Here is a 64983-nt window from a genome sequence, read left to right as displayed (position 1 = left end):
TTTCACAACAGCCTCCATGGGAAGCTCTTGCCTGGTTTAAGCTAGCAAGGCCATTGCACAGCCCCTATACCCTGACCAGCTAATGGGTCACAGGAAGAGACTACAGCAGAGTGACATATTTAAAAATATGCTGACGGCATGTTACCCTCACCCTTTATTGCTGCAAAGAGCCTGAAGCATTCACCTATGGGTGTCAGTGCCGGCCTCTGGCAGGTGAATGTACACCCCACACAGTCTGAACGCACTTTGTCTTTTACTCTTGTCTCAGGAAACCAGGACAGGTAAGAGCAATATCGCCACATTCCTCTCTGGTTCCCTTTCCTCTGGACTTAGGAGAATGTTCTGTGGAAGGGGGAAGGGCTGGTGGGGATTTATCTCAGGATGAGCTTATATGGGATGATTCTGAGGAGCGGCTGGGAAGCAGGACTGTGCTCTGAACTGAATGCTGTTGAGAAGCACAGGTAGTTGTATGCTTGGGTTTCTCAATCGATCTTCTGAGAGGGAAAAAAGAAGGAAAACTAGATATGATTAGAAAGAATAGCAGTTACTTATGTTTTTGGTGTGTGTGTGTATGTCTATGTGTGTATTTCTGTGTGTGTTTGTGTGTGTATATTTCTTTCTGTGTGTGTGTATATCTGTGTGTCTGTCTCTGTGTGTGTTCGTGTGTGTGTGTTTGTGTGTCTGTGTGTATATCTATGCGTGTTTGTTTGTGTGTTCATGTGTGTGTCTGTGTGTTTTGTATATGTCTGTGTGCTTGTGTGTGTTTATGTGTGTGTACCTGTGTGTGTCTGTGTGTGTTCATTCATTGTGTGTGTCTGTATGTGTGTCTGTCTGTCTCTGTGTGTGTGTGCCTGTGTGTGCATCTGTGTGTGTGTCTGTGTATTTCAACAATGTTCACATTTTGTCACTGTTCACTGATGGTCACAGAATGGCCTTGTTTGTATCTTGATCCATTGTGACCACAGAACGTAAAATGGCTTATGTTCACTAGAAGACTGGGTCTAGCTATGTCCGGCCAGCTCCTGGCACCACTGAGGCCTTAACATCATTGCTCTAGCTCCCAGCTGGTGGGGGGCTTCTTTTCTCTTGCACACAGTAAGCACACACACTGATAAAAGCCCTTCAGTCAGCCTCTGGGAAAAAGAATCTATGACTCAAGGTGGTATACACAGGTCCCCAGTTCTTGCTCCTCTCTTCTCTCCTCAAGCTAAGCCACTCTCTCGCTCCTGTTGTCTTACCCACATTCCTTAATTAAAACAGCAATGTTCTAGACCAGACTAACATTGCTGGACCATTTCCTCTTCATTCTTCCATACAACTAAGTGATTTTAACTTTCATAATCATGTCATAAGTGTTCTCCAGGAGTCTGGAAGAAGCCCTGTCTCCCAGTGGGCCCTGGAACTTGGCCTTTTCTGTTGCTGTTCTGTTTTTGAGGTGGCCTCGCCTGCCCCTGGACTCTCCCTGCCTTACTGTAGATGTTAGGTTCTGGCGCTGTCCAAGCCCAGGAGTCTGACTCCTGTCTTCACTATGCTCTGCTCCCCATGGTCTTTCTCTTTTTCAAAATATGGCCCCCTGTGCCCATGTCACCTCCATGCCTTCCTTCATGTGCTGTCTTTTCAGATCCTGCCTGGTTCCCAAGAACCAGCGGAAGCCCCACTTCTGAGAAGTGCTCAGTCATCCATCCAGCCGGTGCTGTGTGTCACCTGAACTGTGACAATCTGAACCTCCAGACTTCTGACCATCTCCCTCATCTTGCTCTTCAACTGCTGGCCATGTGGGAGCCTGTGAACCTTTTTAATTTCTTAGTTAAACAAGTTTGAGGTTCTTTTAGAATTTCCTACATGAGTACAGTGTTTACACCATTTCCTACCCCTCCGTCCTCACTCCAGCTCCTTCCATTCCTTCCCATCCCCTCTCAAAATGCTTGCTTCTTCTTTAATTACCAGTGGTGGACACATACATATGTATATGCACATAAACTCCTAAGGTCTTTTGGTGTTGTTCATACGTATTGTGTTTAGAGTTGACCTTTAGGATTCAATAACCTACCAGGAAGCTCATCTGTAGAGAAGACTGATCCCTCACCCAGCAGCCATGGTTGCCTGTAATGGGCTTGGCTTGTGAATACCTTTAAAAAAAGAAAAAGAAAAGAAAAATCTCAGTGTCTTTGTCCCCAAAGGCTACAGTAGAACTAAACATACCATAGAAGCTCAGTACACGCCTACTGACTGTTGGCCATGAGATTTGCACTGTGAGTTAGCATGTTGATGTGCATTCTGGGAAAGGAAGGGATGAAGGCGAGCATGCATTGCTGCCCAAGCACACCTAGCTCTCCCAGCATCTCAGAGACAGTGCTGTCACCTGCAATGCCTTTCAGAGGACAGCAGGGAGGCACAGGTCACCCAGGAAAGCAGCAGGCTGTGACCTTTCCTTGGAGTGCGATGCTGCATGACGGTCACCTGTAGTGGCGTTTCAATCGTGTTTTAATAAATGAAGACTGCCTGAAGATCTGAGAGTAAAACAGTCCTACTGGTCAGCTTTACAGACCAGGTAATGGGGCAACACACACCTTTAATCTCAGTAGCCATAACACTAGCTGCCATAGAAACTGGGTGGTACATGCCTTTAATACCTTTGATCCCAGTAGCCACACTAACTGCAATAGAAACTGGGCGGTGCATGCCTTTAATGACGGTGGTGCATGCCCTAGAGAGGATTATAAAATGGGAGGAAACAGCTCTCAACACACAGTCTCCTTCTGAGATTCCAGGAAGCAGGATCGCCATTTCAGACAGAAGTAGAGGTAAGAGCCAGTGGCTGGCTGTTTTGCTTTTCAGATCTTCAGGTTGAACCCCAGTTTCTGAGCCTGAGCTGTTAACTGTGCTTCAGTCACTAGACTCACCCAGAAAGTTCTTGAGAAAATGTATCTATCTCTACACCTTATTTTTCATTAATATATGACTTTATACTTTGGACCACAACTCAGATTCTGTTTAGTATCCCCAGGGTGAGAGCCAGGGAGACATCTTAAGGCCCAATGCACAACCAAGGCTGATATCCATTGCCCTCAAAGAATGCCTGCACCTCAGTTCTTGCCTCTGAAGGGCCTAAGCACTGAGGAGAGGCGCCCTTGCACCCTTCCCAAGTGAGATCACACGCCACTCAGCAACTGCTATCGCTTGGCTCCTGAATGCCCTCCGAAGCCTATATGTTAGCAGATTAGTTTCTATTCTAGCATTATTGGGAAGTGGCAGAACCCTTAGGAGGAGAGAGTCAGGTCACTGGAGATGCACCCTGAAGGGACTGCTAAGGCCCCTCCTCTTCTTCCTCTTCGCTTCTTGGCTGATGTGGGAGAGCAAGTTGCAGCACGGCACGAATCCTTCCAGAACGTGCGGCTTCACCACAGGCTCCAAGCAACATGGCTAAAGGAGCGTGCACAGGAATCCCTGAAACTGTGAGTCAAAGTAAACTTCCTGCTTCTTAAGTTGTTTATCTCCGGGATTTCATTACACTAACTGACCATATCTAAGGCAATAATATTAATTCTTAAGAAAAATATAAGCATCACCTATTGTACATCAGTTCTCAAGCTTGTCTACCCATCAGAATCTCCTGGGATGGGTTGAAGACTTTACCGAGATTGTCATTCCCAAAGAATCTGATGTATATTGTATACTGCGGCTTGATCATTAAACAAAAAGGCTATTTCTGTTGGGCAGTTGAGTCTGAAAACTCCTGCAGCCCAAGTCTTGCTTCTGTTAGCTAACTTCTCACCCTGTCCCCTACAGAAGGATGCTCTACAGCTGGATTCTTTTTCAAAACCACCTCAGCTTCTTTAAGACAAATAGTCCCAGTCCTTTCTACTTCTCCTGAACTCTCTTCCCACCACCAACCAAATTCCAACTGCTTGTCTCTGGATGCTGTCCAGGATCCTGACATCCCTGTCAATCTCTGGCGTCTAAAACTTCCCCACAGTTGCCTCATGGCACGTTCTCATCACCAGGTTAGAGGCAACTGCATTCATGGTGCCTCTCTGTCAAGGAATTCATCATGCAAAGGTGGGTTTAGAGGCCCATGCCTGTGATCCCAGCTATGAGGAGGCTAAGACAGGAGGAATCGTGAGTTCCTGGTCAACCTGGGATATTCATCTGTCAAAGAAGAAGAGGAAGGAGGAGGAGGAACCCATCAAGCAAGAGTAGTAGACCAAGAGAAGTCTAGGAGAGCCAAGAGCTCAAGCACTAGAATAGAGCTGTGCAGGATAGCCAATGCAGAGAACAGAAGGGGAAAATGAAAAGGCACAGGGGAGAGGGAAATAAAATTAAAAGAATAAGAAGCTAGCCTGGGAGGCAGAGCTGTACAATGAGAATTGTCCTGGATGTGACCCTAAGTGTAACCTTGAGTGACCCATTGCCTTCCTGGGTCTGTCTCTCACCTCTAAAGGGAAAGAATAAGACTGGGTTCCCAGCCAGGTGATGGTGGTGCACCCCTTTAATCCCAGCACTCAGGAGGCAGAGGCAGGCGGATCTCTGTGAGCTCAAGGCCAGCCTCCAAAGCTACAGAGAAACCCTGTCTCAAAAAACAAACAAAGACTGGGTTCCCCTCTAGATTATTCTTCAGCTCTGAGTCCTCCATACACAGTCGAGCCCAGGCTCAGGCAGAGAAGGTAGGCTGTGAACACTCCTTCTACGTATGCTTCCCACAGTCCTTTGCTCCCAGTCATCCCAAGATTATTATTCTCCCAATTACAAACATCTAATTATTGTCTAGACACCACCAAAGCTTCTTTACAGAGCAAAATGCTGTCATCTAACTTGAGATTAAAGTCTAGGAGCATGCCCTCACTCCGCAGATTTTATTTAAGTCTTCAGTAACACTCTAGAGGGGAAAAAAATCCCTATTTCACAGAGAGAAACTGAGCTCTGGAGAGGGCCAGGAAGCTCCCTGGGAACAGGCAAGACTGAGCAGATTCTTCTGCTCCTGGCAGCTGAGGCAAAGTTGTTTGGAGAGTAGCAGAGATTAAGTTTCAGGGTCCTTCACTTGCACGATGACTTTCAATTCTGTTCTTGACATTTAATGCTTCGATTCATGTTCTTTTCTATCAATAGGGTGCCCCTCCACTACCTGACTTCAGGACCTACTAAATCTCATCCCACTTCTCAAGGTTTACCTACACGCTCCTATCCTGTTCAGAAATCCAGTCTGAAGGTTCTGCTTAAAACGTGGACTCCAGAAGTCTCCCGTAACTTTCTGCTGTGGGACGCCATGATGGTTCTTCATAGACATCACAGGATGTGGATTCTACTTGAGTCCTTAGAACATGGGCTCCTCACTGTCTACTCCACACACACCCATGCTACCACCCTCACCCCCACCACCCAATTCCTTTGTGCTGTAGCTGTGAGCTTTCCCTGTCCCTCATGACAAGCCTGCTGTGGTTCCATTTTGCCCTGTATCATGTCCTTCCATTCTGGTCTTGAGTTCATTTCCTTCTGCTCCAGCTGTTTCTTCCAGTTCTGGCGCTAGGCCCAGCTCCATTCTGTAGACAACAAAGCAATGCTGTGGTTCCACAGGGAAGGGATGGCTTGGAAAGTAAAAGGAAGAGAGAGCTGAGGATGTGTCCACCTGTTCCATTCAAGCTTTGCCTACAACCTTCCATTTTCAGCCGTAAACATTTCCCAATATGATCTTTTGTCTATGGTTCCTTTCCTTCATTTTGACCTTAGCAAATGGAATTCTGTTCTCAGCTTGGTATTTTTAAAAATAAATGTTTAAATGTGCTGACTTGAAGTTTACAACTCCATGCTATGGGGTATATGTGTGGATATAGGAAAATGGCTACCACAATGAAGATTAACCCATCTATCACCTCTCATTCTTAGATTTTTGAATGTATAAAATGCGCTCCTTAAAAAATGTTCCTCTCTTCTTAGAGGATACAGGTACAACATTGGGAAACACAGCAAAGAAACAAATACCTTGAATTTAGAGTTTCAGCGAGCTCAGCACATTCCCCCTCCCTCTGGGCGGCCCGTTTGTGTCTCCCACATAGCTGCAGCCATCTCTCAGCAAACAAACATTTACCATGGAATGGTGGCTTCATTCGTCATGTTGGAAACACACACTTTTCATCCAGGCATTTTGTGTCTTCCTACAAATAGCTTGGATGCTTTCCTATTGGTAGCAGAAGCATGAAAAGATTGATATTTTGGAATCTCTAAAGTCTAGGAGTAAGATCTAAGACATTATTTAGGAGATATGTATCAATTCACAAATTTAGAGAAGGTAAAGTATTAAATATGATCTGGACAAGAGAGCAACAGAGAGAGGGAGAGAGAAAGGGAGGGAGAGAGGAAGGGAGGGAGGGAGGGAGGGAGGGAGGGAGGGAGGACTGACTAAATGTAAATGGCTCTGTAGGTAAGTGAATATGACAAGAACTACTAATGCCTGTCAGTACTAGAAGTGGCCATTGATCATGGAGCAGCTAAAGACAAAAAAAAAAAAAAAAGAAGAAGCAAGTAGAGAAAAAAAAAGAAAATATAGAAGTGGCCATCTTAGGCTGGAAGGATATTACTATTTACTAGTTTACAAACTTGAAGCAAAGTATTTTAAACCTGTGAATTCTGCTTTTGCTTTCTTCTCTGCCTCCTGTATATTCACACTATACACCAAGAAACTGATTTACTAAACCCCAGTTGACACATCCCTAAGGCAAAACAGAATCTTGTGATACACAGGAAGCATAATTTCAACAGTGAGGGAATCCTCAAATTTCTGTCTTTGATAATGGCAACCAGGAGGGGGAAATACAGCAACTTCTGTTCACGGCTCCCAAAGCAGAAATCTGCAAAAGAAGAAAAATGATATGGAGAGGAAACAAGCGGGCAGACTTTTAACCACACACACACTGTGAACGTTATGAATTTTTTTTAAAGATTTATTTATTTATTATGCATACAACATTCTGCCTCCATGTATGCCCACGTGCCAGGAGAGGGCGCCAGATCTCATTATAGATGGTTGTGAGCCACCATGTGGTTGCTGGGAATTGAACTCATGACCTCTGGAAGAGCAGCCAGTGCTCTTAACCTCTGAGCCATCTCTTCAGCCCGAATGTTATGAATTTTAAAAGTCAAGATGTCACCAGGCACGGTGACAAACCTAGAATCCCAGTGCTTCCAAGGATAAAGGTTGAAATGATTGCAAGTACAATTCCAGCCTTGGATGCATGGTCAGTTCCCAGTTACTTAGAATTGGAGGAAGAACTTTGCCATACACAGAAGGCAAATGGAGGGAGGGAGGGAAATGAAGGAAGAAAGGGAGGGAGAAAGAGAGGGAGGGAGGGAGGGAGGGAAGGAGGGAGGGAGGGAGGGAGGGAGGGAGGGATTGGTCCACAGAGTGAGTTCCAGGACAGCCAGGGCTACACAGTGAAACCCTGTCTCAAACACCAAACAAACAAATGGTGTAAACCCTTAGGTGCAGACAGAAGGGCGTGCAGAAGCGTTGTGGAATCTAGAACTCGCCAGAGTCGATGTGATGAGACATGGAAATGTTTGTTTTTCTAGGTGAAAAGTACCAGCTTCACTAATTTCGTGAGATGGACCAAAGAGGAGTAGAAGCCAAATCGCACCTAGCTTATAAAACTCAGCTCAATTGAAAATTGATTGGTTTTGCTCTTAGGAATGCTAGAAAACAAAGATGAAGACTTTGCCTTCTCAATCTTGAGCAGGGAAGAAGGGGAGCTTACAAAGCCAGGGTTCCAGTGGAGCGCAGGAAAACAAAGAGGAAAAACAAGCGCACATTGATGGTTTTATAGGCTATTTGGGGCCCTAGGGGGAACACACCCCACAAACAAGGTGATTGGTTGAGATTCCCCTTCAGGATCTCACGTAGCCCAGGCTGGCTTCAAACTCACTGTGTAAACTTAAACTTATTCTTTTGTTTCTATATCTCAAGTAGAAGCCATTAGGTCTCTGGCAATACTGATAGCCATAGACATCAATATCACAAACATGCCGGGCACAAATACATAAGACAAGTTATATCTACACTGTAAGTCTGGGGGTGACTATATATACACAAGTGCAGTAATGCAAAGCCCGGGCCAGAGAGATGGCTCAGCGGGGAAAGACACTTGTTGCGCAGTCTACTGCCTGATTCAATCCCCAGGACACACGTGATGGAAGGAGAAAACTGACTCCCAAAAGTTGTCCTCTGAACTCCACATGCACACCATGGCATGCAGAGAGAGAGAAACTAAATAAACACAATTTAAAAATTTAAAGAAATGAAACACATAACTAGTATGCAGAACAATATGCATAGAAAAATATGCCATAAGATACAGCAGAGATGTAAATAAAGAAGAAAACTCTCAAAGTATTAAGCTATCAGGGGGTCTTGTTTTACTTTCTCATAGGGAAGGTCATTCTAGACATGCCAGGAAGATAAGGAATTATAACATTTTACAAGTTTACATCACAAAACTCAGTAACTTCTATTTTAAAAACCCCAAGGTTGAAAGACTCCTAACACGGTACACCAGTTTGCCACAAGAAAAACAAACTGTCCTGTTGTTGATTGTTTTTTCACTCTGTGCTCTTTTGGGGAGACCTACCCAGCTCCTCAATAAATCCCACACAGAGGTTTAGTCTTGGTTATAAATGTCCAGCCTTAGCTTGGCTTATTTCTGACTTGCTTTTCCTAACTTGGATTATCCTGTCCACCTTTTGTCTGTGAGCTTTCATCTATTCTATTTACGGTTCTTTACTTCTTACTCGGTGGTTGGCTGTGCAGCTGGGTGGCTGGCCCCTGGTGTCCTTTCTCCTCCTTTTTCTGCTCCTTTATTTCTCCCCAGGTTTCTCCTCCTGTTTATTCTCTCTGCCTACCAGCCCCACCTAGCCTTTCTCTGCCCAGCTATCGGCCGCTAAGCTCGCTATTAGACTAATCAGGTGTTTTAGAGAGGCAAAGTAACACAGCTTCACAAATGCAACATAAAAGAATGCAACACATTTTTACATCGTTGAAACAAATGCTCCACAGCATAAACAAATGTAATACATCTTAAAATATTTCACAACAGTCTCCATAAAAATCAAGACTCCATTGAATGAAATTTAAAATGATAAGTACTTAAATACAAATGTTCTCGAAGGGAAAAATAAGTAAGTTTCAAAGTACTACATAGGTTGGGATCTCGCTCACATAATAAATATGCACATTTTCATATACACATAAAAATATGTCCAGATCAGGAACCCACTAAGGCCAGCTGGACTGGGTCTGAAAAAGCATGGGATAAAACCGGACTTGCTGAACATAGAGGACAATGAGGACTACTGAGAACTCAAGAACAATGGCAATGGGTTTTTGATCCTACTGCACGTACTGGCTTTGGGGGAGCCTAGGCAGTTTGGATGCTCACCTTACTAGACCTGGATGGAGGTGGGAGGTCCTTGGACTTCCCACAGGTCAGAGAACCCTGATTGCTCTTCAGACTGATGAGGGAGGGGGACTTGATAGGGGGGAGGGGGAGGGAAATGGGAGGCGGTGGCGGGGAGGAGGCAGAAATCTTTAATAAATAAATTAATTAATTAAAAAAATATGTCCAGAAAGTTATCTCAATATAAATTCAGTTAAAATCTTAATATAAATTCAATTAAAATCTTAACTGGTAATTTTATGTGGAAGATTACTTTTAACTTTTCTACTATTTTTAAGTAATTTTGTTTTGTTTTGTTTAGTTTTTCAAGACAGGGTTTCTCTATGTAGCTTTGGAACCTGTCCTAAAACTCATTCTGTAGACCATGCTGGCCTGGAACTTACAGAGATCCACCTGCCTCTGCCTCCCTAGTGCTGGGATTAAAGGTGTGTGCCAAGACTACCCGGCCCCTATTCTAGCATTTTTAAAAAGCAAAGGACCCATAAAGAGTTAAATGCTACCTTTATCCACATGACTTTGGAAGTAGATGTCCATGCACTGTTATTGTTTTTTTAAATAAGAAATACATTTTAAAGAAAGTTTCAGAAGTATTAATGCATCTATAAAACAAAAACATCATTCAGCAAAGAAGTTAATTAACAAAACACCCAGAGAAGAAGCATCAAAGTAAAAGAGACTCAGAGAAATATCACTTTAAGACTGCAATCTGGAGGGATGGCTCAACCTACAGTCTATGCACAAGCATGGGGACCTGAGTTCAATCCCCCAGGCCCCACATAAAAAGCTGAGCATGGCAGCACACACACCTGTAATCCCAGCAGAGGAAGGAGAAGCAGGAGGATTCCTGGCACACGCAGGCCAGCAGCATAGCTGAATTAGAGCGCTCTAGATGCAGTAAGATATTGTCTCAAAAACCAGGATGGAGAACAACTCAGGAGAACACCTGATGTCCAGCCTCCAGCTTCCACAAGGGCATACACACCACAGGCACACGCAAGCACGGGAGTGGAGTGGGCAAAGGTAGCAAACACCAACACCACACTCTTTTCAGAAACTGCTACCACAAAAGTTGCCAGAAATGTTCCTCATATGCCTTCCAGAGCTGCTAGCTAGTCTTAAAAGGAAAGAAAAAAAAACCATTCTTTCTAAAAGGATTCATTTGTGTGTGTGAGTGTGTGTGTGTGTGTGGTGGTGATAGCAGTGTGTGTGGGGGGGGGATGGTGGTGGTGGTTGTGGTGTGTGTGTGTGTGTGTGTGTGTGTGTGTGTGTGTGTGTGTGTTTCCAAAGAGTCCAGAGAGAGTATTGGATCCACGGAACTAGAGTGGCCCGCAGTTATCAGCCCCTGACAAGGGTGCTGGGAGCCTAACTCTTAAACACTGCGCCATCTACCTCGCCAGCAGCCAGGAAAGCATTCCTGAGATGTTTCTAAAGCACTTGAAAGAGAATGAGAGAAGATTTGAAACAGGATACTAAGATGTATAAAGGTGAACCAGAGCTGTCCATTAAGCTCCACCATCAAATTCACGATCTTGGTCATACTGGTGAGGGGTCCTTGTACCCGGCTGGGCGGGGTCAACAATGTAAAAGTGTGTGCCGTAGCCCTTACTACACGCAGGGCTCAGGATTCACTGGGAGTACTCACGTAAGTTTAAAGCTGAGGTCCTCCACCTTGGCTGCCTATTAAAATAAGCTGAGAGCTTAAAAAGAAAACCCGGAGCACCAGAGTGTTGGCTCAGTGGTTAAGAGCTCTGGCTACTCTTTCAAAGGACCCCGGTTCAATTCCCAGCACCCGTGTGACAATTCACAGCTGTCTGTGACTCCAGTTCCAGGAGATCTGGTATCTTCACACAGATGTATTTGCAGGCAAAACCCCAAAGTACATTTAAAAATAAATATTAAAAAAAAAAGAAATCCTGATGTTCAATACTAGAAAAGGCAAATCTATCGTCTAGTGGCTGCTTGGGGCTGGGAGTAGACAGAGGGAGCAAACGGAGGCCATGGAAACACTGTGTGCTTTCCGAGTGTGGTTATGCTTGCTCAGTTCTCCAAATCTCTACAAAGATAACTGCATCCTTCGTATAAAGGAGGGAGATTTGCAGAATATAAATCTCAAAGAGTTGTACTGGAGCTTGCACTCCACCCTGATATACCTGAGCTTCAGTTGTCTGGAGCAGCGATGACAGGCTTGGGTTATGGTTTTTAAAAGCTCTCCTGATGATTCTGTGACGCCATCAGGTCCGAGAACTACTTTACATAATGACTTACATGATACCTGCAGGTAGCAGGAAAACAGGCTCCAAAGATCTACCATGAGGTCACACCTAGAGCTATACCCCAGATTATCCAACCCCTAAATCCTAACCTGTTTGCATTATGTAATTCCAGGGCTCTCATCTAGATAAATAAACAATTTTAATTTATAGGTCATCCTTCATCTCAAGAAGGTTCCTCAGTGCAAATTCACTGCACAGAGCCAACTCAGTGTTTCTAAGGCTTCTCAGTGCCTTTCTGTCTAGTGTGACATAGGACAGCTCCAAAAGGCAAAGGTGTGTAAAATGAATGTCTAATTAATTTACTACATAAAATACTAATCAAATATTTTCTTCCTACTAAGTTAGAGTAGAAGTACACTGTGAAGAAGAAATTGGGCCAGCAAGATGACAGTCCAGCAAGTAAAATCACTGTCCCTGAAGCTCCAAAAGGTTCAATACCCAGAGCCCAAGGTGAGGGACAAGCAACTCCCGAGAGTTGGCCTCTGACTTACACAGACACTCTGTGGCACACGCACTCACATGCGTGGATGTACACACATTAATAATAATAAAATTAACTTTTTAAGAATTATAAATAGGTGAGAAAAACATTTCAAAATCACTTTAAAGTTTACTCATATGACATTTAGATGTAATGTGGCTTTTTGTTTTTTCAGGGTTTGGGGTTTATTTTGTTTGTGTGTTTGTGTGTGTGTGTGTGTGTGTGTGTGTGTGTGGTGTTCTATACTTCTACCACACTTAATCTCCCAATCAATGGTTAAACTTTCCATGAAGAAATTCCAAATTTCCCAGTTTTTCTGCTAGCAACCACAAAATAAGATTTCCAACGTTTAATTCCTGGGAATTACATGTGTATGCACACACACACACACACACACACACACACACGAATTAATTAGATAAAATAAAACCATTATAGAAAGAATACTTGACCTAAACCGAAGGATCCTGTAGGATTTTTAGAAAGTGAAAGACTTCATTTGATTCAATTGCTTTTACTGTTTTGTTTTTTTATTCTTTGAGACTTTCAAACACATATACAATGTTTTACAGCCAAACCCACCAGCCATTTGCCCCCTTACTCCTGGAATGTTCCACACCTGCCCTTCACCATACATCTTGTCCTCTTGGTTTTAATACCCCACAAAATTAGTTTAATCCATTTTGGAAGGACCAAAAGAGAGAAAGAGGGAAAGGAAGGGAAGAAACCTTGTTTCTTCCACTTAGCATTTTCCAAAATATAATACTCCATGAAACAATATTAGAAAATATAATAGGCTGAGCACATCTCATTCTAGTGAAGAGTAGATGAACAACGGAACTGCTCTCCCCAGTGGGGGCATCTTCTCAGTTGAGCTTCCTTCTTCCAAAGCGACTCTGGCCTGTGACAGGTTGACATAAAACTAGCCAGCACACATCCCCTACAAACTACCGTATCTTTTCCCAGTGCACATCCCATGCTGCACAACAGAGGGTGGACCCAGGCCAGGAGAATACTCCAATTTCAAAGACACCAATGTTCATTCTTTCCCTCTTATTTATTTATTCTATAAATACCACTTGGCAAATCTATATTCAAAGTAATAGTGTGGTTTGATTTAAAGGAACAGGAGGTTTGAGATGACTTTTACTTAAGGATCTACTGAAAGAACAACTCAGGGCTGGAGAAGTGGCTCAGCCTTTGCTGTTTTTCTGGAGGACTCGAGTTCAATTCCCCACACCTCCACTTCACACCTGCCAGTAAGCCCAGCTCCAGGAGATCCAGCACCACGGATACCTGTACTGAAGTGACTGAGGTGACGCCATCTTGTCCTGCTCTTCCCCTAATTCACTTTGTGTATGCTCAGTCAATTTTTACTCCTAACAAGAAGCCATGCCTTCCTTGGCAACACTTTCAGGACTTTCCATGACCCTGACTGTGGTCCAGATGGATAACAAAAATATTTGCTGAAAGTATAGCCAAAACAAATGTTGGTAGCCCCCACCGAGCTACCCCTGACAGTAATGTCTTTCTGCTTTTTATCCTTATAAACACTGTACACCTGAGCTTGGTGCTGAGTCTCACTGGGGGGAGAGCCATTCCTGCTCACCGTCGTAGATAAAGGACTCTAATTTGCCCTGTATGCATAGAGACCTGCAACTTTCCCACCTGGGCTACAGCAGCTCCTTCACGCGCACCTGCTTACACTCAAATGTGCACACGCAGTTAAACTTTTTAAGTAAATTTAAAAATAAACAAATCTCCTTTTTACACACGTGAAGCTAATTCACACGTGAAACTTTATTGGACCTGGTTTTAGGGTTGTATGGGGCTTTAAATCTTAACACGATTTACAGTTTTCAAAATCCACTCCAAACTATCACTCTCTCCTTTAAGAAGTGACTGTCACACCGTTTTGAAAGGTAGACTTTCTTAATTTTTCTCTTCCTTCACTTTACTGACTGACACACAAATGTACTACAGAATTAAAACACCAACAAGCAGTTTCTTTACATGAACTGCATCCAGCAAACCAAGAAAATCGACATTTCTTGGAATCCTGTCGAGGACAAAAGCAGAGACGGAAGGGAAGCACTAGGAACTCAGGCTAACGTAGGGTTTGGCACATTTTTATCATGGGCATCACAGAATTACTGTCTGCTTTCCAGTTCTTTGAAGTGTGACAGGCAGTAATTCATATCTCACTGAGGCACAAGTCAAGAGTCAGACACGTCACGCTAGTTTATAGCAGCTTCGTGAGGGAGCCACACTTCTCCAACTCCACATTCCTCGTGGCTTCTGCAGGAACACCAGAAGTGAAACGACATCGGTGAGAGGATGAGGACATCTCCCTAGCTAGGGACTAGGAACCATTGCTGCCTTGTACTTCCGAATACGAGGATTGCATACACTTCTAACAATTTGACTTTGTCTTTATGCCTACAGATAAGTGTTGATGTGGGAAGTCCTTCTGTATCTGTGTTGCTTTTATTAGTTGATGAATAAAGCTGTTTCAGCCAATGATTTAGCAGAGTAAAGTCAGGCAGGAAATCCGAAGAGAAATATATAGAAAGAGTAGATGGGAGTCAAAGAGACACCATGTAGCTGCCAAAGGAAAAAAGATGCCAGAACATTACTGGTAAGCCACAGCCTCGTGGGGATACATAGATTAATAGAAACAGGTTGATTTAAGATGTAAGAACTAGCTAGGAATATGCCTGAGCCATTGGCCAAACAGTGTTGTAATTAATATGGTTTTTGTGTTATTATTCAGGTCTGGGACGTCAAGAAACAAAAGTTCAGTCTCCGTCTATAAAGTGTAGGTCTCACCTTTCATCAAGGAAACTTCTTTGTGCTACAGACAGAGACCATCAGGGAAAACCATAAGCAATTAAAATGCAAAGTTGTAGGGCCCTGTCCCAAAGGATACATCTACAAAACAACTCTGCACCTAAGGCTCAGATACCAGTGCAGAAGAAAAGACAGGAAGACTGTAAGAGGCAGAGAAATAGGGAACTTGCTATGACATTGTGTCTCCTAGGAATGTGAGAAGCTACACAGCTGGACGTGTGCTGAGCAAGTAAAACAGTACACACAAGCTAATGTGGATGATGAGAGAGGATGGGGTCGCTCAAGGCTTCAGCACACACAAAGAACCACAGGCAACTGTGGATGCTGAGAGTCGGAGAAACAGCTTTCCCCAGGGAAGAGCACAGCATTTGGTTATCCAGCACCAGTCAGCCCGGAAACACGTGCATACGAGTGACATCACACAGACTGAGCAAGCTGCAGCTATGGATTTAGGAATGGATTTTTTTTTTTCAGCTTTAGCCTCGGAGTCCTCACCTTGATGTATGTGGTTTCCAAAATGGCAACTTCTAAACCTGTCCCAAGCAACATGGATTCATCAGAGAATGTGGGTTTCTCGACCATCTGGATGTGAAGCTGTTTTAGTAAATCTATTTTTAAAAAGAAATGAAGGAAATATTTGACTTTACTTTTTTTAAAGATGTATTTGACTACCAATTGTTCTGTGGATTGTTTTTCTAGACATTTATGTATGTAACAACAAATAAGGGGAAAAAAGAGGCCATGAATTTGAAAAAGAATGAGAAGGGATATATGGGAGAATTTAAAGAAAAGGAAAAGGAAATGAGAAAGGATATAATTACATTATAGAAAAATAAATTATTTTATAAGGGTTGAATCGCCTTCGGGTTTTTTTGTTTTTGTTTTAATTTTTTTTTAATTTATTATGTATACAACATTCCTTCCAATGTATGCCTGCAGGCCAGAAGAGGGCACCAGATCTCATTATAGATGACTGTGAGCCACCATGTGGTTGCTGGGAATTGAACTCAGGACCTCTGGAAGAGCAGTCAGTGGTCTTAACCTCTGAGCCATCTCTCCAGCCCCCTTGCCTTCGGTTTTTTAACTCATAAGTATTTCAAAAATTTTACAAAAAGCAAAAGATCATATATATATATATATATATATATATACACACACACACACACACACACATATTCATTCTTCTATAAAAATAACCAGATGAAGCTATTTGTAAAGCAACAACTTCTATATAGTTTGGCGAAATGAAAACCTATTAAATTGGATAAGTAGTTACCTCATAATCTCTATAAAAACCCTTCACTCATTGAGATGAAAATTCAAGACATACAAGTACAGCAATACTTTCAAATCACCTCCAAGGTGGAAATTCTCAAAACTTTACCTAATACTAAGGAGTGACAAAAGTAGGATGATTGAGCCACAAAGAACGCATCTTAAAATAAAGACTGAACAAAAAGAGAAGCAGAGACAACAAATATTTTCTAGTTCTGTTCAATGTCTTCCTTTAAGAAGACAACTGCTGCCAGGCAGTGATGTCATACACACTTGATCCCAGCACTCAGGAGGCAGAGGCAGGTGGATATCTGTGAGTTCAAAGACAACCTGGTCTATGGCATGGGTTCCAGGACAGCCAAAGATACACAGAGAAACCAAGTCTCAAAAAAAATCAAAATTAAAAAGAAAGATAAAACAATAGAGTTTAAAATAAAGCCACATAAAAATGGAAAATACACAGAGAGTCTGGATACTGTGTATTATTGTGTTGTCTTTGAACTGCTTGATGACTGAGGAAGGAACATCTGCTAAAAGACATTTGATTATAAATGCTGCTGGATTAATCTAACATATATATTTTGAAAATGCCCTGACTTTAAAATATAAGTCAAAAGATATGTTACTTTGGAGAAGAGGTTTTTGCTTTTGTTTCCACAGGAAATGAGAGGCTGTGGATTCATTCTGGTGTAGGGTTAAGACAGCCCCTTTAGGGGGCGGGGTTTGCCTCGGGTGAATGCCTGCCAATAAATGGGCGTGTGGGGAGGCAGCTCGGCCCTTTTTCCTTCCTACCTCCTGTGCCACGCGGGAACTTCGGTTCTGTAAGTTTATCATTAAAGTGTGAATATTCTTTAGTATCTGCATTGCATTTATTTACGCCGATACATTCTGGATTAAGAAAAATAAGGTTTGATCAAGGAAGACCTCCTGAGAGATCTCCGATAGGAGGAATGGCCCAGATGTCTGAGTTCTACATCCAGAACAGTTTCAAGACTGCTGGCTGAGATGATCAAGCCTCACAGGATACTCCAGTCATGACTTGATCATAATTCTAAATTTTATTTAGGTCCCCATAAGATTATCACTGCTCCCAATCAGCAGGAAGTAGCCTGGAAAACTAAGCACACATTCCCCAAAAATGGACTATGGATATTTGCCTTTGTTTAGAGTACTGGTTACAAGTTGTTATAGATACTGGTCATAAAGAAAGCTAAACAAGGGTGATTAGATTCAGAGTTTTTGCTTTTAAAAAGGGGGCAAGTGCTGTGGGAGAATGGTTTACTTTGTAAATGGTTTACTTTGTAAAGATTTGTCATTTGTATTTTAATAAAATGCTGATTGGCCAGTAGCCAGGCAGGAAGTATAGGTGGGGCAACCAGGCAGAAAGTAGAGATGGACAATAAGAACAGGAGAATTCTGGGAAGAGGAAAGAGTCAGTCTGCAGCTGTCACCCAGACACAGAGGAAGCAAGATGAGAATGCCTCACTGAAAAAGGTAGCAAGCCATGTGGTTAACATAGACAAGAATAACGGGCCAATCTAAGATGTAAGAATGAGTTAATAAGAAGCTTGAGCTAATAGGCCAACCATTTTAAAATTAATGTAGACCTCTGTGTGTTTCTTTGGGACTGAATGGCTACAGGACCAGGTGGGACAGAAACCTCAGTCAACAGAGGTTCCTCAAAAGCTAGAACTAAATATACCATATGACCTAGCTATACCACTCCTTAACATATTCCCAAAGGAATATATCCTACATCTTTCTACAGAGACACTTGGTCATGCACACTCATTACTGCTCTAGACACAACAGCCAGGAAACCGAAGCAACCTACATGTCCATCCATGGATAAATAGACAAAGAAAATGTGGTTGTCGTATTGTGTATATGAATGAAACATTATCAAGCTATAAAAGGAAATAAATTTGTAGGTAAATGAATGGATCTGGAAATAATCATTCTGACAGAGGTAACTTAGACCCAGAAAGACAAACGCTACATGTTCTTTCCCATATGTGGATGCTAGTTTTGCATCTGTAGATATGTATCTTTAAACGGGAGTACCCATAACAGGCAAGAAACTAGTAAAGCGCCAGTGGGTGGGCAATTTCAATAGAAGGGGAAATAAATGCAATTTGTATGAAGGAGGAAAGGGGACTTATAGAACAGAAGGAGTTAAATGAGGTGGGGAATGAGAGGGTAGAGGAAGGAGAATAAGGAAGAATAGTTAACACTAGAGACTTTTGAAACACCGTGTGGCAGCCTACCACACTAGAATCTTTAAAAAAAAATACACACACACACACACAAGAACAAGGGTTTAGGGGCTGGAGAGATGGCTCATCGGTTAAGAGAATTGGCTGCTCTTCCAGAGAACCCAGGTTCAGTTCCCAGCACCCACACAGCTGTTGACAACTGTCTGTGAACTGTCTGTAACTCTAGTTCCAGGGCATCTGGCATCCTCACACATACATGCAGGCAAAACACCAGTGTACATTAAATAAAATATAAATGAAATTTTAAAAAAAAGAACAGGGGTTTAAATGGAGGTACCCTGTAAAGAGGACAATGCTGCCCAGATACCATAGGCTATCAGATAAGAAGCCCACGGCCAGGTGTATGTTACCTATTTTCAAGTTGTTGGTCAGAGGGTCCCATAGTCCTTCCAAATATTTCCTGTTATTGCCATTGCTGGTAAGACCCTATTTCCGAAGACACCACGTACTTGAATTATGGAGAAATCAAGTTCTTACTGACTTGGACGTTTCATTCCTGCTGGCTAGCTATGGTGGTTGTTTGAATGAGCGTGTCCCCTATACTTGGTCCCCAGTTGGAGGAACTGTTTGGGAAGGATTTGGAGGTGTGACCTTGTTTGAGGAGGTGTGTCACTGGGGGCAGTCTAGAGTTTTCAAAAGATTCATTCAATTCCCGGTGCTGTCTTGATGTCCCCCACCCCCATAGTTACATGGTTGTGGATCAAGACAGAAGTTGGTACAAAGGAGTGAGCTATCACTGTGCCTGACTTGATCATGCTGTTTTTTGAAGGAGTGTGGAAGGCTGAGAATTTGGACTAGGAAGGCAGTTGAATGCTGTAATCAGAGGTTAATAGGCCATCCTCATAGATGCTTGGAAGACAACAGCTCTTAAAGCAATGTGGATTGTGGAGGCCCAGCGCAAGAGGTTTAAGAGGGGAACAACGTCAGCAACTGAGCTAGAGATCATTCTTGTGATATTTTGGCAAAGAATATGGCTGCTTTCTAGTCTTGTGCTAAGAACTTGTCTGAAGCTAAGTTAAAAGGTAATGGACTAGTTTCCTTGGTGAAGGAGAGTTCCAGACAGCCTGATATTGACCCTGTTAAGTGGTTCTCGGCAATCACACTTATACAGGTCTACAGTGAAAAAGAGCAAGTGGGACAAAAGGAAACACAAAATACACAATTTAAAGAGAAAAGGAGCAGCAGAAAATTTAATATTGGAGCCATTGTGGGTCCCAACAATAAGTGGTTGGGTCAAAAACAGTAAGATGAAAGAGAGGCCTGATCCAGAACGGAATGAAGGGCTGGTACGATGACTCAGGGGGTAAAGGCGCTTGCTGCTAACCTGAACACCTGAGTTCAATCTCTAGGACCCACACTGCGGAAGGAAAGAACAGACACCTACAAGTTGTCTTCTGAGTGCCACACACATGCTGTGCCATGCATGTGCCCACACACACAAAAGAAATGTTGAATTTTAAATGTATAAAATAAAAGAAGGACAGGGAAAGGAGGAAAGGAAAGAAGAACCTAAATTAAAAGGAGGAAGGAAAAGGGAAGGTATAAACACTGTAGGAAGAAGACAAGAAAAGAAGAGTTTCTGGTTTGGTTTGGTTTAATTCACAATATCTTTAATCCCAACACCCAGGAGGCAGAGGCAGGTGCATTCCTGTGAGGTCCAGGCCAGCCTGGTCTACAGATTGAATTTCAGGCCAGCCAGAGTTACATAGTGAGACCCTGCCTCAAAAATAAATGGTAGGTAGATAGATAGATAGATAGATAGATAGATAGATAGATAGATAGATAGAAAAAATGCACAATGAAAAATAAACAGTTCAACTAATTAAACCTAAGATAAAAATGAAATGTATAAGCTGACATTTAAAATATAAGTAGTATAAGAGTATAACGAAAGGAAAAACATGAAGGACAGAACCATGTAAACACAGGCACATGCTCACTCACAAAATTTATTTCCGGCTTCTCTAAGATCCTGACTGGCATACAGGTGGCCATTTGAGGGTGGAGATGCTTCTGTTTCCTTCTGAGGTGCTGAGCCTTCGGGGGGAGGGGGCTTCCCTTTATGGCACACCCGGAGTTGCTCCTGAACACTCACTTCAGAGACTGATTTTAGCACTGGGGCCACTAACATCCGAGCCAGGGTGTTTTTCCTGCGTGTGTTGTGGTATGCTGGAACAGGTGCACCAGCAGTGAGATCAGCTACTGGAGGACCCATCTAAGGCTCTAACCATGCTGGGCATTTAACGCCCTGCGGGAGGGAAGAGCTGCAAGGAGCATCCACCGGACCTGAATCATAGTCCTTGACCATGCATAGAGAAAACTGCATGGCAGAAAAGCAGCCGTGGAATTTGAGGCACCCTGTCCCTCTGCTCCAGGCTATCAGTCTCCTCAGTTATCTGAGTTTTGTGGAAGAGCGTAGGCTTCCCCGTCCTCACCAGGGAGCAAGGTAGACTGGTTCCAAGTTTCAACTCATTATCTTTTCTATTTCTCTGAACTCTTCAGTTGCTCTATGATGTCTTTTGAAGTTTCTTTCTCTCTTCGGTATATAGAAAAGCCTTTGTTTCCCTTGTTTTTCTCAATCCTGATATCACACAAAGGCTGCTTTTAATCTGCCATCTTGGTGCACGCATGCACGCACGTGTGCACATGCACACATACACACACATGCACACATACACACACACATGTACACACACATACACATGCACACACACACACATACACACACACATGCGCGCACACACACACACATCCTTCTTTTTTTCTGGGTTAAGGTTTTCTAAATTTGTTTCCCCTTCTTTTTTTCCAAGACAAGGTTTCTCTGTGTGTAAACTTGGCTGTCCTAGGTTCTCTTTGTAAAACAAGTTGGCCACAAACTTATAGAGATCCGCCTGCCTCTGCCTCCCAAGTGCTAGGATTAAAGATGTGCCACCACAACCAGTCAATTTTCCCTTCATTATTTGTAGAAATAGCCTTTATTCTAAAAATATTAAATATTTGGGGTTAGAGAGATGGCTCAGCAGTTAAGATCACTGGATGCACTTCCAGAGAACCTGGGCTCAATTTCCAGCATCTACATGGCTGCTCACGACTTTCTGTAACTCCAGTTCCAGGGGATCTGGTACCTTCTTCTGGCCTCTGTGGACACCAGGTACACACATGGTGCACAGACAGACATGTCGGCATGACACTTGTACACATAAAATATTTTTAACACTGTTAAAATATAAAAATATTACATAAAACTTCACCTGAAGAAAAGCAGACTTACTCTAGTTTACTTGGGAGAGCAGAACAACCAGACCTCTGTCCACTCAGCCATCCCCTTGCCACCATCTATGGACCACTGAGGAACCTGAGCATTTTATTTTTAGATTTTCTATTGCATTTGGTTGGTTGGTTGGTTGGTTGGTTGGTTGGTTGGTTGGTTGGTTGTTTAGTAGAGGCAGGGGCTGTGCATACATGTAGACACCAGTGAACAACCTATGGGAGTCAGTTCTCTCCTTCCACCCTGAGTCCCAAAGGTAAGACTCCATTGCTAACTCTGTTAGCAGCCAGTACTTGAACCTGCTAAGAAGCAGCGTCAATGTTGGTAGACACTTGGACATCTTAAGCAGCTTTAAAATGCTATTGAAGTCAGTGTTGTTATAGCAGCTCTGAAGGCCCTTTAAGGAAAAGCTTATCTCCTAGTCAAGAGAATGAGATCTCTGAGCCACACAGAGACGAACATTCAGTTGGGCAAGTCAATCACCTAGCTAAGGGACCACCCCTCAAGAAAACCATCACTTCAGTTGGAGTGGTGGCTTCTTTGTGGGCCCAACTTACTTCTAACATTGATGAGCAGAAAGGTGAGTGTCTGTAGTATCTGGAACTTTGCTTCAGATTACCCAGGAAGTCGGATTCTTGGAAAAAATCCCTCCATGGCCCAAGCACCCAAGGTTTTGCGTTCCTGTTTTTTCTTGTTTGTTTGTTTGCTTGCTTGCTTTTTTTTGTTGTTGTTGTTGGATTTGTTTTTTTTTCCAGCGGTGGTACTGCACATTCAAATAGATTCTTGAGCAACTTGCGATTCGTCTGAACCACCATTGGCAACTGCCATTTGGTGTCTGGCTTTGTCTCTGGAAATTCTCTTGTCAAACTATTTGAGCTACCATGCCATCGGTATGTCCGGCTCTCTCAATTTGGAAGCTCTATTGAACAAATCTGTAGTTCCCTTGAGCTGCATAGGGTGTTTGCAATGTGACAGGAGAGGATTTGCGGCTCTTGGACCATTAGGTTCTGTAGAACCATTTGATACACGGAAGCAAGGGTTTTGAGATTGGTGCCATGATTTCTGCATCCATGAAAAATGCTACCTTAGCACCTCCTGGGGGAGTCACACCCTTGAGTGTTGTAACAAGCCCTGAAATGTTTCTGACTAAGAACCCATGGCATCTGGATGGAGGTTCCCCTTGAAAGAGAAGACAGCTAGAAGGCAAGAGGAGATTTGAAACTAGAAGGAAAGTTGGACTTCAGGCTGGCCTGTGTAAGACGTTAACTAAGGGAAGAGTTAATTATGAGATTCCTTGCTAGGGGAATGCTTGAAGCTGATGCCTTTTAGTGTTGATTCAAGAAACTGAGATGGGGGGCTGGAGAGATGGCTCAGTGGTTAAGAGCACTGGCTGCTCTTCCAAAGGTCCTGAGTTCAATTCCTGGCAACCACATGGTGGCTCACAACCATCTGTAATGAGGTCTGGTGCCCTCTTCTGGCCTGCAGACATACACACAGACAGGATATTGTACACATAATAAATAAATAAATAAATAAATATTGAAAAAATTGTTTAAAAAAAAGAAAAAAAAGAAACTGAGATGGGGTGAGAAAATCTTATTAGAGAAATTACAGAAGCTGGATAAAATTCAAATCAAACAATAACCAAATGCTTTATGTTGACAAAAAAAACTACCTCTAAACTTAATTAAAAATCTGTTATTTGGATTATTACTTATCAACTCATTCTTTTAATATATGAGTGATAAATACACAGCTCTAATTAATATATAAAGCAACAGGTATGTGTATACAAGATCTTTACATTAAAGTTCCCCTTTTCAATGAAAGTTATGGGATATACAATCTCTACAAATAATAACTTTTTAGAGATTTATTTTTATCATTTTTATTATGTATAGGTGTGTGTATATCTGCTGGCATATACTGCATGTGAGTGCAGGGGCCCACAGAGGTCGGAGGCCATCACTCCAGCTTGCTCTGCCTGTAGTAACTTTACTAAAGACCGATTTCTATAAGTCTTATCCAAAGGAGATAAACAAATGCCTTACATTTAAGGACTGATTACAGGCTAAAGAGCTGTCTTAGTTAAGAGCACTCACTCTGGTGGATTCCCAGCACCCACATCTGCACGACAGCATCTGTAACTCCAGTTCCAGGGCATTTGATGTCCCCTTCTGAACACACATATGGTGCACAGATATACATGAAGCAAAAACATTAATACAAAAAATAAACAAATTTAAAGGCTGATTGAATTATTAAAATATACTTGCATTAAATGTTAGAAAAATCTCTAAACTGGTTTTGTCTTTGTTGTTTTGATTTGGTTTTTGTAGACAAAGCTATCCTTGAAACTTATTGCAATCCTCCTGCCTCCTGAGTACTGGATTAAAGGTGTGAACCACTATGCCTGGCCTCTAAATTGATTTTTGCTAGGCAAACTTATGAAGAGATATTTCCACATGCTTTCTGGGCCTTCTATTTGAAAGATACATAGTTTATCAGTGTTAAAATGGGCTAATTTTGTCATCAGGATAACTGCTAAGAAACACTATATTTTTGTAAATAATGTTATAAGAATTAGATGATTTAACACCTAAATACATTGGCGAGAAATCCAAGTTCTTTGTTGTGGATCTTTAGTCTTAGTAGATTGTAAAAATTTGCAGCTGTGCTTGGAAGGAAACCCAAGAGACATTTTGCTGGAGTTTGAGAGAAGGAAGACAGGCTAGACAGGCCAAACGTCTTAGCAGGCTCATGTTTGTAAGAGTGTGATGTTGAGGGCCAGCTGCTGCTCAGGCCATAATACCCACAGCAGCCCTGACAGGCAGCCTCTTGACACACAGTCTGTGAGTCTCTAGCTAACAGACTTCCAAGTACCAGAATTTCTCATCTGAGGAAAAGAGACTTACATCAAAGGATATCAGTGGCCACACATCCTGTTCCCCATCCCTTCCCTGCCCCCTGCCTTGGAATCAGAGAGTTCTGAGCAGTTCACATAAAACCTCCACATCCTCAAAAAAACATGACCTGTAAGCCCCACCTACAAAGTTCAACTGTGTTTCTAGTCCAAAGCTCCAGAATGTTCTCATTTCTCCAAAGACCAGGATGGTCGGGATCTTCACAGCAACGGCCCACTCACTCGCTGGCAACAACTTCCGTATTACTTACTGTTGCTGTGACGAAAATCAACATGGGGACAAATGAGTTTATTTCATCTTACAGCTGTTAGAAACAAAGAGTAATCTCAGTTTTCACACAAAGTGAAAATATCCACAAACAAAGCAGAATTAGCTCAAAAGGGTAGTTATTTCTGGGGTGGGGAAAAGTGTACCAAAACCCAAAATGGGTTAACAAATGGACTTGGTCAAGACAATGCCTATCTTTTATCTTTTATGTAGGCAGTATCTACATCTCGTTCTTCTTGTGGGAGCTCAACTTCACAATCAGATGTGTTTGACTAATCAGTAGAAAGTAGGAGGAGAATGTTCAGGAAATGTGAATTCTTAGGCTAATTACCTTTGTCCAGGAGACCAGACGAGGATACCAGACCTCTTGGGGGAGGAGTTACATGTGGTTATGAGCCACCCAGCTTAGGTGCTGGGAGCTGAATTCGGGCCCTCTGAAACAGCGGTACATGCTCTTAAACTCTGAGTCATCTCTCCAAGCCCAGTAGGCACTGGTTTCGCACACAATGCAAAGTAATGGGGCCCTAAAGGTTTGCACTTTCAAAGAAAGTTCTGTTAGGCCAGGAAATGTGTAGCAAGGTGACTCTGGATAGGGTGAGCATGACCCTTGAAGGTGAAGCTTAGCTGTCATAGAGACTTCAGAATAGTAGATGTGGTAGTTTGGATGTGGTTGACCCCTGTAAGGTCTTAAGGAGTTGTAGAATGTTCCTTTACACCACGTGGATATATATTACTATGATTGATTTAATGAAGAGACTGACTGACCAATAGTTGGACAGGATAAGGTTAAGAGGAAGAGTCAAACTGAGGATGCTGGGAAGTAGAAGAGAGTCAGGAGTCATGAGTAGATGCAGAGAGAAGCAAGATGAACATGTTGTGATGAGAAAAGGTACCAAGCCGTGTGGCAAAGCATAGATAAGAAATATGGGTTAGCCGGGCAGTGGTGGCGCACGCCTTTAATCCCAGCACTTGGGAGGCAGAGGCAGGTGGATCTCTGTGATTTCGAGAGCTAGTTCCAGGACAGGCTCCAAAACCACAGAGAAACCCTGTCTCGAAAAACCAAAAAAAAAAAAAAAAAAAGAAAGAAAGAAAGAAAGAAATATGGGTTAATTTAAACATAAGAGTTAGCTAGTAACAAGCCTGAGCTATTGACCAAGCATTTATAATTAGTATTAAGTCTCTGTGTTGGTTATTTGGGAACTGGCAGGTAGGAAAGAAAAGTCCATCTACTATTAGGAGATGTGACCTAATTGGAGGAAGTATGTCACTGTGAGGGTGGGCTTTGAGGTCTTCTATGCTCAAACTATGCCAGTGTCTCATTGTTGCCTGTGGTATCAACTTCTTCTCCAGCACTATGTCTGCCTGCATGCCACCATATCCCATTATGAAGATAATGGACTAAACCCTGAAGTTGTAAAACCCCGCCCAAATTAAATGCTTTCCTGTATAAAAGTTGCTGTGGTCATGGTGTCTCTTCACAGCAATTGAAATCCTAAAACAGTAGAGATACCAGGAACTTGGGACATTTGCCAAGAGAACCAACAGACAATAAATGGGACGACTTATTAGAGAGGCCCTGTGAACTTCAATTGGTTGGGCTGTAGGAGTTGGGTTACCCAAATCCATAGGAGTTTACATCAGAACACCACATGGCTCAGATACTTGGCATGAGGGTTTAGTGATGCGGAATTCCCCTCTGTATGCTGTGAATATGTTTTATTACCATTAGCTAATAAAGAATCTGCTTTGGCTTATGGCAAGACAGAATATAGCTAGGTAGGAAAACTAAGCTGAATGCAGAGAGAAAGAAGGCAGAGTCAGGCAGATGCCATGTAGTCTCCCAAGAAGCAAGATGTGAGGTAACAAACTACAAGTCTCATGGTAAATTATAAAATAATAGAAATGGGTGAGTTTAAGATGTAAGAGCTAGATACACTTCCTGGTCATCCTGCAGGGGCTATACTGCCCGATACCTCCTCTCTCTTCCTATCCCACCCAGCTTACATCCAGAGACCCCCCCGCCTCCCTCCCTCCCTCCCCTCTTTGGCGGCGCTGGGACCGAACCCGAATCGGGAGGGCAAATGGGAGGGCGGTAGTTCCTTTGTCTCCATAGCCTGCCTGCAGCAAGCAAGGTAGGCCCTTTGTTTGCGAGCTACCCAAGCAGCACGGAGATCGGATCTGGACACCAGGAGAGCCATCACTGAGGAGTGACATCACTGGGAAGGTACATCAGTGGGCAAGAAGACCTGATCCTGTAAAAGAAGATCCATAAGGGAGCATTCGGAGGAAGAGATGGGCAGGCGCCAATGCAAGAATTCACCCAACAATCTGAAAAACAACATGAAACCACCAGAACCCAGCGACCTCACAACAGGAGGACATGAACACCTTAATCAAGAAGAAGTAGAAAAAAACTGACTTTATGAAAGTGATAGAGGCCCTTAAACAGCATGTAAAAAACGCTCTTATAGAAATGGATGAGAAGTATAACAGAAAGTTTGAGTAAATTGAGTAAATCAGTGAATGATACCCTAGGAAACCAAGGAAAAACAATCAAGCAGATAATGGAAACAGTTCAAGACTTGAAAACAGAAATGGAGGCAAAGAAGAAAACACAAACAGAGGGCCGGCTGGACATGGAAAACCTAGGTAAACGAATAGAGACTACAGAAACAAGCATAACCAGCAGAATACAAGAGATAGAAGAAAGAATCTCAGATTCTGAAGATACCATAGAGAAAATAAACGCACTGATCAAAGAAAACAGCAAGTCCAACAAACTCTCATCACAAAACATTCAGGAAATATGGGACACAATAAAAAGACCAAATCTAAGAATAATTGGAGTAGAAGAAGGAGAAGAAGTGCAGCTCAATGGTCCAGAAAATATACTTAATAAAATTATAGAAGAAAACTTTCCCAACCTAAAGAAAGATGTACCTATGAAGGTTCAAGAAGCATACAGAACACCGAATAGGCTGGATCAAAAAAAAAATCCCCTCGACATATAATAATCAAAACACAAAGCATACAGAATAAAGAAAGAATATTAAGAGCCGCAAAGGAAAAAGGCCAAGTTACTTATAAAGGTAAACCTATCAGACTTACACCTGACTTCTCTATGGAAACCATGAAAGCCAGAAGGTCCTGGATAGATGTACTGCAAAAACTAAGAGACCATGGATGCAAGCCCGGACTACTATACCCAGCCAAGCTTTCGTTCACTGTAAATGGAGAAAACAAAATTTTCCAGGATAAAAACAAATTTAAACAATACGTAGCCACAAATCCAGCCTTACAGAAAATAATAGAAGGAAAATCGGATCCAACATTCTGCTGTTTACAAGAAACACACCTCAACCACAAAGACAGGCACCTACTCAGAGTAAAGGGCTGGGAAAAGGCTTATCAAGCAAATGGACCTAAGAAACGAGCAGGTGTGGCCATACTAATCTCTAACAAAGTAGACTTCAAACTTAAATCAATCAGAAGAGATGGAGAGGGGCATTTTATACTCATAACAGGAACAATTCATCAGGATGAAGTCTCAATCCTGAATATCTATGCCCCTAATAGAAAAGAACCCACGTACATAATAGAAACATTACTAAAACTCAAGGCAGCCATCAAACTGCACACACTAATAGTAGGAGACTTCAGCACTCCTCTCTCACCAATGGACAGGTCAATCAGACAGAAACCTAACAGAGAAATTAGAGAATTAATGGAGGTAATGAAGCAAATGGACTTAACAGACATCTATAGAATATTCCACCCAAAGAGGAAAGAATATACCTTCTTCTCTGCAGCTCATGGAACCTTCTCGAAAATTGACCACATACTCGGTAACAAAGCTAACTTACACAGTTACAAAAAAATATTAGTAACCACCTGTGTCTTATCAGATCACCACGGGTTAAAGTTAGAATTCAACAACAATGCTACCCCCAGAAAGCCTACAAACTCATGGAAACTGAACAGTCAACTACTGAACCATACCTGGATTAAGGAAGAAATAAAGAAAGAAATTAAAGTCTTCCTTGAATTCAATGAAAATAAAGAAACAACATACTCTAACTTATGGGACACTATGAAAGCAGTCCTAAGAGGAAAGTTCATAGCACTAAGTGCCCACTTAAAGAAAACAGAGAAAGCACATATTAGAGACTTAACAGCCCACCTGAAAGCTCTAGAAAAAAAAGCAGCAGACTCACCTAGGAGTAGAAGACTGGAAATAATCAAACTGAGTGCTGAAATCAAAAAATAGAAACACAGAAAACAATCCAAAGAATCAATGAAACAAAAAGCTGGTTCCTGGAGAAAATCAACAAGATTGATAAACCCCTTTCCAAACTAATCAAACGGCAGAGAGAGAATACGCAAATTAATAAGATCAGAAATGAAAAGGGGGACATAACCACAGACACAGAGGAAATTCAGAGAATCATTAGATCTTACTACAAAAGCCTGTATGCCACGAAACTGGAAAATGTAAAAGAAATGGACACTTTTTTAGATAAATACCATATACCAAAGTTAAACCAGGACCAGGTGAACAATCTAAACAGACCTGTTAGTCGCAAAGAATTAGAAGCTGTTATCAAAAACCTCCCTACCAAAAAAAGCCCAGGACCAGATGGTTTCAATGCAGAATTCTACCAGAACTTCCAAGAAGAGCTAATACCTATACTCCTTAATGTATTCCACAATATAGAAACAGAAGAGTCATTACCAAATTCCTTTTATAAGCTACAGTTACTCTGATACCAAAACCACACAAAGACTCAACCAGGAAAGAGAATTACAGGCCAATCTCACTCATGAACATCGATGCAAAAATCCTCAACAAAATACTGGCAAACTGAATCCAAGAACACATCCGAAAAGTTATCCATTATAATCAAGTAGGCTTCATTCCAGAGATGCAGGGCTGGTTCAACATACGAAAATCTATCAATGTAATCCATCATATAAATAAACTGAAAGAAAAAAAACATATGATCACTTCATTAGACGCTGAAAAAGCATTTGACAAAATTTAACATCCCTTTATGATAAAAGTATTGGAGAGATTAGGGATACAAGGGTCATACCTAAATATAATAAAAGCTATATACAGCAAGCCGACAGCTAACATCAAATTAAACGGAGAGAAACTCAAAGCCATCCCGCTAAACTCAGGAACACAACAAGGCTGTCCACTCTCACCATACCTCTTCAATATAGTGCTTGAAGTTCTAGCAATAGCAATAAGACAACATAATGGGATCAAGGGGATTTGAATTGGAAAGGAAGAAGTTAAACTTTCGTTATTTGCAGATGATATGATAGTGTACATAAGCGACCCCCAAAACTCCACCAAAGAACTTTTACAGCTGATAAACACCTTTAGTAATGTGGCAGGATACAAGATCAACTCCAAAAAATCAGTCGCCCTCTTATACACAAAGGATATGGAAGCAGAGAGGGAAATCAGAGAAGCTTCACCTTTCACGATAGCCACAAATAGCATAAAATATCTTGGGGTAAATCTAACCAAGGAAATGAAAGATCTATTTGACAAGAACTTTAAGGCATTGAAGAAAGAAACTGAAGAGGATACCAGAAAATGGAAGGACCTCCCTTGCTCTTGGATTGGGAGGATCAACATAGTAAAAATGGCAATTCTACCAAAGGCAATTTATAGATTCAATGCAATCCCCATCAAGATCCCATCAAAATTCTTCACAGATATGGAGAGGACAATAATCAACTTTATATGGAAAAACAAAAAACCCAGGATAGCCAAAACAATCCTATACAATAAAGGATCTTCTGGAGGCATTACCATCCCTGACTTCAAACTCTATTACAGAGCTACAGTAATGAAAACAGTGTGGTACTGGCATAAAAACAGAGAAGTCGACCAATGGAATCGTATAGAAGACCCGAATTTTAACCCACAAACCTATGATCAACTCATTTTCGATAAAGGAGCTAAAAGTATACAATGGAAGAAAGAAAGCATCTTCAACAAATGGTGCTGGCAAAACTTGATGTCAACCTGTAGAAGAATGAAAATCGACCCATATCTATCACCATGCACAAAACTTAAGTCCAAATGGATTAAAGACCTCAATATCAGCCCAAACACACTGAACCTGATAGAAGAGAAAGTGGGAAGTACCCTACAACAGATAGGCACAGGAGATCGCTTCCTAGGTATAACCCCAGAAGCACAGACATTAAGGGCAACACTGAATAAATGGGACCTACTAAAACTGAGAAGCTTCTGTAAAGCAAAGGACACTGTCACTAAGACAAAAAGGCAACCTACTGACTGGGAGAAGATCTTCACCAACCCCGCAACAGACAAAGGTCTGATCTCCAAAATTTATAGAGAACTCAAGAAACTAGACTTTAAAATGCTAATTAACCCAATTAAAAAATGGGGCCCTGAACTGAACAGAGAATTCTCAACAGAAGAAGTTCAAATGGCCAAAAGACACTTAAGGTCATGCTCAACCTCCTTAGCAATCAGGGAAATGCAAATCAAAACAACTTTGAGATATCATCTTACACCTGTCAGAATGGCTAAAGTCAAAAACACCAAGGATAGCCTTTTCTGGAGAGGCTGTGGAGGAAGGGGTACCCTCATCCATTGCTGGTGGGAATGCAATCTTGTGCAACCACTGTGAAAATCAGTGTTTCGATTTCTCAGGAAATTCGGGATCAACCTACCCCTGGACCCAGCAATACCACTCTTGGGAATATACCCAAGAGAGGCCCTGATATGACAAAAGCATTTGTTCAACTATGTTCATAGCAGTATTATTTGTAATAGCCAGAACCTGGAAACAACCTAGATGCCCTTCAATGGAAGAATGGATGAAGAAAGTATGGAATATCTACACATTAGAGTACTACGCTGCGGTAAAAAACAATGACTTCTCGAATTTTGCATGCAAATGGATGGAAATAGAAAACACTATCCTGAGTGAGGTATCCCAGACCCAAAACGATGAACATGGGATGTACTCACTCATAATTGGTTTCTAGCCATAAATAAGGGTCACAGAGACTACAATTGGTGAACCTAAAGAAGTTAAATAAGAAGGTGAACCCAAGGAAAAACATATAGTTATCCTCTTGGCTATGGGAAGTAGACAAAATTGCCGGGGAGAAAATTGGGATCTTCGGGGTGGGGTGGGATGGGGATAAGGGGAGATGGGGAGAGAAAAGTGAGAAGGGGAGGATGGGGGGAACTTGGGGAAACAGGAAGATAGGGATAAAGGAAGGTTGGATGGGAAGCACAGAAGCACAATTCTTAGTTAAGGGAGCCACCTTAGGGTTGGCAAGAGACTTGACCCTAGAGGGGCTCCCAGTAGCCTATGGTGATATCCCCAGTTAGTCCCTTGGGCAGCTGAGGATAGGGAACCTGAAATGACCCTATCCTATAGCAATACTGACGAATATCTTGCATATCACCATAAACCTTCATCTGGTGATGGATGGAGATAGAGACAGAGACCCACACTGGAGCACTGGACTGAGCTCCCAAGGTCCCAATGAGGAGCAGAAGGAGGGAGAAGATGAGCAAGGAAGTCAGGACCACGAGGGGTGCACCCACCCACTGAGGCAGTGGGGCTGATTTATTGGGAGCTCACCAAGGCCAGCTGGACTGTGACTGAAAAAGCATGGGATAAAACCGGACTCTCTGAACATGGCGAACAATGAGGGCTGATGAGAAGCCAAGGACAATGGCACGGGGTTTTGACCCTACTTCATGTTCTGGCTTTGTGGGAGCCTAGCCAGTTTGGATGTTCACCTTCCTAGACATGGACGGAGCGGGGAGGACCTTGGACTTTCCACAGGGCAGGGAACCCTGACTGCTCTTTGGACTGGAGAGGGAGGGGGAGAGGAGTGGGGGGGAGAGGGAGAAGGGTGGGAGGAGGGGGAGGGAAATGGGAGGCTGGGAGGAGGCAGATACTTTTTTTTCCTTTTCTCAATAAAAAAAAAGATGTAAGAGCTAGCTAGGAATATGCCTGAGCTGTTGGCTGAAAAGTTTTGTAATTAATATAGTTTTGTGTGATTATTCGTGTCTGGGAGTCCAGGAAACAAAAGTGCAGTCTCACTCCGTTTACAGTTTGGTGTTTTTCCTAACAAGTTTCAGTCTTATTTTGGCCCAATCTGTTCTTATTATGCCCATTCTTCCCTTTGGGGATGTTTACTGTATACCTTTGTATATTGGAATCATTTTTTAATCTTTTTTTTCCATTTTACAAGGACTTGAAATTAAACGGCTGCCTGAAGTCTGAGTGGCGACTACCCCCTTATAGAATTGACCCTTGCTTGGTAGAAGCCCTTTCCAACACTATGGTGATTAACCTCAAAGGCTGACTTGACAAGCCTTTAGGCCGGTAGTTCTCAACCTTCCAAACCCTGCAACCCTTTAATACAGTTCCTCATGCTGTGGTGGCCCCCAACCACAGGGTTGTTTCTGTTGCTACTTCCTAACTGTAATCTTGCTACTGTCTTGAGTCATATTGTAAATACCTGATATGCAACCCCTGTGGGGGTGTCAACACACAGGTTGAGAAGCACTGCCCCAGGCACACCTGCGGGATTATCTACGTTATGTTTGCCCCTGGGCATGCCCATGAGGGACTTTCCTTGTCAGGTTAATTGAAGGAAAGACCCTTCCCTTTCTGTGGACAGCACCTTCCAGTAGCAGCCCAGATAAGAGAAGACCCCTGGAAAAAACTCTTGATCTTTGCCTGCTTGCCTTAGCCTCTTGCCTACAAATGCACCTGCTCTGGCTGCTGCCTCTACAGCTCTTTACTGCCACCAGGACTCGGCTTCTTCACCCTGCCCTCTTGAACTAATGGCAAGCGCTCTTGAAGGATCCTTCAGCAGCGGATGAGGGCTACTGAGGCTTCCAACCTGTGGCTAAGCCCTAGCCTCTCAGTATAAAGTATAATCTGGCCTGCTTCTAAGGCCAGATTGTGGAAGTCAGTCTAGTAAATCCTCTTTTGATACGTGTTCATCCTCTCAGTTTGGTCTAACAGAACTGTGAAATGCTGAGCCAGTCACTGAGTGTGTGCGGGAGGTGTTTCCTGTGCAGGAGAGGCTGTTGATTCCCGCCCTGCTCCCTTATTGCAGCCTCTGGATTCCTCACACCACCCACATCTATTCCTGATCCAAAACGGCCCCGATGGCGGTCAAAGTCCCTCTGCTCCGTCAGCTCTTTCTCTAACCTCCTCCACCTGAAGGTGAGTTTAACCATAACATAACTAAGCGTGTCTTCCCTTTTATAACCCTTCAGTAGTTCCCTAGCCGTCTGATTAAACCCAAACCTCGCAGCCTGGTTTGAGGCCTTCCGCTTCACTCCCGGTCTCCACCCTTCGGCACTTTCTTCCTCAACATGGGAACCCTGAGTGTTGCCTTCTTCAGCTGCACAACTGTGGATGCTTTCCCTACAAACACAGTTACTCTTCCCCCGGGGCCCCTCCCACTTCCTGCCCCACAACAGAAAGATCTCATTTTCAGTGCCTGTAGCACAAGCCCTCGGTATCTACGTACTTCAATTGTGCTTCATTAAAACCACAAACTTCCCAGCTGCTGGGACTGCTTCGGAAAGTGGGCGAAACTTCAGGTGGGGCCTCGCTGGAAGAAATGGAAGGAAGGGGACCTTGAAGGTATGAATGGCCCCCAGTCCCTTTCTTTCCTCTTCCTGCCCTCCCTCTCTTTCTTGCTCTCAAATTCTCTCTCCTTCCTGCCCACCATGGGGTGAGGAGCCTACCCCACTACACTTACAGTGCCATGATGTGCACAGGGCTAAGCAACCATGTATGCTCGGAAGCTGCCAGCCCTTTAGGTTGCTCTTGAAGATATTTTGGTCATGACTACGCAAAAGTAATATGACAGCCTTATAGAGACTAAATGATCATAATACATTTACAAGTAAATGTGCAATAAACTAAAGTCAGGGCTGAGGGAGCTGGAGAGATGGATCAGCAATTAGGAACACTGGTTACTCCTGCAGAGGACCTGGCTCATAGCCATCTCTAATTCCGGTTCCAAAGGACCTGACGCCCTCTTGTGGCTTCCACAGGTACTTCATGAATGGATGCACAGATACATAATGCAGACAAAGCACTCATACACATAAAAAAGAAATAAATGATCAAAAAACGTCAGGTCAAGGGTCACTGAGATTGCTCAGAGGGTAAAATGGCTTCACATATAAATTTTGTATTGTTTTTATTAAGCTATATATTTTTCTCTGCTCCCCTCTTCCCTGTCTTACCACCTGAGCTCAATCCCTGGGTCCCTCGGTGGGATGAGAGAACTAATTTCCATATGCATGCCATGACACAGACAGACAGACACACATACACACTAATAATGATAACAACAATAATTGTAATATTTTTCAGTCAGGGTGATATGTAGTCAGTGCTTGCCACACTAGCTGTTACAACACTAAAAACACTTCCTTCTACTGTCCCTTGTCACTTCAATTCCTCCTACTACCACTGAATCTTCTCCGACAATGCCTGGATTCCCAGTTTCCCAACTGTGGTCATGTCTTGTACTGAAGGCCACATCAGGACCATGATCTAGCCAGATCCCCTGGTGAAATTACCCATTCCAACTGATCCAGACCTATGTGCGGTCATTGTTAGATATTTACATTACAATTATACAATTATATAACAATTATGTTCATGCATTTTCTGTTGTTGTCACAAAATACCTGAGGCTGAGTCATGTGTGATAACCTTTATTTGATTGAAAATTTTAATGGCTGGAGGATCCAGCCAACATGACACTGGCATCATATTGTGGACCATATGGGATCATAGCATGGTAGAGAAACAGAGAAAGAACCATTAGTGCACAGAAGAGAGAGATCCCATGGACCAATGACCTCCCACGGGGCCTTGTCTCTTAAAGGTTCTACTACCTAAGTATTGACACACTAAGAACCATGCCTCCTGCATGTGAGCTTTCAGGAGACGAGCCACATCCAAGCCACAGCAATATTAACTTCTGCTTATAAATAAGGTTTAACTGTGTTTTTTAAATTATGATTCTCATTGAAGGTGCAGCAAACATGGGTACAGGAAAGGAAAATAAGAGTCCACCACGGCCGGTGAGTATATCCATCAGGATCCAATCTTCGTGTAAACCAAGAGATAAGCAGTTTCCCGCCTAGAAAGCAAAGAACACATCAGCACAGAAAAATGAAGCATCCGCAGCGAATCCAGGACACAACATGCATCAGTAAACTTCCCAGCTCTTAGGTCAAGCATCCATCTAACCCATGACCCGAGTGAGTGGTTATTAGTTGGCATCTAAATCATATGGTGAAAAATTGTGGGACCACAAACTAAATCTAACTCTGTTTCTGCAGATACGCTCAGCCACACAGCCGATTTCAATCGGTTGTCCATGTATTGTCCACAGCCTCTTCAGCGCCACAAGGGCGGCGCCACGCAGCTGCACCAGGAGCTGTGCTCCACAGCTGAGAACTTCCTCCCTCGCTCTCTACAGACAGCCTACCAGTCCCTGGCCTAAATCAGAGGGCATCGGGAACAATCGGAAACAAAGATCTGGCATCCTGTAGAGCTTCTTAAAAGAAACGAAAGCTGGCAAGTGGGCTGAAGGAGGATTTCTTTTTTTTTTTTTATTTATTAAAGATTTCTGTCTCTTCCCTGCCACCGCCTCCATTTCCCTTCCCCTCCCCCAATCAAGTCCCCCTCCCTCCAAAGCCCAAAGAGCAATCAGGGTTCCCTGCCCTGTGGGAAGTCCAAGGACCCCCCACCTCCATCCAGGTCTAGTAAGGTGAGCATCCAAACTGCCTAGGCTCCCACAAAGCCAGTACGTGCACTAGGATCAAAAACCCATTGCCATTGTTCTTGAGTTCTCAGTAGTCCTCATTGTCCGCTATATTCAGCGAGTCCGGTTTTATCCCAGGCTTTTTCAGACCCAGGCCAGCTGGTCTTGGTGGGTTCCCAATAGAACATCCCCATTGTCTGAAGGAGGATTTCAACACAATTGTATCACTTCTTTATTTCTCAAGTGGTCCCGCCTGCCTCTGAGCTGAAAGTCTTCTCGGATCACCTTTTGTGTATGCCATTGTCTCCAGACCAGGAAAAAAAAGCTGGCAAAGCTTTACAAAGACCCTTGGCTCTGTCTTCCCCCTACTTTATTTTTCTCTGCAGCGGCCCCGAGTCATGATTGGTTTTAAGAGCTATTTGTTGATTCTTAGTAAATGCAAGCGACTGGCGGACATGAAGAGATGGAAAGAGTGACCTTTTCCCCTCAAAGAGTACACGTGACATGTGAACGAAAGTTATATAAGCAAGCAATTAAGAGATGGTCTTTGTCATAGGGACGCGTGCTTAAGATACAATGATAGCATGTGAGGGGAAGCCCACGGATCTGCCTGGGTCAATCCGTTAAGGCCATGGGAAAAGGCCATGAGTAACGAAACACAGGGGGACTTTGCAGTTAGGTAGGAAATGGCAGACGCGGCATTTGAACTCCATTACAAACCCACTGGCGTTACTGAAATCTTACTATCAAGAAAAGCATGGTGTAGTGGGCTGGGCAGTCACAGATGAAGCTGACTAGTTAGTCTCAGGGGAGTTATCAGAATGTAAGTAGCAGCTGAAGTCATGAGAGTTTTCCCACGGCCAGGAATTCAGAGTGAGTTCACCAAGCCGGCCCTGCTCTTACCAGCGGTATCTGTGATTGCCGTAGGTACACTGGACGTCCTCCCAGGTCACCTGGGAATGCATAAGGAAGAAGTCAGCACCCGACTCAGTATTCGGTGTTCCTAGCATACATGGTACTGTGATTTGCCCTCCTTGACAACTCCATTACTCTCTTTAAACGTGGTTATGCCTATCCAAGAGTTACAACTCTGGCCTTAGAGGAGTTCCCACGGTCTGAAGCACAGGACACTGAGCCTAGAGGACCAGAACTTGGGCCCTGCGCTGAGTGTGTGTTTACACTTATAAACCAGGAGCAGCTTTAAAGGAAAAAAAAAAAAGAAACTTTGAACTCATAAACAGCGCCTCCATTCAGAACACAGGCTCCATGGTGAGGATCTAGATAGCCCCAGGCTCCGGATCTATTAGAAGTAGCTAATCTGGGGCAAGCAGCAATTTGGATGATGCTCCTCACCCTACAAACATGGGAGTCGTTGAAGCAGAACCATTTTCCATCCACAGGATTCCGGATGTAGGCACAGTAATGACCGAAGTCAGCCAGCCCCACATGGGCGATCACAGCAAAAAGTTCATAGCGTACTTCTTCAGACTGCGGGAGACAAAGGCAGAAACGGTTCAGCCGCCACCCTCCATCCTACCTTCGCAGACTTCCTCTCTGGAACCGTAAGCCCAAAGTAAACCCTTTCTTCCGTAAGTATCCCTCCCTGGTCATGGCGCTTTAGGAACCAGTTCAACAGATATCAGGAAAGCAGCGCCGCTATCACAGATCAAGTACAAGATTGCCAGAAGTATCCCTCAGAACTAACACTAACTCATGCCATTCCCTCAAAACCTTAGGAAAGCGAAGTAGGAGCTAATTCTCTGTGGGAAAGGGAGAGTGGTGGAGAGAGACTGGCTGCCTGTGAGCCAGGTCACCACGCTAGTCAGAACGCGTTCCGCATGTTCCAAGTGTGCGCTGTGCTCAGTAGGCACGGAGCCTGGAGCCCAGGTCCCTGAGCTCCGCAGCCAGAGTCCCTCACTGCTCCGTGCCATCTGAGCCACCACAGCTCACCTCCAGGAACTGAGAAGAGTGAGCCCAGAGCCCACCTCTCTCCACAAGTCACTAGTACCTCACACACTTGGAGCACAGCCATTGGAGGCACCAGACAACCAAGCGAAAGCACCACAGTGAGGCAGATGAGGGCCCTCCATGCTAATGGGATGAGAGAGAGCAGGCATGACACCCACTGCGTAAAGACGGGCCTTTTACTCCAAACCCGTGGTTCTGGGCGTGAATCGGCTAACAGACCAACAAACCAGAACAAACATTCCAACACTGGAACCACATATGTCAGATCTAAAACTTGCAAATGCAGCATTTCCTACTTCAAACCTCCAAGGAAAAGACAGTCTTTTTTTTTTTTCTCTCTCAGAATCTCGGAAGAAGTTATTAACTTGAGACAACGGAATTAAATTTCCCCCTACAACTGGCTACTTTAATATTATCCTCAAAGCGGGCTCTGGCTTTTCAATTCAAGTTTAGTTGGTTCTAAGAACCTGAAACTTTGTGTTTACTTATGTGTCTGAGAGTATTCCCCACGCCATTTCAAACAGGAAGTACCGAATTACAGGTCCCTCTCCTCACTGCTCTGAGGCATTTCCAGAACACCCAGTGTTTAGAAATCTTTACAAGTCAAGACAAGGGCTGGCGGTGACAACGGGGTGATGACCCACCACTGCTTCTCAGCACGACAAAGGCTTGATCTCAGAAGGACACAGAGCCTGCTGGACAGTTACCTCAGGACACAGAGCGTGCTGGATGGCTACCTCAGAAGGACACAGAGCCTGCTGGACAGCTACCTCAGAAGGACACCAAGCAAATCTGCTGAGATGAATGAAGGACTGAAGGCAAGCCTCACCTGTTCCTTGGTATCACCAAGTTCTTTCTCAGTTGACAGAACCTGACTGAAATCCAGGTGCTGAGGGAAATACACTGAGTGGCAGATCTTTTCTGTCCTTGAGTTCCTGGTCGAGAATCTCATAAGGTGGATGGTCAAGGTCTGGGGTAGATGAGTCAGCTTCAAAACCTGACAAAGCAAAATCAGCGTGACAATGGGGTCCTTGGGCCCCGTAGATGGGCACATTCAGAGCTGTGTCAAGGCCGGCAAGGTGCTCTTTCCCACGAGGGGCGTGCAGGGCACCTCCAAGACTCACATGACTGTCACTCACCACACATCGCCACAGAAGGCCTCTGCTCAGGCACAGGAGCTGTGGCGTCTACTCTATAGAGCTCTAGCCAAATCCTACGGGAAAACCCTACCCACTGCTCTTGTCCCTAAAAGGTTCTTCCTGTCCCTCTCAGTGTTATGATCTAAGAAGCCAAGTCTGAAATTATGCAGATAAGAAGCCCTGGGATCCCAAGTACTGGCTGAACCCAGGTTCCTTATGTCGGCCATTATGAGATGCCCTTAAGGGGCCTGCAAAGACCTACCAGGAAACCCCACGGGCAACCCCAGACTGAAGAGGTTGGGTGGACTTAAAGAGTACCTGCTTCTGAGTTGTCTTCTTCCCGCAGCTCTGACAGAAGCACTTCTCTGGGCCTGCTAACTCTCTGGGCTGGGAGAAACAGCGCAGGGCATCCTCCTGCCCCACCCAGGAGAACAAGAATAAGCAAAGGGCAACATCCATGTTCCTCGTCTCAAAAACAGCCCTCTGCCCCTGCCAGCGGAAGCCCAAGCTTCGCTACCCTTTAATCCCCATCCCCCTAAGTGGGCACGTGTGATACATGGGGCAGGATTTCAGAAAGCACCCACTGGTGAGAGGAACAAAACTGGAGGGGACTTGCCAGGGGGAGAACAGGAAGAACGCAGGAGGAGGGAAAGAAGCATCCTCCCCCAAGTCAAAGGAGAGATTTGCCCAGGGTACACACAGGAAACACAAGTCACTTTTTAAAAATTGTATTGTTTTTGTTTTCTTTTTATTTATCATGGTAGGGGAGCATGTACTTTGCCAAGGCACATATGTGGAGTACAAAAACAAGTTTTCTAGTCCTCTTCTTCCAGTGTAGAATGCAGGGCTCAAAGTCAGGTCATAACTTATTGGCAACAAGCACCTTTACATGCTAAGCCATCTTGCTAGTCCACAAATTACTTTTTAAAATGCAAGGGTAGGGGGGCTGGAGAGATGGCTCAGAAATTAAGAGCACTGGCTGCTCTTCCAGAGGTCCTGAGTTCAATTCCCAGCAACCACATCGTGGCTCACAACCATCTATAATGAGATCTGGAGCCCTCTTCTGGCATACAGGCATACATGCAGGCAAAACACTGTATACATAATAAATAAATAAATCTTTTTTAAAAATCCAAGGATAGTGATTGAAGCAAGGGGAAACTGGCTACCTCGGGATGCACAAAGTCTCTGATGAGAAGTTTCTCACCAGTGTTTTCAGAGGCTTTGAGTCCACGTCAAACAGAGGAAGAGAGAGAGTGAGCAGCCTGCTGCTTCTGCTGTTCTCTGTGTCACAGCCCAAACAAATCAGGGTCTCTTTCGTCCAGATTGCGAACAGAGTCTGCAGGCTCTCGGCCTGCAAGTAGAGAGAGCAAGGAGGTCAGATGACCTAGGTCACGCTAGGTCAGGACAAGTGAATTTTAGACAGAAGCTCTAGAAATGACTGACACAAAATTTTGCTTCCCTGCACATAAATATTAACTGTAGTAGGTCTATTTACAGACTGTTTGTTTTTATATGTGAAGCCTTAGTCCTTAAACTGTTTATGTTAGTAAGAATTATAGGTTAATAGTCAGCCATGCTTGTCATACTTATAGTCATGTTAGTTAGGTTTTCTAGATATACAGAAATATATGGCAGATGGATAGGTAATCTTCAAACACTTCATAGGCCTAGATAAATGTTTTAATAACTTAGAATTTTGTTGACATGAGACACAAATGCTCCTGGCAGCACCAATCTACTCCCAAGAGGATGTTGGGCATCCAAGACACTCCATATGGAATTTGTCTGCTTCTTGGCAAAAATGGCCTGTTGGGCATAGAACTGCCCTTGCCTCTGCTACTGACAGTAAGCATGCTGTCCATTCCAGATGAGCAGGACACAAGGAAAAACGACTGCTGAACCTTTCCAAGACAGGGTAGGACAGCATTTCAAAATTCCCTGCTTCTGAAAATGGTCTGTCAGATATTCTAAGCCTGTAGCCAAAAGTGGATGCTTTAACTTTGCAGACAAACACTGAGTGATTGTCCAGGCAGCCAGCTATCTCTATCATTTCTTGTATTTTTCAAAAGTTGCTTGCTTGCACTTCCTGCTTACTCAGGTAATATTTTCCTTCTCAGGTCTTCAATGGGATTGAAGACTAAATGGTTACAGTTACATTCCTCTTGTATCTTAACTAAGAGTATATCAGGCACTAGATTTTGATTCTTCAGGACAGGACAGTTATTGAAGTAATCTCTGTAATTTGCCATTTACCTATGGTCTGGACATTTAGTATGTGTTTCTTACTTGACATTCTTATTGCTCGTAGTTCCATTTTTGTGTATGCTATTACTCTTTCTTTCTCCTAAACTGTACTTGATAATCATTTTTATTATATATGATTTTGTATTATGTTTAGAACCTTCTTATTTAGACAAAAAGTGGAAGTGTGGTGGGTATTTACTCTGCCCATGACCTTGGGCTATCTGGGCCAAAAGAGGCAGAGTTTCTCATCACCTCTTTAAAGGAAAGAGGGAGAGGCTCACTCTCTCTTAGGTGGTGAAGACCAAGTCAAGTAGTGTGAAGCAACGTGTGATTAGTTCCCAGTTTTCTGAGGGCTCTGCAACTAGATTTACCATATCCCATATGTGTGAGTATATTTTTCCCCTTTCATGTCTTAATAAATCCTTGATGCTCCTTAAACAGACACACGTGGATGTCCCATAACAGATAACCACACCAGGGAGCTGCGCCAAGCAAGACTCATTCCTCGCTCATGGTGCACACAGTAGTAGAGTGGGTCTCACAGCCACATCTCACATCTCTGACCCCTCAGATCCCAGCCCTTACCAAGTCCACGTCAGTGATCTGGTCCTTAGTCAGGTTCCAGAGTGTAAGGTAGAGATGAGCAGCGTCATGCTGGACACACACTGGTCAGAGGGAAACACAATTAGAAAGGAGACGTCTCATGCCCTTGTAGAGCCACCAGGACCCCAGCCACATGGACACACAAACACTCCCTCCTTTATCCTTTCCTGGCCTTCCCTCACTTTCTAAAAGAGGAAATGAAAAGCAATCTTGGAGTTTGTTTTTTAAGAGTTTCTCTTAGAACTGAAGTCACAGTCCCATCACTTTCTCTCATCAGCCACCTCTACAGGCTTCTGTCTGCTCTCCCCGTCCCACCCCTGCAGATCTATTTCTCCCACTTTTCTGCTGAGCAGCTCCTATGACTGGACTCCTCCGCCCCCTGGTGGTCATTTTATTCACTTCCCCAAAAGCAGAGCCCAGTCGGACCAGAGGAGCCAAAGGAAAGGAGGATAGAGAAAAGATCAACTTCACGTTAGATGATCCTGGCTAAGATGAGCAGGAATGTTGCAAGGAGCTGTCTGTCTGTCTGTTATAAGTAGGTCTGAAATCGTGAACAGACAAAACTGACTTTAGTGGTGTTGGTCCAAAGGAATGGGAAGTCAGAAAAGACGAGAAACAACTGCGGACTATTTCACAAAAGGGCAGATCTGTGACACAACGCAGACATTTCAGGCTGCGGCACTTTGTGTGGACGTGCTACGTCTCCCATCACAGCACTGTCGTGATAATCATAATACATATCACAGCAGACACTTGACGTCCTATGGTATGTTCTCTGACTTTTGGCCGGTCCTGCTTCTAAACTGTAAGGTCCCTGGAGGTAAAAATCGCTGTCATTCCTGTTGCCTTGTGCACATCAAATGTACCATGATGAATGTGAACAATATATGTTAATTGAATATGTTAATTAATCTATATAATGAACCCCAACTCAACATTGATTTCCCTGGGGAACTGGGTGCAGAAGGTGTCCTGTCACAGACCTAACAGATGTAAAAAAAAATTGGATTAAGGTATTGTGATGGTCAATTTTGTTTTGCTTTGTTTAGATTTCTTTATTTGATTTTATATGTATATGTGTTTTTCATGCATGTATATGTGTGTAACATGTGTATGCCTGGTACCCTTGAAAGTCATAAGAGGGTATCTGACCCCCTGGAACTGGAATTACAAATAGCCAGGCAGTGGCGGTGCATGCCTTTAATCCCAGCACTTGGGAGGCAGAGGCAGGCAGATCTCTGTGAGTTCAAGGCTAGCCTGTTCTACAGAGCGAGTTCCAGGGCAAGCTCCATAGCACAGTTTTTGAAACCCTCAAAAAAAAAAACATTTGAACTACCACATGGGTGATGGGCACTGAACCTGGGTCCTCTGCAAGAGCAGCAAGCGCTCTTGACTGCAGAGCCATCCCTCCAGCTCCTGTGATGGTCAGCTTTAACCATCAACTTGACACCATCAGAAAACACTTGTGAAGAGAGTCTCGGTCAGGGACTGTCTAGGTTACATTGGCCTGTGACTCATCTGCAGGGTTCATTGGTATGGGAAGACCCAGCTCACTGTAGGCTGCACTAGTCCCTGGGTCTGGACTCAGAATCGTAAAAGAGCAGAGAGAGTGAGCTAAGTATCAGAAGCACGTGTGCACTCATTCCGTCTGAACTTGGCTGTGGGTGTGACATGCCCAACTGTTTCGAGTTTCTGCCTGCCACCCCAACTCCCCAGCTATGACAGACTGTACCCTGGATTTGTGAGCTAAAATAAAGACTTTCTGCCCTAAGTTGCTTTTCATCGAGGTATTTTATTACAAGAGAAACGAAACTAGGGCGGTTGCCATCTCGAGTCATTTGTTTAAAACCTCATCTGGCCATCCCAGAGCCAGAGGCAGTGGTGGGGAAGAGACAGAAATCTTTAATAAATAAATAAATAATTGGTTTAAAAAAAAAGAGTGCTTGTCTGTGCCACTATGTACGTCACACTTGGGAGACACTGCATGCACCAAAGAAAACAGATGTCCCCGAGAAACCATATCCTAATGGAGGGCAGGTTCCAGCTGATCAAAATGCACACAAGAATAAAAGGCCCCCAGGGGACACAAAACACTATGGAAAGCTGAAGAAAGGTGAGAATATAAAAGAGATGGTGAAAAGGAGAGCTTCTAGGAGTCTATTTCTTCATAAAAGCAATTAAAATGCTCACAACCTAAAACCAGAGGGCTGGCGAGATGGCTCAGAGAGCAGAAGCACTTCTGAGCAAGTCCAAGGACCTGAATTTGCACACTGGAGCCCACTGTGCACAGAGAGCATTCCCAAAAGCTGCCCTCTGCCCTCCACGAGGTCCATGTCAAACATGGTGTGGAACTCGTGTGCCTGCACTGGTATATGAAAAACAATAAATAGGTAGTCCTTAAAAAATAAAATCATGTATGCCAAACCCACGTTTAATATTTCCTTCCTGTGTGAAGGGTGTGAAGGAAATCTGAGATTTTTCCCCTAAGATTCACAGCAAATTAAGAATATCCTTTTTTAAGGTAGATACAAGAGACCCATCAGATACTCAAATATAAACTGAGACATTGGCTGTTCTTCCAAAGGTCCTGGGTTCAATTCCCAGAACCCACATGGCATATAATATATGTCTGTAGCTCTAGTCCTAGGGGAACCCAACAACTACTTCTGGCCTCCAAGGATATCAGGCCCATATATAGACATATATACAAGCAAAATAATCATAAAAAACCTTTTTAGTATGTTGAAATCTGGATTTTAAGAATCATGAAAAACTACACTCCCTAGTGTCTTCAAAGGTACACAATAACTTGCTAGCGATGGGCCCTAAAGGACAGAAAACTAATAATTTGTGTGACAAAGAATTCAAACAAATGATTGCAAGGAAATTTAATGAGACACAAGAGAATAAAAACATCAATTAAGTTAAAAAAGGAAAACCGTTATATGAGTGAGAAATTCAGCATACATATAGAGATAATAAAGAAAAATCATGGCACTAATGATACCATTAAGTTTTAAAACAAAACAAAACAATAGATAGCTTCAACAGTGTTGAGCAGGCAGAAGAAAATTCTAAGTAAGAAAATAGGTCTTTGAAATAACCAAATCAGAAAAATGAAAACTAAGGAAATTAAGAAAAACTAAAAACAAAGTCTAGGGGACATATAGCACACAATTAAGCAAGAAAGCATTCACAATGCAAACATTCACAGTGTCAACGCTGAAAGAGGGGACTGGAGAGGAGAGGCACAGAAAACCTACTGAATTCATCAATGACAACTTTCCAAATCACTTGGAACAAATATAAACATCCAAGTCCAGGAAGCTCAAAGAGCCTCCTAAAGATTTAGTTAGAAAAGACTCTCCTTAAGGCAAAGAAAGTGGGATGAGACACACAGAGTCCTGCTGCAGCAACAACACAAAGCCAACCAAGTATATTAAACCCAGCAAAGCTATCTTTCAGAAATGAAGAAAAATAAAGGTTTTCCAAGAAAAAGGAATTCTTCACCAGGTTGGCCCCATGAAAACCTACATAGTAGAAGAGAAAGATGGCACCTGACATCATAAAAGTACATGACAGGTAGGACAGTACCTTCTGTGCACAAGAGAGAAAGAGAAGAAAAATGCCTATTCACAAGGGTGAACGAGAAAAAAGGAAGGAAACTGTGTGTGGTGGCACACACCTATAATCCTAGCAAGCAGGAGGCAGAGCTGGAGGACCAGGAGTTCAAGGTCAACTTAGCTACGTAAGGTGTTTGAAGTGAGGGTATGAAAAACAGGAGGAGGAAGAGGAGGGGGACAAGGACTAGGACGAGGAAGAGGGAAGAGAAGATGAGGAGGAAGAAAGGGACGAAAGAAGGAAAAAAGAATAAGAATTATCCAGAACAAATACAGAAATTTCACATCATTACAAAAGCATGCCTCATTTCCCAGTGGTAACAGTTAATGTTCACCGGTCCAGTTCCCCATTGATGTATCTAACAAATGATGATATAACATCAATGGTGTGATAGCTACAAGAAAATCTCTTTACCGGTAAAGGCACACAGAATGAAAGCGAAGGCTGAAACTGATGTAACAAGGAAAGAGAAACCAAAGGCAGCAGCTACATTCGTGCCAGTAAAGTGAACCAAAATCCAAACACTGCAAAAGGGGACAGAGAAGGTCCGTATGGAACGAGAACACAGTTGACTCAACAAAAAGATGTAACAATTGTAAACATATGCACTCCCAAAACTGAAGCACCCAATTACAGAAGGCAAATGCTCCGAGGTCTAAGCACAGAGATAGATCCCAGAACTACCTGGGTGCTTCACTACCCCCACCTTCAACAGTGGACAAATCATTTGGGCCAAAAAAATCAATGATGATGGTGAGACTGATGATTCATCACAAAAAAACACTTGATGTCCAAGACCTGCAACCTGCGTGTGACACCCAGAACCCACAGTGGGAAGAATCAACTTCCAAAAGTTCTCCTCTGGCCTCTACACACATCTGTGGTACCCTCACTCACACACACATAGCATACATAAACATCCTAATACTAAAAATTTAAATCTTTTTACAACCAACAAACAATGAGTTGAACAATATGATACACCAAATGGATTCAACATTTACAAAACATTCCAAATGAAAAGAGAGGAATAAGCTCTGGCATTCAACTGTTGGTAGTTCGTTCCATTTATTATATATTTTATAAAGGATTAGAAGAGAAGAATCCAAGGTCGACCCTTCTGAGTCAGGCCCTCAGAAGAAGAGACATTGTAGCATTGTCTGTGGCTGTGATAAAATTCGGAGAAAAGGCTTTCTCTGGTTTTCACTTCTAGGTCACAGTCCATCACAGAAGCTGAGGCAGAAACTCAAGCGAGAACTTGAAAGAGAAACCATGAAGGGATGCTGCCTGCTGGCTTCTCTCTGACTCATGCTCAGCTGACTTTCTCATACAGCCTGGGACCACCTGTCCAGTAAGTGATGTGGGCCCCAGTGAGCTGAGCCCTGCTGCATCCATTAACAATCAAGGCAATCACCCGTAGACACACCCACACCCCAGTCTAATCTGGACAGTCCCTCAACTGAGGCTCCCTGGTCAGGTGACTTGAGAGTTAAAAGTTAACCAGGAAAAGGACAACAGGGAGGTTGACAGTGTGTTTTGGCAAAGGCACACTTGGCTATAGGCAACACAAAGAAATGAGTGTTTAAAGAGAAAGATATGCTAATACCCTGATGTGGTCAATACACAATGCATAAATGTATCAAATCGCACTATATCCTGAAAATAGGCAGGTGTCATGCTAGCTTTCTTTAAAGCCACTTCAAAGCAGTAAGCGGATAATAGTCACAAAACATTCACACGTGAAACTTTTCCTTTCAAAAATAAAGAGATGTGGGCTGGAGAGATAGCTCAGCGATTAAGAGCATTGCCTGCTCTTCCAAAGGTCCTGAGTTCAGTTCCCAGCAACCACATGGTGGCTCACAACCATCTGTAATGAGATCCGGTGCCCTCTTCTGGCCTGCAGACATACAGACAGAATACAATATACATAATAAATAAATAAATATTTAAAAAAATAAAAATAAAGAGATGTAAGCCGGGCGGTGGTGGCACACGCCTTTAATCCCAGCACTCGGGAGGCAGAGGCAGGCAGAGCTCTGTGAGTTCGAGGCCAGCCTGGTCTATAAGAGCTAGTTCCAGGACAGGAACCAAAAAGCTACGGAGAAACCCTGTCTCGAAAAATCCAAAATAAATAAATAAATAAATAAATAAATAGATGTGTGTTTCAGATCAACACCAACACCTCTAATAAAAGGGGTCTGGAGTCTCCCTGTCCTTTCACTGACCAGCAGCCCTCGCCCTCACTCTTTCCCTCGGGCCCCCTCCCCAGCCGACACAGTGTATCAGTGGACAGGAGCCGGAGCTGCTAGGGCTCTTACAGGATACGTTGTACTTCTGGAGGCAGTAAGCCAGCTCCAGGGGAAGCACTGCTTTCTGTCGGCTGTCCTGCATCTTCTCCAGCAACAAAAGCAACTGGAAGGGGACACTTCTCTTCTGCTCTTCTGTTCCCCGCGGCACTGTTATCCTGTCAAGTAAGAACAGCCAGGCGGCTCATACCCACACTTCTCCAGACCAGGAGCACACTGAAATCACTTAAAGAACCGCAAAGACTCTCCATGTCCTTGCTATTCTCTGAATTAAGGCAGAATTATGGGACTGGGTAGATTCATGCATGTACTCAAGTGATTTAGTATTAGGAGGGAGATCAATACAGTCCCACCCGACCATGTTCCACCATAACATTAAGGAAGGAAGTTGCACCACACTCTGGGCCCACACTAGAGTGAGCAGGCAAATGTCCAACCTGAGGTACTTCAAACTGCAAAGGCAAATACTGAGTTAGGTCCTGGGCAGAAAGGACAATGTGGCAGGTGACAGGGTTTTGACAATGGTTCATTTAGCTACAGGCAATTCTCACTTGCTTTGTGGATAAGCAAAAAAAAAAACAAAAAACAAAAAAAAAAAAACAAAACCACAGGGCCAAATAAATCACTGACTAAATGTGTGCATCCATTCACCCATTTTCTCTGATGCTGGTCCACTCCCTCCCAGCTCCAGATCAGTGGCCGTCATCCTTGGTTGTACTTCAAACGTGTCTGAGAAGTCTTTTAAAAAGCACTAGTGAGAGGGGGAGAGATGGCTCGGCAGTTAAGAGCACTGACTACTTTCCCAGAGGATCCTGGTTCGATTCCCAGCATCTACATGGTGGCTCAAAACTCCAGTTCTGTGGGCTCCAACTCCCTCCTCTGACCTCCATAGGCAAAACAATATAATAATAATAGTATTTAAAAGCACTAATGACGCACACCACCTGAAACCACATGGAGGCGGGGGCGAGCGTTGTCTCTTTTTAAACTTTGTAAATGATGCTAACCTACTGGACAAAATATGCAAGAAAAGGTCTTTTCTCGGGCAGCTCTGGAAAGGAGACTTGGGGAAGTCAAAGTCATTGTGAACAAATGGAGATTCTAAAACACCAACAATATGCACGTTATCAGGCAGAACCAGAGCTGTACCTCTTCAGTATCTTCCTGAAGTCCACATTCATCATCAGCACCTGCACCAAGGAGTTCAGGCAACAGGTCTGTCCGATGTTGTGTAAACCAACCAGGCCTTTAAGACGAAGATGGGGAGAAAAAAGGCTGAAGGCAAGACATAACACACACCAGAACTCAAACGCTTTTCCTGGGTCTACAGAGGACATGGTATCCAGAGAAACACTCTCACAGACACAGATGAGCTAACAAGCATCAGGCTCTGAAGAGTCAAACGACAGAACAAGCTGTAGTACCTCACTAGACAAGAGCACCATCGCACATTGACAGCGAGCAGCAGAGTGGGTGTTAGGGGGAGAAAGCATAGCAACCCTGGGAAGGTATCTGGGGAGCTGCTCATTTCCCTCACTCCGCATTTCTACCCCGGAAAGTTAGGATGGGCAGCAGTGGGGCTCAGGGAGACTCAGAGTCCATCACGTTCACACTGGGCTCAGTCCGCTCCACAGAAATGGAGGGCACCGGAGGTGGCACTGGGGAAACCCGCCAGCCCTAAGCTTACCTCAAGAGGCAAAAGGCCAAACAATGTTCAAGAAGAATGTAGGAGAACCAAAACTAATATTTCTAGACATACCAGCAACCAGCCTCCCTTCCCACCCCAGCCACAGGCTCAGCTGACCCCAGAAGGTGAGAGGCTGAAGAACAAGACAGTAGCCCGAATCTCAGAGGCCTGGACAAAGAGCTTCTGAGACAGGAAAAGACAAAGAAATGAAAACTCCAGGGGCAATGGTTTTGGCTGCCAAATCAGCAGAGGCCCTTCTTTAGCAGATGAAGCCATTAACATGAAACTAATGTAGAGTGTGCCCCTTTCACGACAGAGTGGGAAGGAAGCATTTCATACGCTGGGAAGCAGGAGTGGAGGCTCCACTGACCGTGAGGGCGGTTCCAGGCACTGCAGTGTTCTCTAGACAGCCCTTTCTTCCTCTTCATGTCCTCGCCCTCCAGTTCTGAGGAGCACTGAGGGTCGGCCACCACTGACAGGCAGGTTTCCCTCAGAAACCCAGACCCCTTGCCCATTAGTGATCCACGCCCAAACCCCGAGGCTGGGACTGCCTGACTGAGGCTCAGGATTCCCCAACGTCACTTCCAGGAAGAGTCCACACAAGCCAGGCGCAAAGGAACCTCTGTGGGAACACACAGCAACAGATGACACTGAGATGGGGACAAAAGCAGGCCACTGCCTCTGACTGCTAGGGGGAGACTGGTTTAGTTCTAAAATGAGAATTAATAACAAGCTGGGCATCCCCAACCCTTTTTTACCTTTTATCCTTCCTCAGTAGGAACTGTCGTGTCTTAATGCTGGTCTCTTCCTCCTCCTGGGCTCTTTGTCTTAGTAAATGGTCTGGACCAAAAACTGAAGATCTTGCCCCGACTCTCAATCCTTAAAAGTTGAAAAAGGTATCAGTTCTACTGGCCAAAGACTGCTCACAAGCAAACCCCTCGTTCTCCTTGAGCCCCTGGGACATGCCTGCAGACATCTAAGGTCCTTCCTCTGGGAAGTTTGTCGTGGGTCCTCGGGAGGGCTTAATGGTTACCTGTTTTAAGCACTTTGCGCACGAAGTTACTCAAATTCTGATGTAAGGACTATGGGTCTCTTGTGGAATTGGTGACCCTCAGCTCAGGTCCCCCCTTCAGCAGACAATCCTTCCCAAACTCAGAGGACAACTGAGTCCCTTTCACCCAAACCAGAGAATCATAAGCACGAGATCATCGTAGAGATGAGGAAATGTACTATGATCCGCCAACCCTTGTTCTTACTTCCTCCTGACAGCGCAGGCCTCAGCCACCTGTAAGCCCTCCCCTAAAATTCTCTGGGATCCCCGGAGGTCCCGCATGTGTTTCAGAACAGAAGTCATAACTGCTGAGCCAGGTCTCACCTGCCCCTCTCCAGCAAGCTTGGGCACCTGCCAGCCACAGCAGCCTGCTGGAAAGAGCGCGCTGGCATCTCCAGCTAGGGATGACGTGAAAGTGGAAAACACCCGGCCATCCTCAGTGGCCACTTTGATTCCCCCAGTTCCCTTGAAAGGGCTTCAACTTCTGCCTGCAGCTTCCTTCCAGCCCTCAGCCTGCCCACAGACCTAAGCTGAGGCACCGTGTCCTCTGTGTCTCCTTCTCTCTCTAGTCAGAGTAGACAAGCAACACAAGAGTTCTGTGTGTTTCTCTTGCCCCACGGGCAAATAAGTCAAGAGGCCTGAGAGCCCGTCGGCTATGAAGCACTAAACCAGCTGGATTCAGCTAGGGCCCTCTCAATAGATTCTTCTCGAGACAGAGGCTGGTGTTGGGAGGTTTCCTCAATTGCCTTCCATCTTATTCTTTGAGGCAGCGTCTCTCGGGTGACCAATACAGTCTGGTCTAGCTAGCCAGCTCACTCCATGGATTCCCTGTTCCCGCCTCCTGAGCACTTAGAATTGCAAGGAGACTGCCATGCCCTCCTGGCACCTATGCAGGTGCACGGAGCCCAACCCCTGTCCTCACCCAGCCAGCGTTTTACCTAATGAGTTATCTCCCCAGTCTAAAGGTAAGGTTTTCTTTAATTGTGCGTCTATGTTCCCATCTGCATGTGGATTTGTGCTCATGCGTACAGTTGCCCATGGAGACCAGAAGAGGGTGCCGGATCCCTTAGAGCACTGGCTGTTGTGAGCTGCCCAGTCTGGTTGGCAACAAAACTTGGGTCTTCTGCAAGAGCAGTGTGCCCTCTTAACCACTGAGCCATCTCTCCAGCACCAAAAAGGTGACATTTTTAATACATGTGGCTGGCTACATGTCTTGTATCAGTTTATAGACTGGCCAATGGAGAGAACCAGTCAGAACTCAGTGGTTAAACGAGTGGCCTTGTAACAGAGTTTGTTAAAGATAAGAGGGCAGAAGGGGGTGGGTGCTAAGGCTGTTAAGCCAGGCGTGTTGTCAAACACCAGTAATTCCAGCACACAGGAGGCTCAGGATAGGGAATTACAAGTTGGAGACCAGCCTGGGCCACAGAATGAGACCCTTCGGAGAGTACAAGAATCTGAATCTTGATGCAAGAAAAGTAATTTGGGTGGTGTGTAAACATGCAGTGTCTGGAGAAAGGGGATGTGGGTAAGTTTATGCAGAGGGCTGTAAGAATATTTGCATAAGGAAATCTGCATAAGGAAATCCAAACTCAAAACGGAAGGAAATGCAGTCTAGAAATTTACTAAGTGGTAAGGTAACAGTCATGGAAGCCCAAATCGAGACCATAATAAGACATCCTTGTAGATTTTCCATCAGGGAGCAGTCAGCAATTCTGACAATCTGATCATCGCACGCGATGACAAATGTGTTGAAGTGAAATGCCATTTCACTCATAAATATGCAACTGGGGGAGAGGGGTGTTTGGTCGTTTTGGTTTTGGTTTAAGATTCGTTATTTTATGTGTGAGTGCTCCATCTGCATGTACGCCTGTATACCAGAAGGGGGCATCAGATCCCACTAGAGACAGTTGTTAGTCACCATGTGCTTGCTGGGAATTGAACTCAGATTCTCTGAAAGAGCAGCCAGTGCTCTTAACCTCTGAGTCACTTCTCTAGCCCCAGTTGGATTGTTTTTTGAGACAAGACGTTACTTGGAGCCAAGACTGGCCTCAAACTCAATCCCCTTGCCTCGGCCACCTGTGTTCCAAAATGGCTGGCAGCAATGTCACCACACCCAGGAGAAATTTGTATAATTCCTGTGTGTCAATTAAAAATAAAATACATATTTAAATTTTTTATTGAGCCAAGCATTGGAGGAGGTATGGGTAAGTAGAATTTTTTTTTTAACTTGAAGACAGAGTTTCTCTGTGCTCCCTGGCTACCCTGGAACTCACTCTGCAGATCAGGCTGGCCTCAAACTCAGAGCTCTGCCTGCCTCCACCTCCAGAGTACTGGGATTAAAGGTGTTTGTCATCAACGCCAGGCTGGATCTTTTTCTTTTCAAATATTAATAGAGTGTGTGTGTGTGTGTGTGTGTGTGTGTGTGTGTGTGTGTGCCACAGCACACATTCAGAAATCAGAAGACACCTTGGCTGAGTCGGTTCTGCCTGGGGATTGAACCCAGGCCCCCAGGCTTGTGCAGCAAACACCTTTACCGTGATTTTTTTAAGATTAAAAGTTTCTTATTGTATTATTTACTTACTTCGTGTGTGTGTGTGTGTGTGTGTGTGTGTGTGTGTATGAACGCCATGGCACACAAAGGGAAGTCAAGGGACAACTTGCTGGAGTCAGTCTTCTTCCAAATAGGTCCCAGGACTCAGACTCAGGACATCAGGCCTGGCCACAGGGCTTTCAGTCACGGAGCCATCTCACTGCCACCCCCCAAACAGGATTCTTAATACTACAAGGGGCAGACTATAAAATGGCCCAATCGCTTGGGGAAGTAACTTGTTATCATCTTTTAAACTCAAATTCAATATCAAAATTTCAAGGGATTCTTTTTTACTTTTTCCCTTTTCTTTACTGTTTTTTTTTTTTTTTTTTGGTTTGAGTTTGTTTTATTTTGCCGGTGACCTTTTCCTTCCTCCCTTTCTTTCTTAGCTAACTGATTTGTTTGCAGTGCTGGAGATGAATCTAGGCGCTCTCAACATGCTAGGCAAATGGTCTACACTGAAGCACATCTACACCCCCTAAAGAGATTGTCAGTGTCCTTGACGACACGTGTGACATGGTCACAGCGGCACTGTTGGTGCCGTACAAACCCTAGGTACCGCGTGTGCATCAGTGGACATGAACATGGTGCCGTACAAACCCTAGATACCGCGTGTGCATCAGTGGACATGAACAGACCACAGCATGTGTCAGAACAGGCTGAACTGAGAAACAAAATATTTACTCAAGAGAGCTGGAGAGATGACTGAGCCTTAAGAGCACCTGCTGCTCTTGCAGAGAACCTGGGTTTGGTTCCCAACACCCACATGGCAGCTCAGAACTCCAGTTCCAGGAGATGCGATGCCCTGATCCTGCCTTTGTGGGAACTGCACGTATGTGGTGTACATATATGCATGGAGGCAAACCCTTGTATGCAATTTTAAAATAAACGAATCTCTTAAAAATAAAACATCTACTCAAAACAGTGAATCTCAGGCCTGAGGAGATGGCTCAGTCTGTAGCAAGTGTGAGGGCCTGAGTTCGAGTACCCAGAACTCACATAAAAAAGCCAGATGTGCACATCTGTAGTCGCCAGAATAAGAAACCCTGTCTCAAAAGACAAAGTAAATGGCTTCTGAGGAGCTACACTAAGGGTGACGTCTTGCCTTTATGCACATATCCACATAGACAGACAGACAGACACACACACACACACACACACACACACACACACACACCATCACCACCACCACCACCAATAAAATTTCAGAAAACATTATATAACTTCCTACTATAGATTCAAACTTGATGTCAATGAAAAATTATCCTATGCATTCATCAATACAAGTATGTGACAAAAATTTCTAAATAGAAAATAAAAATCAAGTTTAGGCCACTGTTCTGAGGGAAGGCAAAGGCATGAAGCTTGAGAAGGGTCAATTGTGGCTCGGGACAGTCGGCTTTGGTAGCAGAGCAAGCACCCGAGGTTTATTTCACTATGGATCAGTCCACGTAACCTGGACTGACAGCAGCAGATGCAGTCTAGCTTAGGCCTGAGGGAAGCAACCCTCTCGCTGTGCCAAGCACATATGCAGCTTGAGCTTGAGAGGCAGAGCCAGCGCATGGAGGCCAAGACTACAAAGCTGTTTGGCTGATGTGGGGAGTCTTTAAAAGTTCAGGCTGAGCCTGATGGTGACTGCAGCGCACGCCTGTAACCCCAGCACTCAGGAGGCAGAGGTAAGAGGGTTTCTGAGAGTTTGAGACCAGCCTGATCTAAAGTAAGTTTTGGGACTGCCAGGACTATATGGCACGGGGGGGGGGGGGGGGAGATAAGGGTTCAGGCTGGTACAGACGCACCATAGGGAAGGAAATCGAAACAAAGGGAACTGAGGAAGGCGGTAAGTGGGCAGAGAGGATGCAGCTGAGGCAGGGGTGACAGCCATCTGCAGGAGCAGAAGAAGCTGCGTTCCTAAGCTCAACCCCTGACTCAAAACATACCGGTTCCAAAGAAGAAACCTAGCTCCGCTCACCCTTTCTGAAGCTGTATCCTTCAAATGAGGGGAACGGCGGGAATAACCACCATGGGTAACCCACCGATGTGGTCATAGAGTCAGTGAGGGTCTTGAGGGAAAGAGCTAGAGAGTTAATGACATGATGTGGAAATTCTGGGTGGGGAGTCCCTCCAGGGCTATTCACTCAGGGGGGGGGGGGCAGCTATAAATGCCCTGAAAGGAACAAAATTAGTATTATTGGCAATATCAAAGTAGCCTCATCTTCAAAACTTTTGAGACAAGGTCTAGTAATGTAGTCCACTGACTCAAACTTTTTTGCATAGATAGATAGACAGATGATAGATAGATAGATAGATAGATAGATAGATGATAGATAGATAGATAGATAGATAGACAGATGATAGATAGATAGACAGAAGATAGATAGATAGATAGATAGATAGATAGATAGATAGATATTAGATAAAGTCTCACTATGTAGCCTAGGCTGGCCTCAAATTCTCAATAAAATCCCATCTCGCCTCTCCAATGCTGTGATTACAGGTGTGAGCTGAACCATCACATCCAAACCCTTGGTCCTCTCCCCTCACTCAGCCTGCCCAGGGCTAAAATCCCCAGGGACTACTAATGGCCCAAACCTCTGTTCCGGACTTTGAGCCATTTTTGAGGATCTGCTTACATTTTAGGAACAATGGGAATGTGGTGGACAAGCTGAGATCTCCCCAGAGAAAACCCAACTAACAGAGCGTCTTGAGGCTCCTCTGGCCCGTGTGGGCTGATGAGAATTTGTGTTCTCCTGAGCAAACCCTTAGACATATCCTCAGCCCTGAAATGCGGGTGCACCTGTCCGGTGCCCACTGGAGCTCTGGCCACAGTCCAGGCACATCATACCCGCCATTGTAAGCCTTATCAACCTAACGTTGATTTAAAGTGCCAAGACTGCGGAGCAAGGGCTTCCTGAGTGAAAAAAGAAAACGAACAAGCAAAAAGCCTCCCTTTTAAAAACAAAGGCCCTCTGCTAGTGCGCGGTGAGTCAGAGAGAGACCAGACAACCCACCTCTGGGCCACGTTCTGCTCAGCTTATTCTTCTGAACATAGGACGGAATGGGTGTCGAAGCTCTCAAAAGACACTTCTCAGGAATGTTCTAAAATGTTTTGAAACATTTACCTCACCTTCTGAACCGATTTCAAAGTATAAACTCCCTCCATGTTAGGCATGAAATTAAGTCATAACTTTGAAACAGCTTGAACTCGGACTTCCAGAGGACTTTTATGTTTAAACGTATATATTTGGCTTCCTTCACAGAAGATGAAAAGCAGGCCCAGGGAACAGGTTTAGAAGATTTGACAAAAATCTTTCCACTTTCTGAGTTCACTGATTGCACTTTTAGGAGTTTCCCACGAGTGTGTTTGTGTATTTGCACGAGGGCATACAAAAAAAAGATAGTAAAAATAGGACATAACCTAAATGTCCATGAGTTAGTGAAATACGAACTTCTACTACGACACATCAGTTAAAACACTAGCATGGAAAGGAGAAAAACAAGAAGCAAGTTACAGAACGACGTTAAAGATATTCATTTTATGATTTTCCTGATAAAGTGCACATAAAATGATACTGAGTTAATAATTAAGAGAAACATCTCTACACATCTGTCTGCGTTGTTTGGATTTTTAACACACCACTTTTGTGATTTCTTTTTTAAAGTAAACATAAAGCACGCCTAAGGTCCAAATAAATATATCTGCCTGGGAAACAAACCGATTTTCCCCTAGATGCATGCCAAAAATGCAGACTGACACTATTTGCGGAGCCCAAGTAAATTCTTAATCATCTGGAGTTACATGAGTTCTGGTGGATGAAGGAAACTTCCAAAGTTAGCCACAAACTTGCCTCAAGTACCTCGCGTCAAGCCTCCAACGCGAAGACCGAGGAGGGATCCGCGACGAGCTCCGGAGGAGGACACAGTGCAGCTACCGCGCTCAGGACAGCCACGAAGCAACTTGTCAGCCTCGCGGCTCAGGAACGTCTGCGCTTCTTAAGGCACAGCGCGCTGGATCCCGCCCTGGCCATCCCCGCCAAGCCCTCTGCACGCCCAGCCACGCCCCCCTCACCGCCAAGCTTTCGTTTTCCTCTAGATTCAAAGGAAAGCGAAACTCAAGACAGCGAGCAAGCAGGCAGGCGGGCGGGCGGGCGGGCGGGAGCGAGGAGCGCCTGTGCACGCGCCCAGGGAACCCGTGGTCTCCTGCACTGCAGCTCAGCATCCTCGTCGGACCTGGCCCGGTGCCTCCCGGGTACACGGTCTATTTTATGTGCAATTGTAAGATTGGAAATGCTCACCGTTGCTGTGACAGCTGCTCTGGGAGCCGGCAGCAGAGGACTCCCTGGCTGAGGGGAGTCAGTTAGCGCTAACATTTATTGCGTTTCTGTTATTTGCCAGACTCACCGTTAAACTATGAAAATAATTTTATCTACACAGTGGCCTTTTGTGTCTTTACGTTTAATCTCAATTTTATAGGATAAAATGTTAAATTTAAACTAACAGGCCTCTGACCAATCCCACCCCTTTGTGGAAAATAGCAGACCATTGTAATTAGCACACCAGGTGACCATGAAGGTACGAACACAGCCTAAACCGAGCCTGGTTTGAAGGATCCGGGATGTACATACATGAAATGCTTTCCTAGTTCTTTATGGATGTATTTCGTGTATGCAGGCTGTGGGACCGAAGGCAGAGGGTGATCTGTTAGCTGCTGGGCTGGGCGAGATGGGCACGAGATCAGAATGAGATTTCCACACATATTTGCTCTGAGAGTGGGTCTTCCCTTCCTACCCCCTCCCCCAGCACAGGGCAAAGGTGACAGAGAGATACCCCTAACCCAAAGCTAATGGGATTTTATGAGTTCTGGTAGAGTCTGTATTCTGTTTTGTGGTTGTAGCTACAACCTAAAGATACACAAATATATGCCTGTCTATAACGTGTGTGTGTGTGTGTGTGTGTGAGAGAGAGAGAGGGGGGGGGGGAACTGTACACAGATGTTGATAATAAGCCGGGATGTCCATGCTTGGAAAGAGGAAGCGGCATGGTGCTCGGGACAGCACATTGTCTCTTGACAATGGTTGACAGTGGTTGAGGTAATCAACGTGGCATTTGCACACATCATGAACAAATATTTTAATTAAGTCCCAATACAACTGCTAACCAACCTGTTATGTGACTAATTTCTTTTATCTGTTCAGTTGTGTCCAAAAACAGGAACATCAAAAACTGGAGGGGAATGAAAAGAGGATGTTGTAAAATTTGATCATTTGATTAATATATTTTACCCAAAGAGTTCTAGGGAACAAATTGTATTTGACCACAGTGGTGATTAGCAAACAGCTCCTTATAGCCAAGTGATTTTTTTTTTAATCCTGCTTGTTCAATGAAGCAAGTGATTGGCATCTGTGCCAATACAGAATGGACGAGGGTCAATCATGGACAGGAGACATGGTTGACCAAGAACTCACTGGGATTCCTATTGGGTCTCTTCCCTTGCCTATTCCTATTCTCTCCTTACCTACCAGCACAGTTCAGGGCTAGATCAAGGAAGTAGACTGAACGAGGTAGACAGCCCAGCAGTGGAACTCCACAGGGGCCCAGGGCAGGGTGTGGAGAGTGTCAACAAACACAGGAAGGCTGCCCACCACCGATGTCAGAACATATTCTAGTTGAGGAATCCACCCATACATGGAACGGGTCCAGTTTGCCTGGGCATCGGAGCCTAGAGAACTGGAGAGGGGTTCTGTGTGATAAGAAAGCACAGGCTGGGTGAGGAATGGTTCCACGTAAGAAGATGCTGGTAGAGGGGAAACGCTAGTTACACCCAGAGGCAGAATTACACAAACAAATTCACAACAGTTTAGAATAGGCAACAAGCTTGAAAACGCCCAGGAGTAGAGCTGAAGATGAAGAACGGAAGCCAAGCCCTGCAACTATGAGTCTGCACGCACCCAGCTTTTTGATGAGCAGTTAGAGAGGTGTGCCTGTATACGTGTGCATACTTCCCTAGCTTGGCCCACTGCGAGGGATGGATTGGAGACACCCCAGAGGAACAACGCACCCATCTGGCTTCTAGTTGTTCTTCTCAAACAAAACAAACCAGAACTGCATTTAAAAAATGGTTCTTCCAGCTGGGCGGTGGTGGTGGTGCATGCCTTTAATCCCAGCACACAGGATGCAGAGGCTGGGGCGGATCTCTGTGAGTTCAAGTTCAACCTGGTCTACATGAGCTAGTTCCAGGACATGTAACAAAGCAACAGAGAACCCCTGTTCGGGAAGAAAAAAAAATGGTGTTTCCAGAATTGGGACAAAGAAAAGCACAAGAGAAACCTAAGCAGAACCCCTTTCTGCACAAAATAAATGTCCAAAGAATGGGAGGGGTGTGTCTAAAGGACATATACCCCCCCATTGGTCAAGTCTGGAACAAACTAAACTTGGAAATGGATATGGTAATAACGTTGCAATCACTAAAATTAACAGAAAACTATTGTCTGTACATTACAAGTAAATAACTGGGTAAAGTGAAAGAGAGCCGTGGCTTGGATATTTACATAATGTCGAAGTAGTTTCCCTGAAAGCACACACCAATAATTACTGGTAAGAGTCTACACATAATGTTACTTTGTAACTGCAAATAATATAATTAATGTGAAGACCAGCTAAGTGGTCAGAAAGAAGTGTCCTTCCCGCGGTAGGGGACGTCACTGGTGTCTCTGCCATGGCAGTCACACCAAATAACAGAATGTAACAGGATGTAAAGAACAAAAGGAACGCAGCTCCATTCTATGATTCTCTTGTCACAGACTGTGGCCTGACTGCTCCCAAAGGAACATCTGAGTAACCCAGAGTGACCGATGTTCTGCAAATCAGCTAACTGTCTTCACTAAAGAAAATCAAAGGTGTGAAGAACAGACCCAGACTGGCAGGGACTGTAGGAATGAGGATAAACCACAGGCCCTGAGCTGGGTCTTTCTGCTGGAAAGGATGTTATTGCAAAAACTAGTAAAATCTGAGTGGCAATAATTTCACACTAAGGAAGGGGTTAAGGGGGAAGAAACATCATGTGGGAAGCATATTCTTGTTGGGCATGGTGGCACACATCTGTAACCCCAACACCTGGGAAGCAGAGGTCAGAGAATTGCCTCAAGCTAAAGGCCAGCCTGGTCTACAGAGTTTGACTTTACCTCAAAAAATAGAAAGGAAAAGAAAAATAAGAAAGGAAAGGGAGAAAGATAATTTACCTTTATGTGGTACAGAAAATAAGTTCTTTGTACTCCAGCTTTCTATAGACTTTCCATTGGTAGTATATCTTTTTCTGAAGACTGCTAATATTATTGTGCTTTGTAGATGCTTTTTCAATACGAGGCAGGAAAGAATTTCAGTTCCAACCACCTAATACTTGTTTCAAAAGTGAGTATGAGACCCCAGGAGCTTTTCCTGTGGCCTGTCCATTTCTGCCTACGTAGGGTAATTTCAGCATTATCAGAATTCTCACTGACAGAATGTTTTACTTTTTGCCTTTTTGGTAAAGTTGAATTATGAAACAAGAGGCCATACCTAACTACCTCACTCAAAAATTTGGTCACAGAAGAAATTGTTTACTTGGGAGGATGAGGCAGTCCCCTCCTTGATGGGGAAAGTTACTTCAGAAGCAAGTCCTACCAGAGGCCAGAACAGCGATGCATATAAGAAGGACAGACCATCTGCACACAGTGAGAAAGCTTGTTGTTTTAAGGGAAGCCGTGGCTAATAAAATTTTAGTGATTCCTTACCAACCGCATTTCTACACAATGTGCGCCACATCTCCACAGCTCTTTTCTAGTTCCCTCTTTCATCCTCATGTCTTTGTACTCTAAACTTCTCTGCATTCTACATATGGTCAAGAATAAATAGTAAGCTTTTTTTTTTTTAAGGCTGAGAACTGAATCTCCCTCAACAGAGTCCTGCCCTGAGAAGGAGGGCGGTGCTGGCTTGAAGCAGCCACACAGGAACTTAGGTTTCACTTTCCCAGCTAAAGGTTCAGAAGACACAGTAACAGAGACTGTGAGGAAAGGAAAGCGCCTGTCACCTGCCCAGACGTCCCCTGTGCCCTGGCGATGCCTCACTGGGGGCCCTTCTAACACAGTATGAAATGTCCTATTTTGAAAAATATATTTTACACGTAAGGAAAAACAGAAATATTCCAGTGACCCCAACATGACATTCACTCAGCTTTAATTTTGGTACAACTGTCTAATTGTTTATCAACCTTGAACATATGCATACCAAGCACACCACTTATAAATCTACATATTGATTTTTCCTTTTTGTGGACTATTAAGTGGTGAATTACAGAATCAAGATTCTTCAGCTCTGAATAATTCACTGTGTATCTCCTAGAACCAAAGATCATTTATTACCTAGCCCTGGTAAAACTATCATCAAATTTGGAAATTTTCTAAACTCTGGCCAATATAAATATTGGTTAAGATGAATAATCTCATTTATTTAGGGTTTTCATCATAATTTAGAGACCTTTATAGATTCATGTGTTCAGTTAAAAGAAAAATAAACTGGAAACATCTTTATGCTCCCAGTACAACGTCTTGCAAAACTATAGAACAAATTTCACCCAGAGTGTTGACACAAGCCAGCGTGGAGCGTTTCCTCTATGGAAGAATGCTCCTATGTCCTTGCTCCTCCACCTCCCTTCCCTAGTTCACTTGTCTGATTTCCATATCCATAATTTCGTCGCTTCAAAAGTGTTTGTGAACGAGAGAGATAGTGCAGAGACTGACTAACGGATGGGGACCACAGTAGACAGAGAAGCTGAAATGCTGCAGGTCCAGGGCTAGCTTTAGCCTCCTAAGTAAACCTATTTCCTCATCCACCTCTGTGTAGGACTTTAAGTCCTGTGATTGACAGGTAAAGCCTTTGGAACTTATTAACGTAAGAGACCACTGGCTTCTACCAACCCAAAAGCTGAGATTGTCGTCAGACAGCGTCGAGACCTATAGGAGAGATTCCCCCATCTTTTGCCACCTCTCTGATGTACCCACCACTGTATTTTAAATTTGCCTTGATTTATGACTCTATCCTGCTACTAGGAAATGGCTTTCATGATGGAACATGGGACCTGGGGTAACCCAGCTCTGTGTTTCCCATGCCATGGTCACTCATGATTGTAGAGTAATAACACTAGTTTGTTTTCTTTTATTACTGAGTAGTATTCCATAGAATGAATGTATTTGTCTAGCCGTCTCTTGAGTTATTTTCATTTTTTATTGATTACAAATAGGAATATTTAAAAATATGTCATTTTTCTGCATGGATCTATTTTTTCTGGGATAGACACCTAGAGCACAATTGCTAGGTGGTTGGTAGCTACAGGCTTAAATTTTCTTAGGAGTGTCGAATTCTTTTCCACACTTGACAACATTGTTTTACCTTCCCAATAGCCATGGGCATGCGATCTGGTCACCAGCACCCTTCCAGCATTTGCTGGTGGCACTGTTTCTTAGTTTAACCGTCTGATAGCGTCCACAGTAGTTGGCAGATGAAACCCAGCACTGTTGCCAGTAGCCTAAGGAGATAGGGACATTGGGACCCTCCATTCAGATAAAGCCAGGTCCTTGAGTACTTTTAAAACAAGAAAAAGTGATACAATAGCTAGCTTATTCGGGAGTTAATAGGGACAGTGTATATTTCCAGAATTAAACATGGAGAGAGAGAAAGAAGAATGGAGGGAGGGAAGAGGGAGGGAGGGAGGGAGGGAGGGAGGGAGGGAGGGAAAGAAGGAGGAAGGGAGGGAGGGAGGAGGGGAGGGAGGGAAAGAGGAAGGAGGGGAGGGAGGGAGGGAGGGAGGGAGGGAAGGGGGGGAGGGAGGGAGGGAGGGAAAGAAGGAGGAAGGGAGGGAGGGAGGAGGGGAGGGAGGGAAAGAGGAAGGAGGGGAGGGAGGGAGGGAGGGAGGGAGGGAAAGAGGAAGGAGGGGAGGGAGGGAGGGAGGGAGGGAGGGAAGGGGGGGAGGGAGGGAGGGAGGGAAAGAAGGAGGAAGGGAGGGAGGGAGGAGGGGAGGGAGGGAAAGAGGAAGGAGGGGAGGGAGGGAGGGAGGGAGGGAAGGGGGGAGGGAGGGAAAGAGGGAGGGAGGGAGGGAGGGAGGGAAAGAGGGAGGGAGGGAGGGAGGGAGGGAAAGAAGGAGGAAGGGAGGGAGGGAGGAGGGGAGGGAGGGAGGGAGGGAGGGAGGGAGGGAGGGAAAGAAGGAGGAAGGGAGGGAGGGAGGAGGGGAGGGAGGGAAAGAGGAAGGAGGGGAGGGAGGGAGGGAGGGAGGGAAGGGGGGGAGGGAGGGAGGGAGGGAGGGAGGGAGGGAGGGAGGGAAAGAGGGAGAAAGGGAGGGAGGGAGGGAGGGAGAACAAGAGAGAGAGAAGTAGACAGAGAGAAAATATACCTGTGAGACGTGATGAGCACAAGCTTCTCAAGACAAAAGCGTCCCTGTCGGCTGTCTCTGCAATGACTGGTGAATGATAGCAGAATCATAACATCTTTTTAGGTTACTGTCCTCAAAGGATGTAGCTCACAACATTTAAAGACTAAGCAAGGTGAAAATCGAGCTTAACCATTGGCTGTTTCACTGTTCTTCAATTTCCTTTATAAATGAGATTTCTGTAAGGGAGACATTGTTAGAGACAAGAAAGGGATGGTGGGCTGGAGAGATGGCCCAGCCATTAAAGGCTAGGCTCACAACCAAAAACATAAGAAAGGAATGGTGGTGCAGCCACAGTCAAGGCCCCGAGAAAGCACAGTTCTTTGTCTGTGGTGAGCAGCCATGTCTGAGAGTTTTTGCAGAAACCATGCCTCATCTCCGAGTCAGGCTTAGTGGTATTGGCTGCATTTGTGACTCAGTCAGAGGGAAATGCAGACTGGG

At 44.2% G+C, this 64983-nt stretch overlaps 1 protein-coding gene and 1 long non-coding RNA gene across 2 annotated transcripts; one reads left to right on the top strand and one right to left on the bottom strand.

The window, feature by feature from the left end:
• Positions 1–34682: 34682 nt before the first annotated feature.
• Positions 34683–36685, top strand: LOC121440643. The gene is made up of 3 exons (XR_005973374.1): positions 34683–34731; positions 36142–36371; positions 36453–36685. It is a non-coding gene; the product is annotated as an uncharacterized LOC121440643 (long non-coding RNA).
• On the bottom strand, positions 35810–51329 carry Usp18 (ubiquitin specific peptidase 18). The gene is made up of 11 exons (XM_041641422.1): positions 51207–51329; positions 50819–51070; positions 49911–50007; positions 48774–48919; positions 42817–42896; positions 41192–41338; positions 40303–40398; positions 39675–39842; positions 38231–38365; positions 37781–37830; positions 35810–36250 (listed from the first exon to the last, which is right to left on the bottom strand). The coding sequence occupies exons 2-11, from the start codon at positions 50961–50963 to the stop codon at positions 36205–36207; spliced, it is 1110 nt and encodes a 369-aa protein (XP_041497356.1). The 5' UTR covers positions 50964–51070; positions 51207–51329; the 3' UTR covers positions 35810–36204.
• Positions 51330–64983: the final 13654 nt, after the last annotated feature.

Source organism: Microtus oregoni, unplaced genomic scaffold, assembly GCF_018167655.1.
Source record: "Microtus oregoni isolate MIOR12 unplaced genomic scaffold, Mior012 000002F_ref0000024, whole genome shotgun sequence".
Taxonomy (NCBI): domain Eukaryota; kingdom Metazoa; phylum Chordata; class Mammalia; order Rodentia; family Cricetidae; genus Microtus; species Microtus oregoni.
The sequence above is the reverse complement of the archived record's forward strand: the minus strand, read 5'-3'. Positions and strand labels throughout refer to the sequence as shown.

Coding starts and splice junctions, on each gene's coding strand:
- Usp18 (XM_041641422.1), bottom strand. CDS start 50,963: ATGGGCAAGGGGTCTGGGTTTCTGAGGGAAACCTGCCTGTCAGTGGTG. Junction 42,897..48,773: donor CCAGAAGTACAACGTATCCT/GTAAGAGCCCTA, acceptor CCCTCTGACCAG/TGTGTGTCCAGCATGACGCT. Junction 36,251..37,780: donor GGCAATCACAGATACCGCTG/GTAAGAGCAGGG, acceptor TTTGCTTTCTAG/GCGGGAAACTGCTTATCTCT.